This window comes from Oncorhynchus mykiss, chromosome 18, assembly GCF_057628025.1.
Source record: "Oncorhynchus mykiss isolate SJ-2025 chromosome 18, ASM5762802v1, whole genome shotgun sequence".
Taxonomy (NCBI): domain Eukaryota; kingdom Metazoa; phylum Chordata; class Actinopteri; order Salmoniformes; family Salmonidae; genus Oncorhynchus; species Oncorhynchus mykiss.
This window is the reverse complement of record NC_143039.1, coordinates 59,229,876-59,301,227: the sequence shown is the minus strand read 5'-3', so window position 1 is coordinate 59,301,227 and position 71,352 is coordinate 59,229,876. Positions and strand designations below refer to the sequence as shown.

The 71,352-nt window shown below is 43.2% G+C and overlaps 4 protein-coding genes across 7 annotated transcripts in view; 1 reads left to right on the top strand and 3 right to left on the bottom strand.

Annotated features, from left to right (window-relative positions):
* Positions 1 to 2,688, bottom strand: part of LOC110496472 (adenylate cyclase type 2) — a 98,239-nt gene extending 95,551 nt beyond the window's left edge. The window contains exon 1 of one of the 2 annotated variants that reach the window (XM_036953052.2): positions 1,884 to 2,688. In XM_036953052.2, coding sequence (XP_036808947.1) covers positions 1,884 to 2,171 — 288 coding nt within the window. In that variant the 5' untranslated portion in view covers positions 2,172 to 2,688. The remainder of the gene's footprint in view (positions 1 to 1,883) is intronic. The other variant, XM_036953050.2, reaches the window with a different exon arrangement.
* Positions 2,689 to 23,103: 20,415 nt separating this feature from the next.
* LOC110496469 (terminal nucleotidyltransferase 4A) lies at positions 23,104 to 48,942 on the bottom strand. Of its 2 annotated transcripts, none has more exons than XM_090208888.1 (13): positions 47,573 to 48,942; positions 41,333 to 41,456; positions 41,130 to 41,176; positions 40,903 to 41,023; positions 32,524 to 32,631; positions 31,471 to 31,599; positions 31,118 to 31,331; positions 30,696 to 30,822; positions 30,399 to 30,502; positions 30,041 to 30,204; positions 29,766 to 29,912; positions 28,941 to 29,105; positions 23,104 to 28,236 (listed from the first exon to the last, which is right to left on the bottom strand). In XM_090208888.1, the coding sequence occupies exons 1-13, from the start codon at positions 48,343 to 48,345 to the stop codon at positions 28,057 to 28,059; spliced, it is 2,403 nt and encodes an 800-aa protein (XP_090065014.1). In that variant the 5' UTR covers positions 48,346 to 48,942; the 3' UTR covers positions 23,104 to 28,056. The 2 variants fall into 2 exon arrangements, with proteins under 2 accessions (XP_090065014.1, XP_090065015.1); XM_090208889.1 differs by having other exon boundaries at positions 29,052 to 29,105.
* Positions 47,509 to 64,776, top strand: LOC110496470 (RNA cytosine-C(5)-methyltransferase NSUN2). 2 transcript variants are annotated; one of them, XM_090208890.1, is made up of 20 exons: positions 47,509 to 47,715; positions 49,694 to 49,993; positions 57,672 to 57,829; positions 58,812 to 58,916; positions 59,036 to 59,141; positions 59,264 to 59,335; positions 59,503 to 59,587; positions 59,962 to 60,157; positions 60,590 to 60,664; positions 60,740 to 60,870; positions 60,967 to 61,040; positions 61,298 to 61,428; positions 61,705 to 61,801; positions 61,937 to 62,112; positions 62,189 to 62,281; positions 62,445 to 62,580; positions 63,309 to 63,389; positions 63,510 to 63,648; positions 63,761 to 63,800; positions 63,922 to 64,776. In XM_090208890.1, exons 3-20 carry the CDS (start codon positions 57,774 to 57,776, stop codon positions 64,232 to 64,234), a joined length of 2,106 nt encoding a protein of 701 aa, XP_090065016.1. In that variant the 5' UTR covers positions 47,509 to 47,715; positions 49,694 to 49,993; positions 57,672 to 57,773; the 3' UTR covers positions 64,235 to 64,776. The 2 variants fall into 2 exon arrangements, with proteins under 2 accessions (XP_090065016.1, XP_021428072.2); XM_021572397.3 differs by lacking the exons at positions 47,509 to 47,715; positions 49,694 to 49,993 and adding an exon at positions 56,969 to 57,225.
* Positions 49,304 to 56,811, bottom strand: srd5a1 (steroid-5-alpha-reductase, alpha polypeptide 1 (3-oxo-5 alpha-steroid delta 4-dehydrogenase alpha 1)). The gene is made up of 5 exons (XM_021572400.3): positions 56,061 to 56,811; positions 55,586 to 55,752; positions 55,251 to 55,352; positions 51,209 to 51,359; positions 49,304 to 51,107 (listed from the first exon to the last, which is right to left on the bottom strand). Exons 1-5 carry the CDS (start codon positions 56,369 to 56,371, stop codon positions 51,041 to 51,043), a joined length of 798 nt encoding a protein of 265 aa, XP_021428075.1. The 5' UTR covers positions 56,372 to 56,811; the 3' UTR covers positions 49,304 to 51,040.
* Positions 64,777 to 71,352: the final 6,576 nt, after the last annotated feature.

Below are 71,352 nucleotides of genomic sequence, written 5' to 3'. Positions count from 1 at the left end.
GATAAATATATTAGCTATACTAGGTATGTTGGTAGGAGAAAAGTTTCTAGCTAGCTTGCAAACATTTCTCTAGGTACCTAGCTACATTATATGGGGAAATGCACCCTTCTGCTGCTTGATAGGCAGAGCCTACAATGGATGGAAAATGTATATAAACTATACATACTTGTCAGGTATAGCTAGTATACTTGTATTTATATCAAATGTTTTAAATCAAATGAAATGGTGGCTTATATTGAGAGATAGAGGTGTGCTCCAGCGGTGTTTTGCGCTGTAATGCACGCGAGCAGTTTACGGGCTTTTGCCCTCCCAGCTGAGAATGGAATGTTTGAAGTGGAACGAGATACGACGTCATTGATAACAACCTGTGAGGCGACATCATAATCAATCATTCAGGGTTTTTGCCAAGAGTGTTATTCCAGGAATGTTTTTGACTAGGTAAAAGGAAACATTCTAAGAACAACCCACTGTGGTTCTGTTGCTGGAGTGTTCCTGGAATAGATCAGAGAGAGAAGACTGAAGAAATGGCATGAAGATACATCTAGAAACTAACAGCTAGCTTTGATTATATAATAGCATTCTGGCAGCCTGATAATATGAGATGGCTGGAGTTTTTATTTAACACAGTGCATGGCAGAGTTCAACTCAGTATAATGTATTCCGTCCTGTGTTGCTCATTTGGTAAGAGCATGGCACTAGCAATGCCAAGGTTCTGGATTTCTGTTCCCACTGGAATCATACATAAAGATGTATGCATTCATTATACTGTAAGCCACTTTAGATAAAAGCATCTGATAGGTTTATATGATTACTAAGCCTATGTTACAACTTTCTTTCCTTCAGAGGCAATAAAGAAGGAATTGTTGTTGAACAGTTACATACAGTACATGCTCCACATTGACCCACTTATACATGCTATATTGTCCCAGTCCTTGATAAATCTCCCATAGTCAACCCTCTAGTGGCAGAGAGACCTACGGTTGAATCCCACATTGAATCACACTATATGTTATTTTTTTCACATCCATCCAGAACTATCATGAGTTATGAATTGATATTCTGCTGTTACATTGAAAACAGCTTAGGACCCTTCTGGCTCTGTTGCTGATGCTGCAATACTCTAACTTTTCTGCTGCGGTGGCGAGGTGTGTGTGTGTGTGTGTGTGTGTGTGTGTGTGTGTGTGTGTGTGTGTGTGTGTGTGTGTGTGTGTGTGTGTGTGTGTGTTAACTGTGGGAGGCGAGACGTGTTATAACACTCTGCAGAGGAAAAACACATCAATGGACTGAATGATAAATCACACAGTCTGACCGTGTCTCTCTCTCTTTTCATCACTCTTCCTTTCTCTCTCTCTCCACCCTCTCTCGCCCTGTTCATCTCTCATTGTCACATACATGCTGAGACGCAAACAATAGTGAACACACTTCAGTAATAGGCAGCGCTCTTCAAGTGTGTGTGTGTGTCCCACAGCATAAACAGCACTTGAAATAAGCCCTGTTGTCATATTCTGCACCACTCCAATCAGTCAACACAGCTCTGCATTTTATATCAACATGACACACACACAGTCCCTCCATCCCAACACACACACAGTCCCTCCATCCCAACACACACACACAGTCCCTCCATCCCAACACACACACAGTCCCTCCATCCCAACACACACACAGTCCCTCCATCCCAACACACACACAGTCCCTCCATCCCAACACACACACAGTCCCTCCATCACAACATTCACACAGTCCCTCCATCCCAACACACACACAGTCCCTCCATCCCAACACACACACAGTCCCTCCCCAACCCGCTTCTCCACACACACACACACACACACACACACACACACACACACACACACACACACACACACACACTCACTCACCAGTCCAGAGGCAAAGAACACAGCCAGTAGAGCGAGGCATGCTCCCATCACTATGAGCAGTAGGAACACGATGAGAGGGTGTTGTTGGCTCATACGGTAGTAGGACTCATACAGCCAGTCCTGGGTCTTCTGTCCCGGCACACCCACACACACCTGTCCCTGTGTCGGGGTCTCCCCAAAACCTACAAACACATCCCCCAGGGCATCTCCTCCCTCTCCCCCATCTCCACCCTCTCCCCCGCGCTCCAAAAGGTAGCGCCCCCGTGTCCGTAAGGCCTCCTGCCACATGGTAGCGACTTTGGGGTGTGCGCAAAACCCACTATCCCAGTCCAAACCCACTAGCTCTTTCTCTTTTTCCTCCTCCTCTTCCTCTTTGTGGAGTTTTGTTAGATAAACAAACAAATCAAGACTCCTTTCCTCCTCCTTTTCCTCCTCCTCTTCTCTTCTCTTCTTTCCTCCTCTCCCTAGTCCACCTAGTCACAATCAAATCCTGAATCCCTCTGTGTACTGAGCCTTTTCCTCTTCCTTCTCCTCCTCTTCCTCAATGAGTCTGGTCAGACAAGGAAAAAAAAGACAGTTCCTTCTTTCTTCCTCCTGTCCCTGGTTTATTACAGAGAGAGGTTGTCTCCACGTGTAGCACACTGCTGCTGCTGCTGCTCCTAGGCAACATGTTCCCTCGTCAGAGGGGAGAGAGAGACTGAGAGAGAGAGAGAGAAAGCGTGTGCGTGTGTGTATTTGTGGGAGAGAGAGAGAGAGAGAGAGAGAGAGAGAGAAAGAGAGAGAGAGTATGTGTGTGTCTGTGTCTAGTGTGTGTGTGTGTGTGTGTGTGTGTGTGTGTGTGTGTGTGTGTGTGTGTGTGTGTGTGTGTGTGTGTGTGTGTGTGTGTGTGTGATTGCGGAAGAGAGAGAGAGAAAGAGAAGGAGGAAAAGTGTCAAAGTGGCTCAGAGAGATGGAGCGAAAGGAGAGAGAGGGAGAGTCAGAAAAAGGGGGCAAGAGAGAACAACAGTGTGAAAGAGACTAAGAGCCAGACAGAAGGAGAATGTAGCACTAGAGAGTCAAACAGGGAGGCAGAGAGAGAGATAGGGGTTGGTATAGAGGGGGTTGGGAGAAAGAGAGAGGGATAGGGGTTGGTATAGAGGGGGGTGGGAGAAAGAGAGAGGGGTAGGGGTTGGTATAGAGGGGGTGGGAGAAAGAGAGAGGGGTAGGGGTTGGTATAGAGGGGGGTGGGAGAAAGAGAGAGGGGTAGGGGTTGGTATAGAGGGGGGTGGGAGAAAGAGAGAGGGGTAGGGAGGGATGTAAGCTGTGCTAATGTGAGAGGAGTGAGGGAATAAGGGAGATTTGGAAAATAAAGACTGAACAGAGAGGATGAGATGCTACATACAGTATGTAACAGCTGGAGAATGAATGGAAGAGACAGAGAGAGACAGAGAGAGAGAGAGGGAGAGAGAGAGAGACAGAGAGAGAGACACAGAGAGAGAGAGACAGAGAGAGAGAGAGAGAGAGAGAGAGAGAGAGAGAGACAGACAGAGACAGAGACAGAGAGACTAAGGAAAATGGGAAGGTGTGCAAGATCTGAAAGGGAAAAGCAAGAGAGAGAGAGAGAGAGAGGGAGAGAGAGAGAGAGAGAGAGAGAGAGAGAGAGAGAGAGAGAGAGAGAGAGAGAGAGAGAGAGAGAGAGACAGAGAGAGACAGAGAGAGACAGAAAGAGACAGAGACAGAGACAGAGACAGAGACAGAGACAGAGACAGGTTGAAATTTAAAGGTAATTTTCAATTGAGATGACATGTGCATAGTTTACCGTAAATGCAGTTTCTGTGAACGCGGGAACATTGCCTTAAAATTGAAATTGTGCTATAGTGCTGGACTTCGGCATTATGGATTGAATTCAGCCCTATAGAATAATAGATTGAGTGTAGAATGAAAGAGACAGGGATCCCAGGTTGTCGTGACTCATTCTACAATATGTCCCGTGCCACACTCTCCTCCCTCCCTCCCTCCCTCCCTCCCTCCCTCCTCGCTTCTTTTATGCCCTCCCTCCCTCCCTCCTCGCTTCTTTTATGCCCTCCCTCCCTCCCTCCCTCCCTCCCTCCCTCCCTCCCTCCCTCCTCGCTTCTTTTATGCCCTCCCTCCCTCCCTCCCTCCCTCCCTCCCTCCCTCCCTCCCTCCCTCCCTCCCTCCCTCCCTCCCTCCCTCCTCCACTCTTCGCTAGCTTCTTTTACGCTCTCCCTCCCTCCCTCCCGCCCTCCCTCTCCACTCTTCGCTTCTTTTACGCTCTCTCCATTTTTTTCTGTATCTCTTTCTCTCTTCCTCACTCATTTTACTTTCATGTCTCCACCACATGACAATATCTGAGGTGTGAAAACTGTCATCCGTAAGATTATTCATTCATCTATTCTCTAATTCTCTCTCTCTCGCGTCTGACGTTTTCACAATTGATGAGCTAACCTGTATGATGTCATTGCTCACACTTTATTTCAAATCCACACTGCACCAAATGTGAACCAGCTGAAGTATGCATTCCATTCCATTTTCACAGATACACCTGATTTCTACGATGTCATGCATTGTGCTCAAGGAATGGCATTCCATTTTAGCAATATTCCTGTTTTATACATGATTTGAAGCTAGATTTAAAAAGTCAAATTCTTCCAAATCAATGGCGATATCTCATGAGTTGAGTTTACTGGGAATGTTACAGACTGTGGCTCTAAGTGTGTTTGAAACGTATTTGAACTAAGGTAATTCCAATGGTGGTACACTGTAGTACACATTGTGATTGAGAGGCTATTTTGGTGAAATTGGCAATGTTCTAAAACAGTGGACCTGTCCCAGTGATGCTGGTAAATGTGTGGAAGGGCTCCCGAGTGGCGCAGTGGCCTAAGACACTGCATCTTAGTGCAAGAGGTGTCACTGCAGTACCTGGTTTGTTCGAGGCTGCATCACATCCGGCCGTAATTGGGAGTCTCATAGGGCATTGCTCAATTGGCCCAGCATCGTCCGGGTTTGGCCGTCATTGTAAATAACTGACTTGCCTGGTTAAATAAAATAAAAAATAACTTTTTCTGTCCAAGACACCAGTTCTCTCCTGTTGACTCATACAGTTCTGTAGTTCATTTCTTCAATGGGTTCACTGTCTGATAGGTACAGAGTGTGTGTGGGTTGGTTATTCTATCCTTGAGGGGATCTTAAATCCCCAAAGGTTCCCACAAGGATAATAAAATAAGGGAAATTATGCCTTATGGGGATGTGGGAAATGTCCCCACGAGAACAAAGGCTATTTTAAACATAGGGGTTAGGTTTAGGGTTAGGGGTTAGGAAAAATAGGATTTTGAATGGAAATTAATTTTAGGTCCATACGAGGATAGAAGAACATGACATGTGTGTGTTTGTGTGTAAGTGTGAGAGTGTGTGTGTGTGTGTGTGTTCGTGTGTGTGTGTTCGTGTGTGTGTGTTCGTGTGTGTGTGTTTGTGTGTGTGTGTTCGTGTGTGTGTGTGTGTTCGTGTGTGTGTGTGTGTGTGTTTGTGTGTGTGTGTGTGTGTGTGTGAGTGAGTGAGTGAGTGAGATAGAGAGAAAGTGAGAGAGTGTGTGTTCGAGAGAGTGTGTGTGTGTGTGTGTGTGTGTGTGTGTGTGTGCGTGTGTGTGTGCGTGAGTGAGTGAGAGAAAGTGAGAGAGTGTGTGTGTGTGAGTATGTGTGTGTGTATGTGTGTGTGTGTCTAATTGGACTCACTCAGTTCACACTGGTTCTCTCTATACTGTAATTTCATGATGTGTCACATATGGGAGTATGAGTGACAGGGTTCTCTGTTAAGTGAATCTAATTAGCAACACATCTCTATCTATCAGCTTAGGAACATAGAAAGCTGCTGTAACTGTAGGCTGTTAGTTGCATCCATTGCATTTAATTGATGTAAATCCGTTGGTTTAATCCATAATCCTTTACATTATATGATAAGCTCAAATCCACCTTCAAGCATATGCATTTGACATGATTTGAGCTAGAGTCAATTTATAAAAGACACACTTGAAGGAAACAGGGTACCATTTGGGACACAACCTAAATGTAAGTATATACAGTATAATAAACATCATGTAATGTAGTATCTAACCCAGGCTGCATGTGTCCCCATCATTTATAAATATTATATATCATGGTGTGGAGAGTGACCTAGAAAACCACTGGTTTTGTGTGTGTGTGTGTGTGTGTGTGTGTGTGTGTGTGTGTGTCTTCCCTAGACCATTGGTGTCAGCTCACCTGTGATTAAACCATCCTTTGGACAGTGTGGTAAATTGATGGGTTGGGAATCAATTACACTGTTGTAGAGATATACCTAAAGAGAGAGATACCTAGAGAAAGAGAGGTGGGAGAGAGAGATAGAGTGAGGCAGAGGTGGGAGAGAGAGAGAACGAGAGAGGTAGTGAGCTCATGGGCTCCTGAGTTCTTAGTTCTTCTGCTAAAATATAGATTTAAAGTTGGATAAATGTCGATAAACTTGATTTTTTTTCGTAAAGTAACCTTCAATCCAAATCAAAACGATTTACCTAAAACTTTGATTTTGGTCCAAATTACATGAATGAACTATTACTATCAAGGACTATTAAGAAAAAACGTCTAACAAACCAAAACCTGCAGAAGAAACACAGAGGAACCTGGAAATACCATCCAACACAACACTGAGTGAGTAATGTTCAGTCTGAACCTACTTCTGAAGGAGAAAAGTAAAAGACAATAATCTCTAGGTCATTTTGTTGTATTAAGATGAATAAATAAGGCTACTAAGCTACCAAACTGCTAGGACAGAACTGACCTGGCTGCAACTTCAATTAGCACTGAAGTTTGAAGTGAGGTGTGAAAACTCTTGAAAATACATAGCCCCAATGGCTTATCCCTGTGGAGAGGTCATTACAATACAGTACCCCATGGATATAAAAAAAAATAACACTGCATGGAATAAATACGAAAAATGCTCCTCAAGGACGATCCAGAGAAACTATTTGCTGACTGCTACAAAGAGGGGAACGTAAGCAACTTAATTTTCCACAAAGACCATCCCCTGGAATGGCACAGTGCTATAAGAGCACACTACCCCTATGTCAAGAGAGAGGGTATTGTCCCAGGCCAGACACTCAGAATACTAGACATTGAGGAAATTGAAACAACTTGTAGACTTCAACGTGTACATGTCTGAGACAGTAATGGGGCAGGGCATCCTCAAGCAGGACTTTTACGGGATCAAAGAGAGGGCACAGCAGGAAAATCTCTCTCTCTGCGATGACTCCCCCATCCTGAGTCAGTCTGATCACACCTCTTTAAACTGTCCTGCAGACGAGGATAGTCCCCCCTCCAGCACTGAACACACCCAGGTCCACAACTGCTCCTCCATCACTGAGAGGGATATATTCACAGAGCTGGAGAGAGACATGGTGGAGCTCAGAGAGCTAGTCCACACAATCCAGACAGAACAGACACATAAAACAGACCAGCACAACAACACCCCCCACAACAAGACTCTGAGGGCAGAAGGTGGAGATGGACAGCTGTCTGAGAGAGCTGGCTGCTCTACAGTCTGAGGTGAGAGATCTTAAAGTGGCACACATGGCACTGAAGGAGGAGGTGACAAAGCTGAGGTGTGACAGAGAGCAGGACACTCCCCTAGAGAACCAGCAGAACAGCCCACTGTCAGCTCTCTTGACAACCCCTACACATCCACTGAGGACACACAAAAGCCAGAAGATAAACTTATTCCCAAACACAAAGTGTCTAAACTCTGGTGCCCAAACATCTAGGCATGCCCTGGAGCTATTGTCAGAGGACAGACTAGGGTCCCCCAGCCACATTATAATTCACACGGGCACAAATGACCCGAGGGCCCAGCAGGAAAGGGTGGCCACAGCACTAAAGGGAGTGATTGAAAAAACTTCTTCCACTTTGCCCAACGCACAAGTGGTTATCTCCACCCTGCTACCACGAAATTACATTCACCTTGTCACCATACAGCGTGTGAATGGAAGCATTTCCAGGGACTGTGCCTCAAAACCTAATGTTTACCTGGCCCACCACTCCACCCTAGACTTGAACAGCCTTTACAACCAGGTCCACCTCTCTAAGGCAGCAATCCCAACTTTTGCCAGGACCCCGAAGGACGTCACCCCAGCACCTCACACAGGAGCAACAGAAAAACGGACAACTCGCCCAGACCAGCGAGGCACCCTCCCAGACCTGCAAGAGCCCTCCTGAAGGACTTGCCCCCCAGAGAAGCCATGCCAAGGGGACCTACACCCAGACCACAGCATCACCACCCACACCCCAACCAGCTAAGACCATCCCAAGCAAACACTGGCCACACCCTATATAGGGCCCCCCATATCAGACCTATGCCCCATGCTCTGCTCACACCTACTGTAATGGTCCAGGCCTAAACCACACAAAAACAACACTAGAAACTATGGAAAACAAAGGTTTTACTATCTTATCCTGGAATATTCCAGGTCTGAGGTCATCTGCCTTTGGTCTAAAGAGCAGGAACCAAGACTTCATCAAAGACATTGGAAATACAGATATTGTCATCCTACAAGAAACATGGTATAAAGGAGATGGACCCACTGGTTGCCCTCTAGGTTACAGAGAGCTGGTAGTCCCATCCACCAAACTACCAGGTGTGAAACAGGGAAGAGACTCAGGGGGTATGCTAATTTGGTATAGAGCAGAGCAAACTCACTCCATTAAATTAGTTAAAACAGGAACATTTTACATCTGGCTAGAAGTGAATGAGGAAAGAATCTCAACAGAGAAAAATGTCTTCATGTGTAATACCTGAATCCCCATTCTTTAACGATGACAGCTTCTCCATCCTAGAGGCCCAGGGACATGAACTAGTCTGTGGTGACCTAAATGCCAGAACTGGGCAAGAACCGGACACCCTCAACACACAAGAGGACAAATACCTACTTGGAGGTGATAGCATTCCCTCCCCAATATGCCCCCCTAGACACAACTTTGACAACATAACCAACAAAAATGGGTCACAACTCCTGCAGCTCTGTCGAACGCTGGGTATGTACATAGTCAATAGCAGGCTTTGAGAGGACTTCTTTGGTAGGTACACCTATACCTCATCTCTTGGCAGTAGTACTGTAGTACTGCACTCCATCAGATCACAGCAAAATCACACAGCCAAAGGAACTGAATACTATTAAGAAGCTATAGATGGAAGGAAAGTAGTGTGGGAAAGAAACAATTGGGCAACCACAAATTCAACCCCATCTAGACAAGTTACTGGACAAAATGCTTCACTTTAATAGTGAAAGTGTAAACTTGGCAGTAGAAAACCTAAACAGGATAACAGTTTGACCTCTCAGCTTCCCTTTCAAATCTAAACATTTCAAGCAGACAACTTAAGAAAATTAACAACAATGACAAATGAAGAATGCAAAAACCTAAGAAAGAAATTGAGAAAACTATCCAACCAAAAATCATAAAGACCCAGAAAACCTGAGCCTACACCTTCACCATGGTGAATCACTAAAACAATACAGAAATACACTACGGTAAAAGAAGGATCAGCACGTCAGAAATCAGCTCATTGTAATTGAAAAATCCATAGAATCTAACCACTTCTGGGAGAATTGGTCAATTCTAAACAAACAACAACACAAAGAGGTATCTATCCAAAACGGAGGTTTATGGATAAACCACTTATCCAATATTTTTTGCTCTATAACAAAGAACAAACAGCAAAAACATATACATGATCAAATACACATCTCAGAATCAACTATTAAAGACTACAAGATCCCACTGGATTCTCCAATTACATTAAATGAACTACAGGACAAAATACAAACCCTCCAACCCAAAAAGGCCTGTGGTGTTGATGGAATCTTACATGAAATGACAAAATATACAGACCACAAATTCCAATTGGCGATGTTTAAACTCTAACATCATCCTCAGCTCTGGCATATTCCCCAATATTTGGAACCAAGGGCTGATCAACCCAATCCACAAAAGTGGAGACAAATTTAACCCCAATAACTACAATGGGATATGCGTCAACAGCAACCTTGGGAAAATCCTCCGCATTATCATTAACAGCAAACTCGTACAATTCCTAAGTGAAAACAATGTACTGAGCAAATGTCAACAACAACAAAAAATCCCCCCAAAATACCGTATGGCAGATCACGTATTCGCCCTGAACACCCGAATTGACAAACAAACAAAGCAAAACAAAAGCAAAGTCTTCTCGAGCTTTGATGATTTCAAAAAAGCTTTTGACTTTTGAATCTGGCCTGAGGGCCTGCTATACAAATTGATGGAAAGTGGTGTTGGAGGGGAGGGCTGCTGTCTTATAGGCTCTTAACAACCATGCTATTTTGTTTGTTTTTTCAAGTTGTTCGTAACTTGTTTTGAACATAATGTTGCTGCTAACGTCTTTTAAGACCGAAAAGAGCTTCTGGACATCAGAACTGGGATTACTCACCTCAAATTTGATGAGGAGTTCTTCTTCAATGAGTCGGACGCTAGGGATATACAGACACCCGACCAGGCCCAGATCCCCGTCAATTGCTGGAAAAGAAAATGTAGGTTTCGCGGAAAGAGATCAGGATGTCTTGTGAGGAAAAGGCGACGAGTGGCTAATCTGCCCTTGCCTTCCATTCTGCTAGCTAGCGTTCAATCGCTGGAAAATAAATGGGACAAACTGAAAGCATGTTTTTCCTATCAACGGGACATTAAAAACTGTAATATCTTATGTTTCACCGAGTCGTGGCTGAACAATGACATTAAGAACATACGGGTTATACACTGGTTATACAACGGGTTATGCACTGTATCGGCAGGACAGAGCAGCAGCCTCTGGTAAGACACGGTGGGGGCCTACGCATATTTGTAAACAATAGCTGGTGTACGATATCTAAGGAAGTCTAAAGATGTTGCTCGCCTGAGGTAGAGTATCTCATGATAAGCTGAGGACCACACTATCTACCTAGAGAGTTTTCATCTGTATTTTTCATAGCTGTCTACATACCACCACAGACCGAGGCTGGCACTAAACTGCACTTAATGAGCTATATTCCCCATTTAGCAAACAGGAAAAAAATCATCCAGAGACGGCGCTCCTAGTGGCCGGGGACTTTAATGCAGGGAAACTTAAATCAGTTTTACCTAATTTCTATCAGCATGTTCGATGTCCAACCAGAGGGGAAAAAAATTCTAGACCACCTTTACTCCACACACCGAGACGCTTACAAAGCTCTCCATCGCCCTCCATTTGGTAAATCTGACCATAACTCTATACTCCTGATTCCTGCTTACAAGCAAAAATTAAAGCAGGAAAATAGTCAGATGAAGCAGGTGCTAAACTACAGGACTGTTTTGCTAGCACAGAATGGAATATGTTCCATGATTCTTCCGATGGCACTGAGAAGTACACCACATCAGTCACTGGCTTTATCAATAAGTGCATTGAAGATGTCGTCCCCACAGTGACTGTACGCACACACCCCAACCAGAAGCCATGGATTACTGGCAAAATTCACACTGAGCTAAAGGGTAGAGCTTTCGCTTTCAAGGAGCAGGACTCTAACCCGGAAGCTTATAAGAAATCCCACTATGCCCTCTGACGAACCAACAAACAGGCAAAGCATCAATACAGGACTAAGATCGAATCATATGACACTAGCTCCGACGCTCGTCGGATGTGGCAGGGCTTGCAAACTTTTACAGACTACAAAGAGAAGCACAGCCGAGAGCTGCCCAGTGACACGAGTCTACACGAGTCTACCAGACGAGCTATGCTTGCTTCGAGGTAAGTAACACTGAAACATGCATGAGAGCATCTGCTGTTCCGGACAACTGTGTGATCATGCTCTCCTCAGCCACTGGGCCAGACGGACTAACAGGATGTGTACTCCGAGCATGCACTGACCAACTGGCAAGTGTCTTCACTGACATTTTCAAACTCTCCCTGTCTGAGTCTGTAATACCAAAATGTTTCAAGCAGACCACCATAGTCCCTGTGGCGAAGAGCCTAAATGACTACCAACCTGTAGCACTCACGTCTGTAGCCATGAAATGCCTTGAAAGGCTGGCCTTGGCTCACATCAATACCATTATCCCAGAAATCCTAGACCCACTCCTATTTGCATGCCGCACCAACATATCCACAGATGATGCAATCTCTATTGCACGCCACACTGCCCTTTCCCACTTTGACAAAAGGAACACCAGCACAGCGTTCAACACCATAGTGCCCTCAAAGCTTATCACTAAGCTAAACACCTCCCTCTGCAACTGGATCCTGGACTTCCCTACAGGCCGCCCCCAGGTGGTAAGGGTAGGTAACAACACATCTGCCACGCTGATCCTCAAAACGGGGGCCCCTCAGGGGTGCATGCTCAGTCCCCTCCTGTACTCTCTGTTCACTCATGACTGCATGGCCAGGCATGACTCCAACACCATCATTAAGTTGACTGATGACACAACAGCGGTAGGCCTGATCACTGACAACGATGAGACAGCCTATAGGGAGGAGGCCAGAGACGTGACCCTGTGGTGCAAGGACAACAACCTCTCCCATAACGTGATCAAGACAAAGGAGATAATTGTGGACTACAGGAATAGGAGGACCGAGCACACCCCCATTCTCATTGACGGGGCTGTAGTGGAGCAGGCTGAGAGCTTCAAGTTCCTTGGCGTTCACATCACCAACAAATTAACATGGTCCAAGCACACCAAGAGAGTCGTGAAGCAGGCACAACAAAACCTATTCCCCTCAGGAGACTGAAAAGGTTTTGGGTCCTCAGATCCTCAAAAGGTTTAACAGCTGCACCATCGAGAGCCTCCTGACTGGTTGTATCACTACCTGGTATGACAACTGCTCGGGCCTCCCACCGCAAGGCACTACAGAGGTTAGTGCGTATGGCCCAGTACGCACCGGGGCCAAGCTTCCTGCCATCCAGGACCTCTGTACCAGGCGGTGTCAGAGGAAGGCTCTAAAAATTGTCAACGACTCCAGCCACCCTAGTCATAGACTGTCTTTCTGCTACTGTATGGCAAGCGGTACCAGAGCGCCAAGTCTAGGTCCAAGAGGCTTCTAAACAGCTTCTTCCCCCAAGCCATAAGACTCCTGAACAGCTAATCAAATGGCTACCCAGACTATTTGCATTGCCCCCCCACACACTGCTACTACTCTCTGTTATTATCGATGCATAGCCACTTTAATAACTCTGGCCACACCCTATATAGGCCCCCCCATATCAGACCTATGCCCCTTCTGCCCATAATAACTCTACCTATATGCACATAATTACCTCGACACAAGTGCCCCAACACATTGAATCTGTACCGGTACCCCCTGTATATAGCACTGCTATTGTTATTTACTGCTGCTCTTTAATTATTTGTTATTCTTATCTCTTTCTCTCTTTTAGGGATTTTCTTAAAAGTAAGCTGTAATTCTTTAAAAACCTTTTATTTAACTAGACAAGTCAGTTAAGAACAAATTCTTATTTTCAATGACGGTCTAGGAACAGTGGGTTAACTGCCTGTTCAGGGGTAGAATGACAGATTTGTACCTTGTCAGCTCTGGGATTTGAACTTGCAACCTTTCGGTTACTAGTCCAACGCTCTAACCACTAGGCTACCTGCCACCCCATGTATTGTCTACACCTGTTGTATTTGACGCATGTGACAAATAACATTTGATTTGATTTGTGGGGGGAAACATACAACATTATAAAATCCATGTACACGAACAACAAGTGTGCGGTTAATATTGGCAAAAACACGTACATTTCTTTCCACAGGACCAGGGAGTGAGACAGGGATGCAGCTTAAGCCCCACCCTCTTCAACAGCATGACACACCTCTCACATGAGTCACCTCTTCACCATTGAATGAAGCTGCCAGTTGCGGACTTGTGAGGCGTCTGTTTCTCAAACTAGACACTCTAATTTACTTGTCCTCTTGCTCAGTTGTGCATTGTGGCCTCCCACTCCTCTTTCTATTCTGGTTAGAGACAGTTTGCGCTGTTCTGTGAAGGGAGTAGTACACAGCGTTGTACGAGATCTTCAGTTTCTTGGCAATTTCTCGCATGGAATAGCCTTCATTTCTCAGAACAAGAATAGACTGACGAGTTTCAGAAGAAAGGTCTTTGTTTCTGCCCATTTTGAGCCTGTAGTTGAACTCACAAATGCTGATGCTCCAGATTCTCAACTAGTCTAACGATGGCCAGTTTTATTGCTTCTTATAATCAGAACAACCGTTTTGAGCTGTGCTAACATAATTGAAAAAGGGTTTTCTAATGATCAATTAGTCTTTTAAATTGATAAACTTGGATTAGCTAACACAACGTGCCATTGGAACACAGGAGTGATGGTTGCTGATAATGGGACTCTGAAGCCTATGTAGATATTCCATACAAATCTGCCGTTTCCAGCTACAATAGTCATTTACAACATTAACAATGTCTACACTGTATTTCTCATAAATTTGATGTGATTTTAACAGACAAAAGCATATTCTTTCATTCAAAAACAAGGACATTTCTAAGTGACCTCAAACTTTTGAACGGTAGTGTATATATCAATGAATTGGCGAAGGAACTAGAACAGTGTGCAACACCCAACCTCACTAATAAAATCTGAAGTCAAATGTCTACTGTTTGCTGATGATCTGGTGCTTCTGTCCCCAACCAAGGAGGGTCCACAGCAGCACCTAGATCTTCAGCACAGATTCTGACCAGGGCCCTGACAGTAAATCTCAGTAAGACCAAAATAATGGTGTTCCAATAAAGGTCCAGTTGCCAGGACCACAAATACAAAGTCCATCTAGACACTGTTGCCCTAGAGCACACAAAAAACTATACACACCTCGGCATAAAATTCAGTGCCACAGGTAACTTCCACAAAGCTGTGAACGATCTGAGAGACAAGGCAATAAGGGCCTTCTATGCCATCAAAAGGAACATAACATTTGACATACCAATCAGGATCAAGTAAAAATACTTGAATCAGTTATAGAACCTATTGCCCTTCATGGTTGTGAAGTCTGGGGTCCGCTCACCAACCAAGAATTCACAAAATGGGACAAACATCCAATTTGAGACTCTACATGCAGAATTCTGCCAAAAAATCCTGTGTACAATGTAAAACATCAAATGATGCATGCAGAGCAGAATTTTCCGATACCCGCTAATGATCAAAATCCAGAATAGAGCTGTTAAATTCTACAACTACCTAAAAGGAAGTGATTCCCAAACCTTCCATAACAAAGTCATCACCTACAAAGAAATGAACTTGGGGAAGAGCCCCATAAGCAAGCTGGTCCTGGCTCTCTGTTCACAAACACAAACAGACCCCACAGAGCCCCAGGACAGCAATACAACTTGACCCAACCAAATCATAATTACCCACACATTGGAAAGAATTGACAAAAAAACTGAGCAAACTAGAATGCTATGTGGTCCTAAACAGAGAGTACACAGTGGCAGAATATCTGACCAATGTGACTGACCCAAAATTAAGGAAATCGTTGACTATGTACAAACTCAGTGAGCATAGCATTGCTATTGAAAAATGCCCTCATTTTGTGTGCACACTGGAGAGCCATAGAGACACATATATATCCCTCAGATTACACAGATCCACAAAGAATTTGAAAACAAATTCAATTTTGATAAACTCCCATATCTATTGGGTGAAATACCACAGTGTGCCATTACAGCAGCAAGATTTGTGACCTGTTGCCACAGGAAAAGGGCAACCAGTGAAGAACAAACACCATTGTAAATACAACCCATATTTACGTTTATTTATTTTCCCTTTTGTACTATTTGGACATTTGGACATTGTTACAACACTGTATATATACATAATATGACATTTGAAATGTCTTTATTATTTTGGAACTTTTGTGAATGTAATGTTTACTGTTCACTTTTTATAGTTTATTTCACTTTTGTTTATTATTTATTTTACTTGCTTTGGCAATGTAAACATATGTTTCCCATGCCAATAAAGCCCCTTAAACTGAATTGAGAGAGAGAGAGATGATACATCCCCCCACATTTGAAAGGTGTCATTATACAGGAGGATGTGTTTAAACTTTAGGTGTTGATCTATCCTCATCTCATCTCCTCTGCGTGCGCACACACACACACACACACACACACACACACACACACACACACATACACACATACACACACACACGAGTGTGTACGTTGAACGAATATCCCTTTCTGTCTACTGCTAGTTACACTAGTTACACACACTCCAACCATCATGCATCAACATGTCCATGCTGGAGGGTGCTGTGACAAAATTAGCACCCCGTAACAACGTGTGTTCTGTTTAGGAAGTAAGGTCAGTGTTTTTCACGGCGCTCTCATTCTGTCACCACAGCAGCAGTGTGTACAACAGGGGAGCAGGTGTTTTGCATAGAGAGTGATATAAGTAAAGAGAATAGTCAATTAAAATGAACACGATAAAATATGAATGTGCTTACCCACTGTCACATAGCTGCTCCAAAAGTAGGTGGCATACTTACTAATGTTGAATTATTTTGTCTCTCTCTCTCTTCCTCCTTTTCTCTCTCTCTATCTCCCTCGCCCACACTCTCTCTCTTTCAAAAGAAGGAATTAAGTAATGAAATTCTATTACATTGCTCTTTGCAAAAATCAGCAAAAACCTGGGTTTCAATTCTTGAAAGAGCAAAACTGGGGTTCTACTCTCTCATCACTGTCCTTTCTTCCAAACCTCTCTCCTCCCGCCCCTCCCGCCCCTCCGTATCCCTCTCGCTCCCTCTGATTTAATTGTAAATGCAGCGAAGCGCTGGACAGGCTAGTGCCCTTCTCTGACAGATCTACTCCCCCAACCTGTCACACACACACACACACACAGGCCGGTGGGTCTGGTGGAACTAATCTTTCAAGTGTAATTTAAAGTGTTTGATAGAGGAAAGGAGGGAGGGGATATGGAGGGATGAGGAGGAGTGAAAGAAGAGAATATGGAGGTGAGGTTGAAACTGGGTTATTCTGGACAGAGGAGAGGATTGGGAGCGAGGAGTTGAGAAAGAGGGAGGAGGAGAGAAACAGAGGGTGAAGGGAGAAGAGTTTAACTAAAGAGTCTAGTTTTAACATGGTTTTATTGTTATAAAATTAAAGAACGGAGACAGTGACAGAGAGAGAGAGCCAGCGAGACTATACAATACGTGTGTGTGTGTGTGTAACGACAGGCTCGAGATGAGTGCTGCAGTGTTAATCAGGGATTGTTAAGCCAGTCGACTAATCAGGCTTTTAATGATATGATGTCATACAGAGAGCTTTCTGTCTTTGTCTGAAGCAGCTCAGTAAGAACATGTTGCTGGGCTCTTAGATACACACAGACACTTCAATTCACATCAATGAAGTCTGTTCATTCATTTGTTTGTTAATTTGTTAGTTAATTCGTTCTTACACACTGAACCTGCTTCGTTCCTATGTGAAACATAAGGTTTTTCACGAGTGAGTGCCATTGCTGCCAATCTTTTGGGATTGCTTTCCATGACAGGCCCAGTTTTCATCTCCTTCTCCCTAGCCCTTTGCCAGGTTTCTTTGGGCAGCCGGCCACGCTTCCTTATCCCATCTGCTGTCCATCTGGGGCTGTCTTTGTGAGTGCAGTATAAGATCAACTTTATTGTCTTGGACACAGTGCTGCTTAGGGTTTCAAAATTCTGTTAACTTTCTCAAAAATCCCAGAAATCCTGGTTAGAATATTTCTGGAATCAGTAAGGAATAAGCAGGAAATCTGGAATCATCCAAACAGCATTTCTGGCAAACCTGGGAATATGGGGAAAATTGGCTGAATTTATTATAAAAACATTAATAACATTCCAAAACATGCATCCTGTTTGCAACAACACCCTAAAGTAATATTGCAAAGAATGCGGCAAAGCAATTAACTTTTTGTTCTAAATACAAAGTGTTATATTGGAGGAAAATCCAATACAACACATTACTGAGTAGCACTCTCCATATTTCCAAGCATAGTGGTGGCTGCATCATGTTATGGGTATGCTTGTAATTTTTAAAAAGCAGACATTGAATATCCCTTTGAGCATGGTGAAGTTATTACACTTTGGATGGTGTATCAATACACCCAGTCACTACAAAGAAACAGGCGTCCTTCCTAACGCAGTTGCCAGGTAGGAAGGAAACCGCTCAGGGATTTCACCATGAGGCCAGTGGTGACTTTAAAACAGTTACAGACTTTAATGGCTGTGATAGGAGAAAACTGAGGATGGATCAACATTGTAGTAACTCCACAATACTAACCTAATTGACAGAGGTTACTCCACAATACTAACCTAACTGACAGAGTGAAATGAAGGAAGCCTGTTCAGAATAAAAAATATTCCAAAACACGTGTCTTGTTTGCAACAAGGCCCTGAAATAATACTGCAGAAAATGTGGCAAAGCAATTCCCTTTGTGTCCTGAACACAATGCAACACATTACTGAGTACCACCCTCTATATTTTCAAGCATAGTGGTGGCTGCATCATGTTATGGGTATGCTTGTAATCGTTAAGGACTGAGTTTTTCAGGATAAAAAAGAAACGTAATGAAGTTAAGCAAATCCTAGACGAAAACCTGGTTCAGTCTGCTTTCCACCAGACACTGGGAGATGAATTCACATTTCAGCAGGACAATAACCTAAAACACAAGGCCAAACATATACTGGAGTTACTTACCAAGAAGACCATGACAGAGTTAGGTTTGACTTAAATCTGCTTGAAAATCTATGGCAAAACCTGAAAAATGGTTGTCTAGCAATGATCAACAACCAATTTCACAGAGCTTGAAGAATTTTGAAAATAATAAACGGCAAATATTGTACAATCCAGGTGTGCAAAGCTCTTAGAGACTTACCCAGAAGAACTCACAGCTGTAATAGCTGCCAGGTGATTGTAACATGTATTGACTCCGGGGTGTGAATACTGTATTTCATTCTCAATAAATTTGCTAAAATGTCTAAAAACATGTTTTCACTGTCATCATGGTAGAAACATCTATTAATCCATTTTGAATCCAGGCTGTAACACCACAAAATGTGGAATAAGTCAAGGGGTAGGAATACTTTCTGAAGGCACTATATGTGAACAGAAGGCAGGCTGGCACAGGACTGTCATGCCATTTCCAATATTTATCCCCGTCTTGGATCGGTGACAAAACGTAGCTTTCCCAAGGATCTATTCACTGTGTGTATTTGGCATGGATAGTTGACAGATACTGTGTTTGTATTTGTGATGGAAATATGACAACACTTGTTGGGGAAAGGAGAAACATGACAAATTGCATCTGTGTCTACCTCCCTCTTATTGTTATTATTTATCTGTCTTTCTCTCTCTCTCTCCGATGTCATTACCTAGAGGTGCTCAGTCTTATCTGAGAACCTTTGATTCTCTTCTCCCTTTCTTCTCTTTCGAGTCATCTCTCTCCCCATCCCTCCCTCCCTCATCCCTCTCTCTGAACACTAATCCAGATGAGAAACCCTTATAGGCCGGCTACTTTACAACACAGAGGCATCTCTCATTCTCTATCTCTCTCTCTCTCCCGCTCAGCCTCTACTTCCTTCGCTCTCCCTCTCGAACATTATTCAGCTCAGAAACGTAATAAGAGAACACACTTATCATATTTATTTTTATTTAAAAGCCTTTGTAATGGGGTAAGGAGGGTAAGAGAGCGTCAGAGAGAGAGGGGGAGAGAGAGATCAATATAATACAGAAACAGACAGACACAAGCAACATGGACACTTACCTATTGTCAGGCAGGTATCTCAACCTCCCTGTGGAAACAGAGGAGAAAAACATAAAACACTTACAGTACTAGTAGAAACATGAATGGGCCATCAGTCAAACATTAAACACAGATCATGGCGTTCAGTTGAGGCTCAACACACACCTACAGTCAATGCAGAGTGAAATTCTACACACCCCTCCCACTGGGCAAAGATGTCAATTCAACGTCTATTCCACTTTGGTTCAACTTCATTTCATTGAAATGATGTGGAAACAACGTTCATTCAACTAGTGTGTGCCCAGTGGGCTGGCAGAGTCTTCACATTTTGCTGCCTTAAAAATATATATTTTTAAAAGTATTACATTGGATTTTCTTCCTATCGATGTACAACCTTTAAAAAATGAAAGATAATGTCCAATTTTCCCAATTTTTTTGTTGTTTTTAAATGAAGATGTCTTGATTGCGTATGTCTTCCCACCCCAGAGTAAATACTTGGTGGAAACACCTTTGGCAGCCATTACAGCTGTGAAACATTTAGAATAAGAATCGACCAACTCTTAGGGCAACACACAAAAACATTGCTCAAGCTTAGTATATTTGGTCGGGAGTCATTGATGTCAGGACTGAGACAGGACCATCCAGTTACATCCACCTATTGTCCTGCTGAAAGATAAAACTGTAGGCCAAGGGTAGGTATTAAGAAGCTTGAGGCAGGGTTTCCTCAACATTTTTCTCTGGACTTTGCTGCTTTCATATCTCTTTTGACCCTGACAAACTCCCCTGTCCTTGCTGATGTTGCCTCCACAATACTTGAAAATACAGAGGACCAACAACTCTGCATTCACTCCACTACTGGCCTGTATGAAAAATGTAAAAGAATAAAGCCTGTTTAAAAAAAAATAAAAAAATGTATCCACTCCGTTTGCAACAAGGCTGTTAAAGTAATTGTCCGGTGTTTCCAGATTTCTATGAATTATGACCTATAATTAATTACAATATGAGGTTAATACAATAGTTTTACTACCCCAAAATGATTAAGTATGTTAAAAATCTGCTTTTCTGTGTTTAAAGGTACAAGTTTGAAGTGGAGATTAAGTGTTTTATTTTCTTCAATTTATGCTTTGGCCACAAATAAGAGTATAGGATGAGTCAATAACATTGGTTATGGGTTAACAGAATATGACCTGTTAAATGGAAGACTTTCAATGGACAGATACTTTAAAAAGGTCCAATGTAGCCATTTTTATCTCAATATCAAATGAAGTACCTTATTGTGATTGGTGAACCTGGGTTGCAGGGAGCCTAGTGGTTAAGAGCGTTGGGCCAATAACCAATAGGTTATCCATAAAAAGTGTAGTTTAAAGTTTGCCACAAGCCACCTGGGAGACACACCAAACATGTGGAAGAAGGTGCTCTGGTCAGATGAAACCAATGCAAAAGGCAGAGTTCCTCTGTACAGTGGCTGTGTTCTTTTGCCCATCTTAATCTTCTCTTTTTATTGGCCAGTCTGAGATAGGCTTTTTCTTTGCAACTCTGCCTAGAACGCCAGCATCCAGGAGTCGCCTCTTCACTGTTGACGTTGAGACTGGTGTTTTGCGGGTACTATTTAATGAAGCTGCCAGTTGCGGACTTGTGAGGCGTCTGTTTCTCAAACTAGACACCAATGTACTTGTCCTCTTGCTCAGTTGTACACCGGGGCCTCCCACTCCTCTCTGACGAGTTTCAGAAGAAAGTTATTTGTTTCTGCCCATTTTGAGCCTATAATTTAACCCACAAATGCTGATGCTCCAGATACTCAACTAATCTAAAGAAGGACAGTTTTATTGCTTCTTTAAATCAACACAACCGTTTTCAGTTTTGCTAACATAAATGCAAAAGGGTTTTCTAATGATCAATTAGCCTTTTAAAATTATAAACTTGGATTAGCTAACACAATGTGCCATTGGAACACATGAGTGATGGTTGCTGATAATGGGCCTCTGGATGCCTATGTAGATATTCCATTAAAAAATCTGCCGTTTCCACTACAATGGTCATTTACAACATTAACAATGTCTACACAGTATTTCGGATCAATTTGATGTTATTTTAAAATGGACAAAAAATGTACTTTTCTTTCAAAAACAAGGGCATTTCTAAGTGACCCCAAACTTTTGAATGGTAGTGTATACAGTAGTTAAAATATATTTTTAGAGAGAGAGGCACTGTGATAAAGAAATGTATCTGTTTAAAAAATAAAAAGTTAAACTTGCTTTTTGCCGGAGTAAGATGATATGGTTCTGTACATAACTGAGCGAAGCATTAAATCTGTTTTTGGTTTGGGTATGGTGTCTGGTGGGGTGTGTTTGTCTGTTTGAAGTGTATGCAAATAGATTATACAAGTGGTTAGGCATTTTCAACACACAAATGTTTCTTTAGAAGAGAAGTAGACAACTTGTCCTCAACCATGAAAGACTATGATGCATGTTGTTAATGTTAGTAGTGTCTGTGCGGTTAAAGACGTGCTGCTTTGTTTTGAGTCAGCTGCAGCTTTGCTAGGTCTTTCTTTACTGCACCTGACTATATTACCAGACAGGAAAACCCACCTCAGTAGGTTTTGTAGATCAGTAGAAAAAACATATTATTTATTCCCTTTTGAGATTAAATTTGAAAAAGGCAGCAAAATGTGAAGACTGCAAGGGGTGGGTTGACTTACACTAGCGACTATTTTCTTGGCCTGTTGGTGAGTGTCGGGACTCCTGATCATATACCACAACATCGAATAGAGCCTATGGAACTCTGAAGAATAGTTTGGAAGAACAGCAATTTGCCATGTTGCAAACTGGATTCAAGGCTATGGGCACAGATAGATCAAAGAGACATATATTTCCCCGGATGTATAAATGTGAAGCATTCGTTTGTCGTTTCCACGCACTACCAAATATGGCGATGAGAAGAAGCCCAGTGGGCAGCAGTGGAAAAAGATGGAGCAGGATAGATTTTTGCCGCCATTCTGCTAATTTTCTCATCGATGAAACATTTGATCTCCATACAGTTATGGTTCTAAAACTAAAAACGGGAACAAAGAGTGGACTGCATTTTGTAGAGTTTACCTTTTGCCAAAGTTTCAAAACTTTTAGTTATTGCACACGCACAGTTCAGAGTAGGCAGTCTCTAATGGAAATATGCAAATAAATACTAGAACTCGCCAATAGGATCTCACCAGCTCATGCTTGGCTCTGCCCACCTCCTTGCTTGTTCTGCCTACTATGAAATGACAGGCTCTGGACTATCTTGGGGTAGTTATAAAAATCTTTGCTATGGGTGTGCACCTAGTGTGCCACCTAGTGTAGATGAGCATTAGTACAGGATCACATTTGACCTCATTTTATAATCAAGCCTTTCTGTACCTTAATGAGAAGGGACTTAAGCACATACAAAAACAAGACAAGATCACTATGATAACTGGCAGTTTTATGATGTTTAATAAAAAATAAAATAGAAAAAAATATACTGGTACATAAAAAAAGAAGTTCAAAACAAAAGCCAGGCTGTCACTCTGTGACCGCCGCTAGTTTGGCGATCATTTTAGGAGTTCCTCTTCAGATGAGTTGGCCATGACAGAAGAGCCGCCACCTTTCACAAAATGGCGGCCGTTAAGTTTAAAATCCCTCATTGTGATGCAATGGAGTGCATTACATTGCATCTATGTGTACATGTGTTTCTTGTTCTCAATGGTCTAAAGAGGCTTCCTCTCCTCCACATCTCTCCGATCTACCAAAGGATTGGCTTTTACCTGTTCCAATTTCTTTTAGATCAGATAAAGGACGTGAGGGGAGGAAGCTTGTGTAGACCATTGGGATGCACACAGAGCTGAATCCATACAGACGTCACACTGCATTTCAGTCTCAATAGAATCTGTAAAAATGGTGGACAACTGACAGGCTTGACAAATCTCCAACCAGAGATAGTGTTTGAGCTCATCTCTCTGACAGATGATGGTTCTATTCTCTAAAAGCAGACACAGCTTGAGTCCCAAATGGCACCCTATGTCCTATATAGCCCAGCTACCTTCCACAAGACACTACAAAGATCTAATCAAAAGTAGTGCAATACAATCAGAACAGGATGCCATTTGGGGCCGACGACCCTGTCAAAGGCGATATATTGGCCAGGTCGAGTTTTGATTGGTGGTTAAAAGTTGCTATAGTAACATTACAGAGAGTGACGTTGGCGCCTAACACAGTCTCAGGAAGGGTAGAGGACTATAGTGCACTAGGAAGGGTATGAAGTCGTCCACTACAGAGTGCAAGTCGCTCCTCATGTGCACTCAAATGACACCCGTACCCCTATATTAGGGCACTAACTTTAGAACAGCACTAGAGTACAATAGCATGCGCTATATAGAGAATAGGGTGTCATTTGAAAACAAAAAACAGTCTTGCTATTCGCTCAGACAAGCCAGACATACAGATACCCAACCACTTAAACACACACCCCCTTCCATAGACTTTCTGCCAGATAGAAATACAAAACTAGACTTTTAAAACATCAGGACTTGCATACAAAGACAGAGTGTTGTGGTTCACTTGTAACTGGGCTGAGGCTGGCTAACCACCATCTAGCCAAGCCCACCAATTACAGGCCTAGTCGTTCAAACTGGAGTTTACAGTAACGTCACTCCGATCCAAGAAGCAGTGGTTGTCATTGGAAACAGAAATACTGGGGCACTCAAAAATAACCCACTTGCATAGTAATAACATCATATGTTCAGTGTGTAGCTACCGCGCTGAGCCTCAGCCACACAGTCACTCGTATGTGTGTGTGTGGGGCTATGTACTTGCAGAGACGAGACACACACACACACAATTAAACACAAAGAAAAGACAAACAACTAGCGGAAGTACTTGGCAATCAAATATACACTAGATTCCAGAATGGAATCAAAATGATTCCCTTTCCTCCACTGTCCAGAGGTCTCCAGAACTTTCTCCCCTGCTAAGAAGAAAGACCCTTTAGCCTTTAGAGCACCTAGTTTTTTAGGGCATGTCTAAATGGTACCCTATCCCCTATGTAGTTCACTACTTGACATAGGGGGTAAGTTGCCATTTCACACCACTCACCAATCTTCAGGTCATTTTTGCTATTCCTTCATCTAACTCCACCACCATACCATGCACATCTTTAAAAAATGACATACATACACTACCAGAAACACACTTGGAGCATACAATATGTATTTGGCCTGTGCCAAACTCCTGCAATGGGGAAGAGTTTTCAGCTCTACTCTACACTAGGACTGAGTAGCGGAAATGGCACAAACGTTAGGTGACTAAGTCCTCCTATGACTGACACGCACGCACACACACACACAAGCACCAAATAAAGATAAGGGTTTTAAAAACAACAGCTATGGTTTGGGCGTGAATAAGAACTCAGTCCACTGTGACTCTGCTATAGTAAGAGCTCAGTCAGTCCACTGTGACTCTGCTATAGTAAGAGCTCAGTCAGTCAGTCCACTGTGACTCTGCTATAGTAAGAGCTCAGTCAGTCCACTGTGACTCTGCTATAGTAAGAGCTCAGTCAGTCCACTGTGACTCTGCTATAGTAAGAGCTCAGTCAGTCAGTCCACTGTGACTCTGCTATAGTAAGAGCTCAGTCAGTCCACTGTGACTCTGCTATAGTAAGAGCTCAGTCAGTCCACTGTGACTCTGCTATAGTAAGAGCTCAGTCAGTCAGTCCGCTGTGACTCTGCTATAGTAAGAGCTCAGTCAGTCAGTCCTCTGTGACTCTGCTATAGTAAGAGCTCAGTCAGTCCACTGTGACTCTGCTATAGTAAGAGCTCAGTCAGTCAGTCAGTCAGTCCACTGTGACTCTGCTATAGTAAGAGCTCAGTCAGTCAGTCAGTCCACTGTGACTCTGCTATAGTAAGAGCGCAGTCAGTCCACTGTGACTCTGCTATAGTAAGAGCTCAGTCAGTCAGCCCACTGTGACTCTGCTATAGTCAGAGCTCAGCCAGTCAGTCAGTCCGCTGTGACTCTGCTATAGTAAGAGCTCAGTCAGTCCGCTGTGACTCTGCTATAGTCAGAGCTCAGCCAGTCAGTCAGTCCACTGTGACTCCGCTATAGTAAGAGCGCAGTCAGTCCACTGTGACTCTGCTATAGTAAGAGCTCAGTCAGTCAGTCAGTCCACTGTGACTCTGCTATAGTAAGAGCTCAGCCAGTCAGTCAGTCCACTGGGACTCTGCTATAGTAAGAGCTCAGTCAGTCAGTCAGTCCACTGTGACTCTGCTATAGTAAGAGCTCAGTCAGTCCACTGTGACTCTGCTATAGTAAGAGCTCAGTCAGTCAGTCCACTGTGACTCTGCTATAGTAAGAGCTCAGTCAGTCAGTCCACTGTGACTCTGCTATAGTAAGAGCTCAGTCAGTCAGTCCACTGTGACTCTGCTATAGTAAGAGCTCAGTCAGTCAGTCCACTGTGACTCTGCTATAGTAAGAGCTCAGTCAGTCAGTCCACTGTGACTCTGCTATAGTAAGAGCGCAGTCAGTCCACTGTGACTCTGCTATAGTAAGAGCTCAGTCAGTCAGTCAGTCCACTGTGACTCTGCTATAGTAAGAGCTCAGCCAGTCAGTCAGTCCACTGTGACTCTGCTATAGTAAGAGCTCAGTCAGTCAGTCCACTGTGACTCTGCTATAGTAAGAGCTCAGGCAGTCAGTCCACTGTTACTCTGCTATAGTAAGAGCTCAGTCAGTCCGTCAGTCAGTCCACTGTGACTCTGCTATAGTAAGAGCTCAGTCAGTCAGTCAGTCAGTCCACTGTGACTCTGCTATAATAAGAGCTCAGTCAGTCAGTCCACTGTGACTCTGCTATAGTAAGAGCTCAGTCAGTCCGTCAGTCAGTCCACTGTGACTCTGCTATAGTAAGAGCTCAGTCAGTCCACTGTGACTCTGCTATAGTAAGAGCTCAGTCAGTCAGTCCACTGTGACTCTGCTATAGTAAGAGCTCAGTCAGTCAGTCCACTGTGACTCTGCTATAGTAAGAGCTCAGTCAGTCAGTCCACTGTGACTCTGCTATAGTAAGAGCTCAGTCAGTCAGTCCACTGTGACTCTGCTATAGTAAGAGCTCAGTCAGTCAGTCCACTGTGACTCTGCTATAGTAAGAGCTCAGGCAGTCAGTCCACTGTTACTCTGCTATAGTAAGAGCTCAGTCAGTCCGTCAGTCAGTCCACTGTGACTCTGCTATAGTAAGAGCTCAGTCAGTCAGTCCGTCAGTCAACTGTGACTCTGCTATAGTAAGAGCTCAGTCAATCAGTCCACTGTGACTCTGCTATAGTAAGAGCTCCATCTAGTGAGACAATGTGAGATTACAGACGTTTAACCTGTCAACAATAGAGGTTGCATTGCAGTAGTCTGAAGCCACTTATCTCCTTCTGATTCTTCCTTTTCACACATTATAAAACACCCATGGGGGGGGGGGGGTTCAACTATACTTTGACACCAACAAGATACACACAACTCACCAATTGACACATACTCTTGACACAGACACACACTCCGTCACACACTCTTGACACAGACACACACTCCGTCACACACTCTCCAGACCGGAGGCCATCTGGGGAAAGGTTCTGTAAACTCTTGGCAAAAAAAACAAACCTACAATCTTAAAAACATAACACCAAAATTAATTTACATACACAAATGATAAAATTAAATAAAGATTGATAAGATAAAAAATAAAAAAATAGAACACATTATTGCACAAATTAGAAACCGTCCAATGTGTGAACACTGAATAAGATACAGCTTGGCTACAGGGTTCAAGGACAAAGGCCTTCACAACGCAACCAAGTCAAAAAAACTAAAATAAACTCAATTTACAATACGACACTGGTCTTTCGCTACTTCCACCTGGCAAAGATGTCACTATCCTCAGTCTCCTTGAACGTATGAGAAAAAGGGCAAAGCGCAATTTTTAAAAATATTAATGTGAACAATAAACATTAACGAAAAGAAAACAAAAGGTGGATCCCAAACAGGAAGCGAAAGACTGGAGCGCTGCGGAAAAGTTCTGGGGTCAGAATGCACGTTGGGTTGCGCTGCGTTCTGTTTGCTAGCCGCACTGCTCGTTCCCGTATCGTTGGCCGTTGTTTCATTGCGCAGTAAAAAACATGCACAAATGGGGAGAGGATGAGTGATGGAGAAAGAGTTTTCCCAGAGCTACACTTCTTTCCCTCCTCGGGGCCAAAGTTCAGCAGCCCAAAGTGTTGAATGAATCCCAATGCTGGTCTGGTGCCTCTGCCTGCCTGTCCTCCAAGTTGAACAGCAGGGAGCATTGTCTCATGAAGTTGTCTTCCCAATCAGTCAGAATGAGAGAGGGATGAAGGGAGGAGAGGAAACGGGGATGTTTTATCCTTTATCTGCTCAGGCTTACTGGCAGGCTGTCCCTCTTCCGACGGCGCCAGGTGTTGCGGTACTGCGTGTGTGAGTGTGTGTGGGCATGTGTGAGAGGGTGCGTGTGGGCGCGGTTGGCCAGGGCGGGACTGTGGACCACAGCTGGATTGTGGAAGCCTTTCAGGTGAAACTTAGGACCATTCTGTAGAGGTAGAGAGAGAGAGAGGTAGAGAGAGAGAGAGGGGGGGGGGGGTAGAGAGAGATAGAGAGGTAGAGAGAGAGAGAGCGAGAGAGAGAGAGAGAGAAGGGTAGAGAGAGAGAGAGAGCGAGAGAGAAAGAGAGAGAGGGGTAGAGAGAGAGAGAGAGGGATAGAGAGAGAGAGAGGAGGGTAGAGAGAGAGAGAGAGAGAGAGAGGAGGGTAGAGAGAGAGAGAGAGTAGGGTAGAGAGAGAGAGAGAGAGGGGTAGAGAGAGAGAGAGAGAGAGAGAGAGGGGGGGTAGAGAGAGGTAGAGAGAGGTAGAGAGAGAGGTAGAGAGAGTGAGGGAGAGTGAGAAGCGATGAAGAGTTAGAATTCAAGTCATTGAGTGTTTGAAACCTGAGTCAACGCACACACACACACACACACACACTAAAAGCAAAGTGCTCTACGAAAGGAATCCTATATTCAGTTACATCTTGCAGATATTCAATACAACAATGTAATCATGAAACCAAGAGGGACCGATTGAGAGAACAGAGAAACAGGGGGAGGAGAGAACGAGGGAGAAAAGAAAGCAAGATGCGTTGGAAAGCAAAAAAGAGAGCAGAAATAAGAAAGTGAGAGGTGAGGAGAGTCTTAAAAGAGAGAGAAAGACAAAGAGGTTGTCCCAGTCTAGTGTGTGTAGCCGGAATTTTGGCCGGCGCCTACCTGGTGTGTGTGGCTGGTGGGGTGGGGGCTGGACAGAGGCTGGGGGTTGGAGGGGGCATGAGGGTTATGGTGGGCAGGGTGGTGGGTAGGGGGGGTCATGTCTATACCCACCTGTCTGACAGGTAAGGAGTGCATCGTCAGGCCACTGGGCAAAGACATACACGCCTGGAAGGAAGGGGCGGGAGAGACATTTTGAGCCATCACACGTCCAATCACAAACAGCTTTAGATCACCATTTCACAATCCCTGTTACTGGGATGTGAGTACTAAAAACACAAGGCATGGAGACCATTTAATAGAAAAAATTTAATCATAATAATAATTATATATATATATATATATATATATATATATATATATATATATATATATATATATATATATATATATATATATATATATATATATATATATATATATATATATATATATATATATATATATGACAAATCTTAATGATAAGATGGAGCTGGAAATTCAGGAATGCTGTTTTCTTTTTATAACGGTAAAAGGTAGACTCAGCGGTATGATGCTGGCACAAACAGCACCGCAGCCATTAAGATGCAAGACTTTGTGGATACCTGTGGATGTGCACAGATGTACTTCACCCTGCTACAAAGTGGTATCTACGGGACCAAAACAGCAGAGAAGTTTAGCCTCGTGCTTCAACACTCTTAGTTGTTGCGGAAACTGTCCAGATATCGTTTATACTTAATGCGTCGCTGAGTCTACCTTTAATGTCCCACTCACAGAACATGTTGATCCATCACGCTAAACTCTCCCATCTCTAACAACACAAAGCTCAGTAGCTGCTAGGTTCTGTACCTGTGAGCCAGGGGACATGATGAGGTGCTGCTGGTTGATGCCAGTCTTGCCCAGTGCCAGGCCCAGGGGTAGAGTCATACCCAGAGACTGGAGGGTGTAGGGGGGCAGCGCCGGAGGGCGGCCAGGGCATGGCGTCGAATCAGAGTCCTGGAACACACAGCAGAGGGGAGGGCTTAAAACATGATCAGCTGTCAAATCATTAACACAATTGCATTTATATAGTTCATCATAAAGACCGCAGTGTGTGTGTTTATTGTATGTGTCTGTGCCCTTACATTGTCTGACCCGGACAGAGAGGAGACCGAGGAGGCTGAGGAGTGTTGGTGAGGACTGGACAGGGACATGGGGGAGTCTGCACTGTGAGGGGAGACCGAGTCCCTCTGTTCCTCCACACCTACACCCAACACACACCGTGCTGGGTCCTGCTCCAGGACAGAACCTAAAGAGAGAAACAGGTTATTATACACAGCAACACACACTTCCCAAACTGCCATACGAGACAACAAAAGGTTACCCTTGCACACACAGGTCAATATACACACACACAACCTGCCATAAAAGACAGTCAAGACTTATTTTACGCAGAGGTTACACACACAGGTTATTTTGTACACACACACACACTTCTCTTACCACGGCTCTCCATGCGGGCGAGGTGCCTTCCTCCCCACTTCGTCATGATCCACTCCCTGTAGTCAATCACTTCCTGGGTCACCTTGATTATCCTCCCCAAAGTGCTGCAGGGATAGTGAGATACAGGAAAGGGCAGGATTTCAAATGTTGCACAGCAGTGGATTAGTTACACTTTCCAACACAACCACCATATTTATTTGACAATCTTTACTTTGATAACTTCTGTACTTATTCATGTACAAACATTTCTAGGCCCAGCTGGACACAGAAGACATTCTGAAAGAGGCGGGAACCAACCTGTCGATGTCCTTATTGGGGTAGGAGCGTGCTAGCGGTGACACGGCGTGACCAAGGACGATGTAAGCGTAGTCAAACACCTGCTTGACTTGCATGGCTCCGTATGAACTCCTGCCAACGTCGTTACCTGGAACACACACACACGGTTAAAACACCTAAATCGTCCCATACAAACTAAGGCCAACACCATTACCAATGGAAAACACATACATTCGCTCAAACACTGTCCAGCACACCGTCAGATACACACACATACACATCGTCACACAAACACTCAGTCCTGCACACCATCATGCACACACACACACACACACACACACACACACACACACACACACACACACACACACACACACACACACACACACACACACACACACACACACACACACACACACACACACACACACACACACACACACCTGGCATCAGTGGGTCCTCTATACAGAGCATGGAGGGTCTGTAGCCGTTGGTCATAACCTTCGTCATGTCCTCCTTGGCCATGTAGGCCCCTCCGTTCTTGACACGGATGCCCGTCTTCAGGTAGTTAAAATGGCGGCCGTACAGCTCAAAGAACTCAATCAGCAGGATGCCAAGGTTGATGTTGGGGCTACTGGCGTCAATTCTTGGGTGGAGCTGAATGGATGGATAGATAGAGAGATAGAGTGAGAGAATAGGTAGACATGTTATGACAACATTACAAGTGCCATAACTGTACACTGTCATACTAGATTACACAAAGTGTGTGTGTGTGTATGCTCGTTTCTGTGTGTACCTGGAGGAAGCTAATGACCATCAGGATGAGGCTGTAGGAGCTGATTCCTCCAGTGAACACCTCGTTGAGATCTCTCTGGAGCAGAAATTGCTTCAGCACAAAGATCAGGTAAGGCAGCACGGGATACCTCTGTAGGGGCCCGAGAGAGAAAGGGGGGAAGGAGGGCGAGAGAGATTAAAAACACTAAGGAGAGAATCGAAACCCTGCTCAATTTACACAGTCATTGAGGAGCAGAGCACCTATTAAAAGTGGGAATTATTTGAGGATCACTACTTGAAATACAATTTGCCTCCTCTTTACAGATTCTCATTTTTAAATCATATGCTGATTTTGAGGCTGCGGTTGTCAATGGGACAAAGACTCACGCGTTCTGGTTCTGGTGACTTACAGAAGCATGTTGGGTTATGTCATTGAATAAAGGACAAGTCAGAGAAATTCCTTTACTGACAGCATATTGTGGGCCTATCACCAAATCTCCACCTAACCCCTAGGGCATAGGCACTACTGCAGAACTAATAAGATTGGCTAGAGAAGTAAAAGCACGGTTGATTTGAGCGGGAAAACATTACAGCAGACGACACCACTCTGAACCAATGTGCAGGTGTACATTCTCTGTTCTCGCCCAATATGGAACATTCCATCTCAAATATAAAATGCATACAGTGCCTTCAGAGGGTATTCACCCCCCTTGACCTTTTCCAGATGTTGTTGTTTTACTGCCTGAATTTAAAATGGATTACATTTAGATTTTTGTGTCACTGGACTACACACGCACATACAACATCCCATAATGTCAAAGTGGGATTATGCTTATTTTTTTACTAATTAACTCAAAATGAAAAGCTGGAATGTGTTAAGTCAATAAGTATTCAACCCCTTTGTTTAGGCAAGCCTAATAAGTTCAGGAGTAAAAAAGTGCTTAAGTTAAAATAAGTTGCATGAACTCACTCTGAGTGCAATACTAGTGTTTCACATGATTATTGAATTACTACCTCATCTCTGTCTTGGGAAAATGAAGCTAACCTAAAAAAGTACAAATGCTAGTGTTCTCACCTTTGTGTAGTCCTTGATGAAGAGAGCAGCTTTGACTCCCGTCTCCACATTGAAGCTGATGTCCACTTTGACGTCTGTCTCCTGGTCAGTCAGCTTGATGATTGGCACCTGGGAAAAAGAAGAGAAACATTGACTTTTCATAAAAATAAACAAAGTTTATTTCACATCCATTTCACTTTCATTCCCGCTCAATTCTCAGATCTAATCCTTAGTTGAATGTATGACAAGTGTGCACGAAGTCTCATCTACTTGTTTATCCTGTTCAATTCTGACGCTCTCGGGTGTCATTTTCTAAGTGACACAATTTGTAACCTACCCGAATTAGATATAATTTTGAAATCTAAATGTAAGTCCTACAAACACATGTTTAGCACTGTTAGAAGGGTAAGTGCCGTGGGATTCTGATATAGCTGTACAGCAACGTCATGACTATTAAAGAGGTGGAGCCAGCTCCACAAGGGGGCAAAAACGGCATAGCCCCCTCAGTTTAAACTTGTGCCCCCTCAACTTAAGTTTAATATCCCTATATAAAAATAGCAAAAATGGTTTAATGATGATGATGATGATGATGATTCAGTGACAGGTTGCCGCAAAATCTGTATTTCTGCTGCACTGCGTCAGTACAATGGACAGAAGGCACCGCAGTGTGTGAAGGGGGATATGGAAAGCCACTGGGGCGGTTAGGTAAGACTCCATTGGGTGGTTGGCTAAATGGATAACGCGATACGCCTCCGCCTGTAATATTTCATTCATAAGGGTGGGGTCATGTTTACCGTTGAAGCCGCTTCACGAAACTCTGCTTCACTCCCTACCACTACAGAGTTTCGTTAGCTTCTTGGCTAGCTGTAAAAAGTGCTAGTGTTGTTAGCAGTACAGTAGCCCAGCAGGACAGAGGAGAAGAGACTGAGTGTAAAAGACTTCTTGGATTCCGTCATTGGTGAAATGTCAGAACGATTCAGCGAACACAACAGCCAAATGGTGGAGGCCCTGTGTGCCTTTGACCTGGAGAGCCATGACTTTCTAGATGTGAAAAAGGTGAAACCACTGCAGGAGCTAAGCAAAACAGATTTGGTGGGAGCAGAGTTTAGTGTCGCTCGCCAGTTGGGCTGAAAAATCACCCGCTCCAGCTCCAATGAGGACCCCACTATACACGGCAATGATTCTCTGGTTCTCTCTCCGCTATGCTGACCGTGCTTACTGCACTGACACGTGGATCTCATTTTCCACAGACAAATGTGTTCAGACAGCACAGAAGAAGCATGCTACATCTGAGGAAAGCTCAACTAATCCAACTGTCATTTGAAGGGGAACTTACAAGAATATTTCAGGGATAATGGAATGATCAATTACACAGGAAGTTCCACAGAGCATCAAGGAGGCTGCAACTCTTCTGAAAAGAAACAATCTTGCTGGTTGGTTTTTATCAAAATCTTGGTGGTAGAGAAAGTGGCCTCATTTCAGCAAAAACCTAGGATATGGAATGGCAAAATGACTACCTTGGCCAACAGCCTAGGTTTTCAACAGCCTCGTTTAGTGTGTAGAGGGCAGTCCATGGTGCTGATAGAGCACAGCGGACAATTCACACCAACCGGTCACTTCTTGGTCAAAAGCACTCAAATGGTCTCGCCAATTGAACGTGTGTTTATTGTGGTACAGCATGATATAAGCGGAAATCTATATAATTCCAATGCAAGAATCCAAATGATGCCCCAGGGTATAGCTACATTACATACAGTTGAAGTCGGAAGTTTACATACACCATAGCCAAATACATTTAAACTCAGTTTTTCACAATTCCTGACATTTAATCCTAGTAAATATTCCCTGTCTTAGGTCAGTTAGGATCACCACTTCATTTTAAGAATGTGAAATGTCAGAATAATAGTAGAGAGAATAATTTCTTTCAGCTTTTATTTCTTTCATCACATTCCCAGTGGGTCAGAAGTTAACATACACTCAATTAGTATTTGGGTGTATTGATGTTAAATTGTTTAACTTGGGTCAAATGTTTCAGGTAGCCTTCCACAAGCTTCCCACAATAAGTTGGGTGAATTTTGGCCCATTCCTCCTGAGAGAGCTAGTGTAACTGAGTCAGGTTTGTAGGCCTCCTTGCTCACACACGCTTTTTCAGTTCTGCCCAAAAATGTTCTATGGGATTGAGGTCAGGGCTTTGTGATGGCCACTCCAATACCTTGACTTTGTTGTCCTTAAGCCATTTTGCCACAACTTTGTAAGTATGCTTGGGGTCATTGTCCATTTGGAAGACCCATTTGTGACCAAGCTTTAACTTCCTGACTGTTGTCTTGAGATGTTGCTTCAATATATTCACCTACTTTTCATCCCTCATGATGCCATTTATTTTTTATTTTACCCCCTTTTCATGGTATCCAATTTTTAGTAATTACTATCTTGTCTCATCGCTACAACTCCCGTACGGGCTCGGGAGAGACGAAGGTCGAAAGCCATGCAGGTTATGTCGATATAGGACTCATTTTCCTGTGGATATAGATACTTTTGTACCTGTTGATTTGTACTTTTCGCAGCAAAATACTTTAACCTCTAGGAGACAGATGGCGTCGCCTTCCTGAGCGGTATGACGGCTGCTTGGTCCCATGGTGTTTACACTTGCATACTATTGTTTGTACAGATGAATGTGGTACCTTCAGGCATTTGGAAATTGCTCCCAAGGATGAACCAGACTTGGAGGTCTACAATTTATTTCTGAGGTCTTGGCTAATTTCTTTAAATTTTTCCCATGATGTCAAGCAAAGAGGCACTGAGTTTGAAGGAAGGCCTTGAAATACATCCACAGGTACTCCTCCAATGAACTCAAATGATGTCAATTAGCCTATCAGAAGCTTCTAAAGCCATGACATAATTTTCTGGAATTTTCCAAGCTGCTTAAAGGCACAGTCAACTTACTGTATGTGAACTTCAGACCCACTGGAATTGTGATACAGTGAATTATAAGTGAAATAATCGGTCTGTAAACAATTGTTGGAAAAATTACTTGTGTGATGCACAAAGTAGACGTCCTAACCGACTTGCCAAAACTATAGTTTGTTAGCAAGAAATTTGTAGAGTGGTTGAAAAAACGAGTTTTAATGACTCCAATCTAAGTGTATGTAAACGTCTGACTTCAACAGTATCTGTATGTTTCTGTATGGAAATAGATGAATTATATTATGGTTTCAATGGTAGCTTAGTGGTTCTTGTCATTGTAAATGGAAATGTACATATTAGAAACATGGTTATGGTAGGTTGGCATTGCTTAATTGATTGTGTGGGTCAAATTTGATCCACAAAAGTGGAATGTGTCATATGAAAAACGTGTTGCTGAACTCATGAGCGCCATGGTTTTCCATGTTTGAAGCGGGCCTGTAGGCCTATTTATTTGGCAAGACAGCTGTGTGTGGCTGCATCTCACTGTAGTAGGATGTTTTGGTTATTTGGATCTCCATTCGCCTTTTATTTACTGCTTTGTTTACTGTTAATGTAACTAGCCTGAATATAGACTGTGTTATGCCTTTATTGATCTGATATTTTGTTTACTGTTAATGTAACTAGCCTGAATATAGACTGTGTTATGCCTTTATTGATCTGATATTTTGTTTACTGTTAATGTAACTAGCCTGAATATAGACTGTGTTATGCCTTTATTGATCTCATCCTCGGATGGGGCCACAGTGTCTCCTGACCCCTCCTGTCTCAGCCTCCAGTATTTATCGGGGGGCTAGGATCAGTTTGTTATATCTGGAGTACTTCTCCTGTCCTATTCGGTGTCCTGTGTGAATCTAAGTGTGCGTTCTCTAATTCTCTCCTTCTCTCTTTCTCTCTCTCGGAGGACCTGAGCCCTAGGACCATGCCCCAGGACTACCTGACATGATGACTCCTTGCTGTCCCCAGCCCACCTGGCCGTGCTGCTGCTCCAGTTTCAACTGTTCTGCCTTATTATTATTCGACCATGCTGGTCATTTATGAACATTTGAACATCTTGGCCATGTTCTGTTATAATCTCCACCCAGCACAGCCAGAAGAGGACTGGCCACCCCACATAGCCTGGTTCCTCTCTAGGTTTCTTCCTAGGTTTTGGCCTTTCTAGGGAGTTTTTCCTAGACACTGTGCTTCTACACCTGCAATGCTTGCTGTTTGGGGTTTTAGGCTGGGTTTCTGTACAGCACTTTGAGATATCAGCTGATGTACGAAGGGCTATATAAATAAATTTGATCTGATATTTTGTTTACTGTTAATGTAACTAGCCTGAATATAGACTGTGTTATGCCTTTATTGATCTGATATTTTGTTTACTCGGCCTACTTGGTACCCGTGTTTCTTTCGCATTAATTTGTTTGCATTCGCGGTTGCCAAACTGCTATTCACCCCCAAAAAATGTCCATGCATGAATGAATAACTAGGCTACTACTTAAAGCATTTCATTTCGTTTGCATTATTTTGGGAAGACAGCGGTGTGTATAGGCTGCATTCACATAGGCCGTTTTATTTGTTAATTACCCCCATCTACAATGCCTTCAGAAAGGATTCACATCCCTTTACTTTTTTTCACATTCTTAGTGTTACAAAGTGGGATTAAAATGGACTTAAATGGTAATATTTTATTAACGATCTACACAAACTACTCTAACATCAAAGTGGAAGAAAAATTCTAACATTTGTAAAAAAAATATTTAAAAAAAAAATAGATAAATACAGTACCAGTCAAAAGTTTGGACACACCTACTCATTCAAGGGTTTTTCTTTATTTTTTTTTTTACTATTTTCTACATTGTAGAATAATCAAAACTATAAAATAACACATAAGGAAACATGTAATAACCAAAAAAGTTTTTATAAAAATCAAAATATATTTTATATTCTTCAAAGTAGCCACCTTTGCCTTGATGACAGCTTTGAACACTCTTGGCATTCTCTCAACCAGCTTCACTTGAAATGTTTTTCTAACAGTTTTGAAGGAGTTCCCACACATCCTGGGGACTTGTTGGCTGCTTTTCCTTCACTCTGCGGTCCAACTCATCCCAAACCACCTCAATTGGAGGCCAGATCATCTGATGCAGCACTCCCATCACTCTCCTTCTTGGTCAAGTAGCCCTTACACAGCCTGGAGGTGTGTTGGGTCATTGTCCTGTTGAAAAACAAATGATAGTCCCACTAAGCGCAAACCAGATGGGGTGGCGTATCACTGCAGAATGCTGTGGTAGCCATGCTGGTAAAGTGTGCCTTGAATTCAAAATAAATCACCAACAGCGGCACCAGCAAAGCACCCCCACACCTCCTCCTACATGCTTCACGGTGGGAAACACACATGCGGAGATGTTTACCTCTGCGTCTCACAAAGACATGGCGGTTGGACTCATCAGACCAAACACATCAAATTTGGAGGACAGATTTCCACCGGTCTAATGTCCATTGGGCATGTTTCTTGGCCCAAGCAAGTCTCTCCTTCTTATTGGGTCCTTTAGTAGTGGTTTCTTTGCAGCAATTCGACTTTGAAGGCCTGATTCACACAGTCTCCTCTGAACAGTTAATGTTGAGATGTGTCTGTTACTTGAACTCTGAAGCATTTATTTGGGCTGCAATTTCTGAGGCCAGTCACTCTAATGAACTTGTCCTCTGCAGCAGACAGTTTGGGTCTTATTTTCCTGTGGTGGTCCTCATTAGAGACAGTTTCATCATAGAGCTGGATGGTTTTTGCGACTGCACTTGAAGAAACTTTCAAAGTTCTTGAAATGTTCCGCATTGATTGACCTTCATGTCTTAACGTAATGATGGACTGTCGTTTCTCTTTGCTTACTTGAGCGGTTCTTGCCGTAATATGGACCTGGTCTTTTACCAAATAGGGCTATCTTCTGTATTCCATCCCTAGAAAACAATTTTTCAGGCATTAAGAAGGAAATTAATTCCACAAATGAACTTAAGGCACACCTGTTATTTGAAATGCATTCCAGGTGACTGATGCATGAAGCTGGTTGAGAGAATGCCAAGAGTGGGCAAAGCTTTCATCAAGGCAAAGGGTAGCTACTTTGAAGTATCTCAAATCTAAAATACATTGGTTACTACATGATTCCATACATGTTATTTCATAGTTTTGATGTCTTCACTATTATTCTACAATGTAGAAAATAGTAAAAATAAAGAAAAACCCTGGAATGAGTAGGTGTGTCCAAACGTTTGACTGGTACTGTATATAAATAAACAGTAACACATCTTTATTTTACAAGTATTTAACCCAGAGTCAATACATGTTAGAATCATCTTTGGCAGCAATTACAGCTGTGAATCTTTCTGGGTAAGTCTTCAAGAGCTTTCAACATCTGGATTGTGCAACATTTGCACATTATTATTTTTAAAGATTCTTCAAGCTCTGTCAAATTGGTTGTTGATCATTGCTAGACAACCATTTTTCAGGTTTTGCCATAGATTTTCAAGCAGATTTAAGTCAAACCTAACTCTGTCATGGTCTTCTTGGTAAGTAACTCCAGTATATGTTTGGCCTTGTGTTTTAGGTTATTGTCCTGCTGAAATGTGAATTCATTTCCCAGTGTCTGGTGGAAAGCAGACTGAACCAGGTTTTCGTCTAGGATTTGCTTAACTCCATTACGTTTATTTTCTATCCTGAAAAACTCAGTCCTTAACGATTACAAGCATACCCATAACATGATGCAGCCACCACTATGCTTGAAAATATAGAGGGTGGTACTCAGTAATGTGTTGCATTGTGTTCAGGACACAAAGGGAATTGCTTTGCCACATTTTCTGCAATATTATTTCAGTGCCTTGTTGCAAACAAGACACGTGTTTTGGAATATTTTTTATTCTGTAGAGGCTTCCTTCATTTCACTCTGTCAGTTAGGTTAGTATTGTGGAGTAACCTCTGTCAATTAGGTTAGTATTGTGGAGTAACTACAATGTTGATCCATCCTCAGTTTTCTCCTATCACAGCCATTAAAGTCTGTAACTGTTTTAAAGTCACCACTGGCCTCATGGTGAAATCCCTGAGCGGTTTCCTTCCTACCTGGCAACTGAGTTAGGAAGGACGCCTGTTTCTTTGTAGTGACTGGGTGTATTGATACACCATCCAAAGTGTAATAACTTCACCATGCTCAAAGGGATATTCAATGTCTGCTTTTTTTTTACCATCTACCAATAGATGTCCTTGTTTGTGAGACATTGGAAAACCTCCTGGGTTTGAAATTCACTGCTTGTCTGAGGGACCTTACACACACCTTACAGTATGTGTGGGGTACAGAGATGCGGTAGTCATTCAAAAAGAAAGTTAAACCCTATTATTATACACAGAGTAAATCCATGCAACTTATTATGCGACTTGTTAAGCACATTTTTACTCCTAAAACTTATTTAGGCTTGCTATAACAAAAGGGTTGAACACTTATTGACTGAAGACATTTCAGCTTTTCATTTAATTAATTTGTTAAAAAAAATAATCCTAAAACATACTTACACTTTGACATGAGAGTTATTGTGTGTAGGCCAGTGACAATTTTTTTTTACAAAAGTGTCCCTTAGTTGGGGAATAAGAGATTTGAATGTCTAGGTTTGAAATAAAATAACCAAAAGGACACAGCCATTTTAAAAGCGCAGGGCTTGTGGAAGGTGCCATGCTTAATTTTTTTAATTTTAGAGGAATGATATACATAACGCTGAAGTTGTAATCTTTTTACTGATATAATCGGATCTCATGTCTGATTTCCAGTTCGACCACTAGAAGATCACATGTGACTTTGGAACAGGAAAAATAGATGTGTCCGGTTTGATCAGGTTTGGGTAGTACCTCACTGTGCAAAAATGGCTGAACGGATTTTGAAGCCTGACATCTTAAAATAACCCTACTGATCGGGACTTTCTAGCTATCAAGTATTTTTTTTAAATAACACAGACAGCCAAGGAAACGTCAAACTACTTTTCCCACTGGAAACGAGTGAGCTTGATCAACAGCGAATATGGAGGATGCATTCAAAGTAATGTTATATTATATGTGGATGGTAAAGAAATGCATTGCATTATGAGGACCACCAGGGTGTACCCTTTCCATGCATACATTTTTCCCACTTTTTGTCAATTCACCCAAATTATACACACTATGAATATGACCTTTGCGCATGGGTGGACGGTAGTGGGGGCATTCTTATGACATCACCAGCAGTGAGATTTGAGATCGATTTCCAAAATGAGAAGTGCTGTAGTTTTCGAATGATAGGTCACTTTCTATTTTCTGAATGAAATTGACTGAATGGGTACAGAGCCCAAAACACTCAAGAGTTTAACAGGTTATCAGTTTGAACAGCATTGAAGCTATCCCAACAGATTGTGTAAGCATTCTTTTAAAACACAGCACCAACTCACTGTAGCTTTGTCCAGCACTTTGATGGAGAAAGGTTCCGCCACGTTGTGTTTCCGGAGGGCCTGTTCCAATTGCTGCAGAGGGGGGCGTTCCCACTTCCCAAACACCACCAGGTCTATGTCACTATGGCAACAGAGAAAGATGGTGGTAGGTCAACTGGTGGCCAAGCACCTGGAGCAAATTCTGAGAACAAGATTCAACACATTACACAACAAGACAGCCTTCTTACCTTGTGGGTAGGTAGAGTCCAGTGCTGAAGCTGCCAAATATCTGCACCTGGAGAGAGAGAGAGAGAGTTAGAAAAAATAAGATTTTTTTTTTATTGTACCAATATTTGTAGACTAATGGAGAAAAAGTCTGATGTGCTGATTCAACGCCCAGCTCTGGTGTGTGTGTGTGTGTGTGTGTGTGTGTGTGTGTGTGTGTGCTCACGTCAGCAGTAGGCCACAGCTCCTTGATGACCGTCTCGATTCTGTTGACCACCTCCTTCCTCATAGAAGCCTCCTCGGGTTGGGGAGACATGAAGTTGTAGAAGTCCACCACCTCCTCATGGAGACTGGGGAGGGACAGGGGAACAGGGAGAGGAGAGGGTTAACAACAAGAACACAGTCGCTCACCTGATAATAAACCAATCAAATAATAGGTTGATTTACATGTTCTGTTTCATGAATTTAAAGGTCATCAGGTCGGGCCTACTGCCAGCATCTTCTCGAAAAACGTAAGACCATCATGGAAGCAGTGATTTTTTATCCATGGCCTATGTTGATAGTAATAAAAAATGTGACATCTATAGCGCTTTTTCAGGACCCAAAGTCGCTTGATTTTTATTTTTATTCAACCTTTATTTAACTAGGCTAGTCAGAACAATAAGAACAAATTCTTATTTACAATGAATGCCTTGTTCAGGAGCAGAACGACAGATTTTTACCTTGTCAGCTCTGAGATTCGATCTAGCAACCTTTTGGTTACAATGCTCTAACCACTAGGCTACCTGCCGCCCAGGTTTTCAAATAAGTTCAACATCCCAGATATCCCTTAGAACTGTGTGGTAGTAGTGGAGAAGCCATCTTAGAAAAATGTTATAAGTAATCCACATCCCCTGGGATGAACTGCAGTAGTACTGGTCAGCAAAACTCTACAGCAATTTATTCACTAGGAAAAGGCCTAAACGCTATGCTATGATTTTAGAATGAAACACCGAGCAGAGACTCTTACTATCACTTACTAGGACCCTGGTGGTGCCGTTAGAGACGGCATCTTCGCTTCTAGTCCTTAGGAAACTGTGCAGTATTTATTTTTATGTATTATTTATTACATTGTTAGCCCAGAAAACCTTAAGTGTTATTACATACAGCCGGGAAGAACTACTGGATATCAGAGAGACGTCAACTTACCAGCACTATGACCAAAAATCAGACTTTCCCAAAGCGGATCCTTTGTCTGAACCTCCCAGGGCATTTGAACTGATTCCAGAGGCCGACCCAAAACAACGCCGCCGGAGGAGAGGGTGCCAGAGCGGTCTTCTAGTGATGCTTCGGATGCGCACACACCACCCACCGCTCCCGAGTATATTACTTGCTAATGTCCAGTCTCTAGTTAATAAAGTCGACAAAATCTGGACAAGAGTTGCTTTCCAAAGAGATGTCCGGGATTGTAACATACTCTGTTTCACAGAGACATGGTTAGCTGGGGACATGCTGTCGGAGTCCATACAGCCAACGGGATCTTTAGTACATCGCATCGACAGGAATAAACATCTCTCTGGTAAGAAGAAGGGCTGGGGTTTATGTTTCATGATTCACGGCTCATAGTGTAATTGTAACAACATACAGGAACTCAAGTCCTTTTGTTCACCTGACCTGGAATTCCTCAGTCAAATGCTGATCGTATTATCTCCCAAGAGAACTCTCCTCGGTTATCATCACAGCCGTGTATATCCCCCAACAAGCAGATACCAAGACGACCATCAAGGAACTTCAGTGGACTCCATGCAAACCATATATCCTGAGTAGAGGTTGACCGATTAATCAGAATGGCCGATTAATTAGGGCCGATTTCAAGTTTACATAATAATCAGAAATCTGTATTTTTGGGCGCCGATTTTTTATACCTTTATTTAACTAGGCAAGTCAGTTAAGAACACATTCTTATTTTCAATGACTGCCTAGGAACGGTGGGTTAACTGCCTTGTTCAGGTGCAGAACGACAGATTTTCACCTTGTCAGCTCGGGGGTCCAATCTTGCAACCTTACAGTTAACTCGTCCAACGCAATACCGACCTGCCTCTCTCTCGTTGCACTCCACAGGGAAGACTGCCTGTTATGCGAATGCAGTAAGCCAAGGTAAGTTGCTAGCTAGCATTAAACGTATCTTATAAAAAACAATCAATCATAATCACTAGTTAACTACACATGGTTGATGATATTACTAGATATTATCTAGCGTGTCCTGCGTTGCAAAAATCTGACTGAGCGGTGGTAGGCAGAAGCAGGCGCGTAAACATTCATTCAAACAGCACTTTCGTGCGTTTTTCCAGCAGCTCTTCAAGCATTGCGCTGTTTATGACTTCAAGCCTATCAACTCTCGAGATGAGGCTCGTGTAACCGAAGTGAAATGGCTAGCTAGTTAGCGCGCGCTAATTGTCGTTGTGTTGCTGGTTCAAGCCCAGGGAAGAGTGAGGAGAGGGATGGAAGCTATACTGTTACACTGGCAATACTGAAGTGCCTATAAGAACATCCAATAGTCAAAGGTTAATGAAATACAAATGGTATAGAGGGAAATAGAAATAGAATATGCATTTAATTGACAGATTAGGATGGAAAACACTCTAAACACTCTAAAGTCTCCAAAACGGTCAAAATATTGTCTGTGGGGCCTCCCGGGTGGAGCAGTGGTGCAGGAGACTCTGGGTGTGGAGCAGGAGACTCTGGGTTCGCGCCCAGGCTCTGTCGTAACCGGCCGTGACCGGAGGGTTTGGCCGGTAGGGATATCCTTGTCTCATCGCGCACCAGCGACTCCTGTGGCAGGCCGGGCTCAGTGCGCGCTAACCAAGGTTGCCAGGTGCACGGTGTTTCCTCCGACACATTGGTGCGGCTGGCTTCCGGGTTGGATGTGCGCTGTGTTAAGAAGCAGTGCGGCTTGGTTGGGTTGTGTATCGGAGAACGCATGACTTTCAACCTTCGTCTCTCCCAAGCCCGTACGGGAGTTGTAGCGATGAGACAAAATAGTAGCTACTAAACAACCACGAAATTGAGGAGAAAAAGGGGTAAAATTCAATAAAAAAAATAAAAAAAATTGGCTTTTATTTTGAAAAATTAGCGAGAAAGATAACATCGCGTCAGTGGATAGCTGGGTGTTCGCATGAGTTTTGCTTGTGCAACAGAGTGGGGCAGCCATTGTCTCTCCCTCTCCTACTGAAAAAGAGACAGTGCCGGTTGATTATTATCAATTATATATTTTAAAAACAACCTGAGGATTGATTATAAAAAACGTTTGACATGTTTCTGTGGACATTACAGATACTATTTGGAATTTTCGTCTGCGTTGTCGTGACCGCTCGAGCCTGTGGATTTCTGAACATAACGCGCCAAACAAACGGAGGTATTTTGGATGTAAAAATAATATTTTTGGAACAAAAGGAACATTTACTGTGTAACTATGAGTCTCGTGAGTGAAAATATCCGAAGATCATCAAAGGTAAGCGATTAATTTTATTGCTTTTCTGATTTTCGTGAACAAGCTACTTTGATGCTAGGTGTTCATAATGTTTTGTCTAGTGATCGATAAACTTACACAAACGCTTGGATTGCTTTCGCTGTAAAGCATATTTTCAAAATCTGACACCACAGGTGGATTAACAAAAAGCCAAGCTACATTTTGCTATATTGCACTTGTGATTTCATGAATATACATTTTTTTTGTCATTTTAAATGTGGCGCTCTGCAATTCATCGGTTGTTGATGAAAATAATCCCACTAACGGGATGGGTTGCGTCAAGAAGTTAAAACAGTGTCCAAAGAAGGGCCAGATGTATACAGAATGGTGTCGTCTTCATAGAGGTGGATCAAAGAATCCCCCGCAGCAAGAGCGACATCATTGACATATAGAGAAAAGAGTTGGTCCTATCATTGAACCCTGTGGCACCCCCATAGAGACTTCCAGAGGTCCGGACAACAGGCCCCCCGATTTGACACACTGAACTCTGTGAAGTAGTTAGTGAACCAGGCGAGGCAGTCATTAGAGAAACCAAGGCTGTGGAGTCTGCCGACAAGAATACAGTGATTGACAGAGTCGAAAGCCTTTGGCCAGGTTGATGAAGACGGCTGCACAGGACGGTCTTTTATCGATGGCGGTTATGACATTGTTCAGGACCTTGAACATGGCTGAGGTGCACCCGTTTACAGTTCGGAAACCTGATTGCATAGTGGAGAAGGTACAGCCTGTTTTAGAGAAATGTAATCATTGAATATTGTAAGAACTTTCATTGTCTGCTTATATGCCCCTGTTATTTATCCTACAGTTCTGACTTGGTGTACAGGAAGAACATTAAGAACGGCCCAAGCTCTGAATTCTGTCGCTGTACATTTCAAAAGTGCTAAAGAAATAGTTATATTGACTGTCTGTCCTAACTTGCACATTAATGTCTTAATCAAAATTACGGATTGCCTCTTATCCGCTTGTGTCCTTATGCCATAGTTTGTACATCTCAATTGTCATTAGAAACCACATTTGTTTAAGCAAATCAGCCATATCAGCTATGTTTTTTATAGGCAGTAAATGAGAAGGAATTAACTGTTTCACTGCCAGACAAGGCTCCGCTGATAGCCAGGTGTAGCAGTGGTAAGATGTTGGGATAGCTTTATATATGCCCTAACAGTTTGTGGCCACTGTGTGTCACCGTTAAAGTGCAATTAATGTATTGTTGTTACTTGTTGTGTAGTGGCTTTGCTGGCATGCGTCCCACTTTTAGTGGTATTTGTTTTTCCCCAATTAGATGTACATGCTAAAATCTTCGTTAGGTGCTTCCTCCGTCACGTCATGCCATTGTTATGAGCGTTCTCAAGCCGCCCTCTGCCGGCGTACCCAAAGTGATGCCCTAAAGTGGTGATAAACCCAGTCATTCTGGACGGAGCCTAACTACTATTGCAAAAGCACTCAAATATTTAGTAGGAAACAACTTTGCCAGCATTATCATGTCGTCAAATTTACTTTACGCATCTCAATGTTCTCGTCAGCTAGCAAAGTTCGAAAAAAAGCTAACAATGCTAAAATCCGGTGACCTTGATTTTAGAAAGCTAGCTAACGTTATACTACATCTAAAGTAAATCTGGCGACATCAAAATTAAGACAGAAGGTTTCCCTACTAACTATTTGACTCATTTGGAATGACAGTATTTCCAAGTCACTGTAATGCATTTAAGATTAAATCTTCATTGACGATGGAGTAGAACGCTCAACCGGGCATCAGTCCAAAACAATATTGTGAATTGTAACGAAACATGCGACCTGTGATCCTTACAATTGCTTCTGTGCATACTAAAGGTAGATAAGAGATCGTGTGCATGTTTTTGGCAAAATAAACAGATTTATCGTTAAAACATGATTTTGTATTTTCAGCAAATCTAATGAAAATGAACTTATTGATAGCCTTCTTACTCTTAATATAGTAGTTATCTAGGTATCTTAAAGTCACCTGGCAGTTTTTGTTACAGCCTCTGATTTTATAGCGGTGGTCACCAACTTGGAAATATATATAGCTAACTAATCTAATCAACAATAATATATGGAATGTAGTTAGCTAGCAAGCCAACTAGCTAGCTATAGTTGAATAACTATATATTGAGTCAGTGGTTCATCTTCCAAGTGGCTAACTATGAACCCCTTTTTAAGTTTGTGTGACTTAAACATATATTCTAGAAGTTACCCAACCATTCATATGTTAAGTAACCAATAAGTTAGCAAGCTAACCCTACCAAAGCGTTAGTTAGCCGCTACCTGCTTAGCAAGCTAGCTAATGCACTGCTAATAAATACAAAAAACTGGTTAGCCACTGCAGTTCAATCTAGCTAAAAGTTAACATTCGCATTACTACCGCCCGTGCAGCAAATCAAACACCAAAATTACACGTTAACTGATTAACTGTAGGCATGACAAGATGACATTTTTACAATCATAAATAAAAGTAGCTAACGTTAACTAATAGGAATAGGAAACCATGACAGCTAGCTGTCGCAGTTAACGTTAGCAAGTTAGCCAAAGAGTATAACTAACTCAAGATAAACTAGAGACAGTATTTAATTGCATATTTCCGTTAAGGAACGCCTACTCTGTGAAACGCGTGTGTGCAATAACTCAATTCGCCCTTGCACAAATATTTTTTTCCCTCACTTTGGTAAAGTCTTCAAAACCTAATCCACTCTGTTAGCTACAAATTATAGTTATGGATACAGAACTGTATGGAGATACAAATATTTAATCGGCCAAAATTTATATTGCTCAATCTTCTCCCACAGCCGGCCAATGGGCTTCCTCTCATCACCATATTTGGTAGTGAATGAAAGCCCAACCGGATGTTACATTTATACATCCGGTGAAATATCTGTCTCATTGTTCTGTATGTATGTTGGCGTCAAACAATCCCAGTGGGGCAATGACCCTATCAAAAATACTCACCCATCAACACCGGGGCTGTATTTCCTCGTCTTCCAAGGAGTTCCAGTCCCCGAGCTAACATGGTTGTCATTAGTCCAGTTAGAAAGCAAGTAATTAATCCCATAGGTGCTCGCCTTGTTGTCACTTTTCCTTCGGCCTGGATGGTGAGTGTGGTTATTTAAGGGTGATGGTGGGTGACGCTTCACACAATTATGTTGGAAATTGTACTGGGGGTGATCCTGATGATGCCTTTGATGGTGGTGGAATTGGTTGACATTATTATGCATGCTTTCGCTGAAGCTAAAAAACAGATTGGCACATCCAGGGCTTTTATTACTATTTCCCGTTACATTGCCACCGCAAGTCCTTCCCAACGAGCAGTTCGAAGATGGACTGTCCGTTCCAGATTCCGTCTTTTGGGGCATTCCACTGTCTCCCAACAAATCTGTCGTTACACTGTTACCGTTCGCGTTGGACGGGGTCAATATGTTCTGTACGTTGCCTTTGGGTAACGTTGACCCGAAGGAGGAAAATGAAGTGCCGTGATTAGTAGTACGGTTTGAAATACAGTGATGGCTGCTGCTCAGACTAGCAGTGGTGTTAATGCTATTGCTCGATGCCGCAATTTTTTTATAAACGTCCAACGCTGGATAATTCACACACCGGTTGTGGTTCTGATTATTATGATGTTGACCGGAGGTCGCTCGTACCTGAGACATCTCCCAGATTCGCATCCATGATGCGTTCGCAGGTCCTTTCTGCTCGGGCTGATTCCAAGCCACCCTCGGATCCATTCAACTTTTTTTCGGAACCCCCTTCAAGCAAATCAATGTGCCCGTTAAAAATACACTACTGCCCTGACTAAAGAAATGTGATAATAACCCGTGTTACAAATACAGAGATAAATGGTAACGCCAAATGAAGACCATTAGAAGACCGGTCCTTTTCAAACAGCTAGCTGAAAATCGCTAGCAGAAGTCTACGGTGATTCAATATGGCGTATTCTCTTCAAACCGAAGCGCCGTGCGCATGTCTGTAGGATTTTAAACGATCGGTTTGAACACACCCCGGTCGTCCCTAGTTACCACAGCCACAAAGTCCTAAACCCTCGCCTATTTCTACAATTTCTCTTCTTAAAATCAGATTTTAAACCTAACCTTAACCACACTGCTAACATTATGCCTAACCTTATGTTAAGACCAAAAAACGTATTTAAATTATTTTAGTTTTTTTAGATATAGCCAATTTTTGCTTTGTAGCTGTGGTAACGACACACACCTCGCTCTCAGCTGCCACACAATTTGACTCATTACAAATCACCCAATACTGTTCAAAGTAAATATTTGAAGAATTTTTGTTTATGTTTATGTTTATACAGCAAAATATGTATTATGAATAATTCAATAACAGCACCCAGTATCATAACAGGAGTAGACAGCTAAGATAAAGTTAATTTGAAATAAGTAATCAGTCAACATGGTAATGAGAAATTTGAATAACCCTGGCAAAATGTTGGACAGCCTTTGTGCATGACAGATTGGCAATAAAAAAAATACATTTAATTGATTACATAAAGAAACAGGTCGTTTCATTTGGAGCATCCCTCTCAGAAAATACTTATGTTTAAATGACTTCCTGGTCCTTGTAGAGGTTAAAAAATATATATATATATATATATATATATATATATATATATATATATATATATATATATATATATATATATATATATATTAAAAAAAAGAGAATGTATTACCACAAGCTGGGTGACTTTTTAATGTCATTGATCCTAGTCTCTCCCTGAATGACCCTGGTAAGCTAAGGAGCTCAACAACCCATTTTACTGCTTGCTAACAGCTCAGTTCAGTGTGAGTCAAAATGCAATGCTGTCCTAAGACCACAAGGAATTCACAAGGTGAGCTCTTACCTCAGACAAATATGTTGCTTGGGGCAATGGGTGTAATAGCTTGAGTCTTGAGAACACTACACACACAGAGAGAGATGGAGTCCACAGTGCAGTTCAGCATTTCCAATTCTGTTATGTCATGAATGGAATCAAAATGAGTATAATTGAAATGAATCCAATGTTTCAGTAAAAAAATAATTGCTGCCCAATTAAAAATATACTATCCTCACTTACAGGATTGATACTATAAACTACATGTGAAGACAGAGGGCTGGGAAGGAGACGGGGAACACGTAACTAGAGGTGTTCGTCATTACACACGCAAAGAGAGAGCGATTCCAGACACCATTTGCAGTCAACCCTACACACAGCCATCTTCCAGCCCATTAAACTCTGTAATGGAATGAGGCAAGCTGGAGCCTACTGGCAGCACCTTCTGTACTGTGTGTGCGCTCTTTGCATAATGTCTGCTTCCCTCCCTGCTCACGTGCTGCATGTGACAGAGCCAAGGAAAACCCCCAGAGCAAGAATGTCAGGTTGAGTATTGCTCACTCCCTCACTAGCCCACTCTCTCTCCCTCCATCACTATCTTTTCACTCTCCCTCTCTTTTGGTCTCTCTATGGCAGCAACAAGCTCTGGGTGATATACTAATCCAGTGGACTTACTGACTGAATGGAGCATTTCTCTCATTTGTATCTCTGGTTCATAACCCCATTTTCAGCCCTAAGGCTGGGGTCGCCTCACGAAGTGTGTGTGTGTGTGTGTGTGTATGTGTGTGGTGAAGGGTTGGTTCATCCTCAGTGCTGCTAGCACTACAAATCATAGGGGAAGACTACAACACTGCTCACAACAGATTCCTCTGACACACACGTGAGTGCACGAATATACAAAGAGCTAGTTTCTTCCACAAGCAGTGAAATTTGTCTGTCTGCATTCCTGTGTGTTGACAGTAAGTTAATTCTCAGTCCTTCTAGCACTGGGTTGTCTCACCGGGGAAACTAGAGCTCTACTGACAGATTGTGTTTTGATGGTTGGCTCATTCTCCGCCTGCACGCAACAGAGAGGGCGAGAGATGCACACACTGCTGCAGGGAGTTAGGGGAAGGGTAGAGGTTAGGGGATGTGTTGAAATGGAGCTGAACCTTTGTAAGATGGATTGGTTCTGTTGGTTGGTCCGCTGTGAAAGTATCGTAAAAGTAATAGTCGCCACATACTATAGTAAATCTCATTGCGGGACATAACCAAGTTGGTGAGAGCTGAGGTGCAACCATGTGAAAAATATATCCAGCCACTCTTGGAGGATTTTTTTTTCTCAATAAAATAAATTGCCTCTACTTGGCATTGTAGCCTCCATCAGGGCATGTCTAATAATCTTGTCATTGGTGTTGTGGTTTCTGGAGCTCTTCATATCTTCTCAGTGAATAGAATTGTCAGTACTCATTGTGTTCATCCTTGTACGTATTCTCTTGAGGTAAACCCAAACAAACAAGCAATAACAAACCTAACCAGACCCCAGATGATGTAGCATAGGGTCACAGCTCGTTGCGTTGGGCTGTTGGAGGTTGGATCGTTGTAGTGAATCATTATAATACAAATGGTATCAATGCCTTCCTGGATTTGGGGTAGTCTTCGAATTTCTGAAGGTACCACCTAGAGAGAAGGAAAGACAGGAGGACATGAATTCACTATTATAGTATTACAAGTGTTAAAGGTGTAGTTCACCCCAAACCGTGTGTGTGTTTCCTTCCTACCTGTGGTGAGCGAAAGCTCTGCTGGCAAGAACAATGAGAGTGAAGATGGCGAAGGATGCGCTGTGTACAGAATGAGCCGCCAGGGCAAATCCCGCCCACTCTGTTATCTCACCAAAGAAGTTTGCTCCAGACACATATTCAAACAGCCCACCTACAGGAGAGAACATAAGACAGGGTACAACCAGTGATGTACAGTATATAAACCCTGGATTGCTGATGCTATGTATTGACCAGTGAAAGGCTTTGAAGCCACCGGTCAACTACACTGCTCAAAAAAATAAAGGGAACACTAAAATAACACATCCTAGATCTGAATGAATGAAATATTCTTATTAAATACTTTTTTCTTTACATAGTTGAATGTGCTGACAACAAAATGACAAAAATTATCAATGGAAATCAAATGTATCAACCCATGGAGGTCTGGATTTGGAGTGACACTCAAAATTAAAGTGGAAAACCACACTACAGGCTGATCCAACTTTGATGTAATGTCCTTAAAACAAGTCAAAATGAGGCTCAGTAGTGTGTGTGGCCTCCACGTGCCTGTATGACCTCCTTACAACGCCTGGGCATTCCTGATGAGGTGGCGGATGGTCTCCTGAGGGATCTTCTCCCAGACCTGGACTAAAGCATCTGCCAGCCCCTGGACAGTCTGTGGTGGATGGTGCGAGACATGATGTCCCAGATGTGCTCAATTGGATTCAGGTCTGGGGAACGGGTGGGCCAGTCCATAGCATCAATGCCTTCCTCTTGCAGGAACTGCTGACACACTCCAGCCACATGAGGTCTAGCATTGTCTTGCATTAGGAGGAACCCAGGGCCAACCGCACCAGCATATGGTCTCACAAGGGGTCTGAGGATCTCATCTCGGTACCTAATGGCAGTCAGGCTACCTCTGGCGAGCACATGGAGAGCTGTGCGGCCCCCCAAAGAAATGCCACCCCACACCATGACTGACCCACCGCCAAACCGGTCATGCTGGAGGATGTTGCAGGCAGCAGAACGTTCTCCACGGCGTCTCCAGACTGTCACGTCTGTCAGATGTGCTCAGTGTGAACCTGCTTTCATCTGTTAAGAGCACAGGGCGCCAGTGGCGAATTTGCCAATCTTGGTGTTCTCTGGCAAATGCCAAACGTCCTGCACGGTGTTGGGCTGTAAGCACAACCCCCACCTGTGGACGTCGGGCCCTCATACCACCCTCATGGAGTCTCTTTCTGACTGTTTGAGCAGACACATGCACATTTGTGTCCTGCTGGAGGTCATTTTGCAGGGCTCCTGCAGTGCTCCCCCTGCTCCTCCTTGCACAAAGGCGGAGGTAGCGGTCCTGCTGCTGGGTTGTTGCCCTCCTACGGCCTCCTCAATGTCTCCTGATGTACTGGCCTGTCTCCTGGTAGCGCCTCCATGCTCTGGACACTACGCTGACAGACACAGCAAACCTTCTTGCTACAGCTCGCATTGATGTGCCATCCTGGATGAGCTGCACTACCTGAGCCACTTGTGTGGGTTGTAGACACCGTCTCATGCTACCACTAGAGTGAAAGCACCGCCAGCATTCAAAAGTGACCAAGACATCAGCCAGGAAGCATAGGAACTGAGAAGTGGTCTGTGGTTATCACCTGCAGAACCACTCCTTTATTGGGGGTGTCTTGCTAATTGCCTATAATTTCCACCTGTTGTCTATTCCATTTGCACAACAGCATGTGAAATTTATGTCAATCAGTGTTGCTTCCTAAGTGGACAGTTTGATTTCACAGAAGTGTGATTGACTTGGAGTTACATTGTGTTGTTTAAGTGTTCCCTTTATTTTTTTGAGCAGTGTATATTGGCACTGCCCAGAAGAATGAATGGCACCCCCTATCAGTCATCTAGTGTATATATATAAATCATTTGGTAGAATCACAGGAACAGTCACGACAGCAATGTGATTAACCAGGCCCGTGTCGCATGTTTATCACCTGCGCCAGTCAAGATTCCATTGATCCAAGGTCTGGGTTTTAATCTTAGCAGACGTGCTTATCCAGACCGACTTACAGTAGTGGGTACATACATTTTTGTACTGAGCAGCCAACAAGTGCTCAGCACGTGGGAACTCCTTCAAAACTGTTGGAAAAGCATTCCAGGTGAAGGTGGTTGAGAGAATGCCAGGAGTGTGCAACGCTGTCAAAGGGTGGCTACTTTGAAGAATCTAAAATATATTTTGATTTGTTTAACACCTGTATGGTTACGACATGATTCCATGTTTTATTTTTACAATGTAGAAAATAGTACAACTAAGAAAAACCCTTGAATGAGTAGGTGTCCAAACTTGACTGGTACTGTGTGTATACACTATTTTTCCCACCCAATACGAATGTTTAGTGGTGAGCACCAATATCGATAATTAATGTAATACTGATATGAGCATGGCATATCGTGATATGGGTTTATCCTTGCTGTTAACCTACACTATTGTGTAAAAGTAAATTCATGACTGTTCCTGCAGTCACAGAACATCTACTTAGCATACTTAACAGCCTGCTGAAGGGCCATCAACAGGCTTTCCATTGTTTTCAAGCTAGGTTAGGCTCCCAGAACATTCACACCTGGCCCATGGAAAATCAGGAAACGGTTATCTGAACTTCAAAGCCTTGGAAGAGAAGTCCACACAGTTGCAATGTTATTCATTCAAACAGATGTGTTTGATAAAATGCAACTGATTTCAATATAAATTTTCCATATCCGTGCCCATCACAATTTTATTTTTTATCTTGGTCCCAGATGTTTGTGCTGTCTTGCCAATGTCTATGATCATTCACTGGCTTGTCAGTACGAAAAAGTACAAATGTATGCACACACTATTGTAAGACGCCCTGTACAAGAGCGTCTGCTAAATAACTCAAATGTAATGTCAAGGAGTTGGTTATAGAGTACAACCAGGTCTGGGACCAGGTTATAGCCATTGTATTATGATCGTGAGCTCTATCAAGATCTATCCACCTAGGCTGCAATACAGAAAACCCACTTCTGATACAATTTCACACACTTGATTATTTTCATCAAGACCATTCACATTGTGGTTGGATAATTGGAGAAAGAGATCCCTAATATGATTTTATAAACTGCCGTTAAGTAAATCATTCAATAGAGGCATTATTACAAAAGGAAGCAAAACACTACTAAAGACAAATGTTAATCTACCCGTTTCAATTTCTTCAGGTCAGTTTCCGGTGAAACTGTAGCATTGTATTTCAGATCCTTTCTCACAGTCTCTGGCTTCAAACCACTTCTAAGTCACTGAAGGTTGATCTCAATTTTGAGTATTAAGGTCATAGACTGAAATACGGCAGCATAAAAAATAATTCATAAACAAGGCACTAAAGACCATAGATGGCTTCAGTCCCCCCCCTGCTTGAACACAGACTGTGTACAGCCACTGCCTTCACCACCACTCTTCTAAAACATCATGTTTCTCTGGATTCCAGGAGTGCCTGCAGGGCGGCAGGTAGCCTAACGGTTAAAAACGTAGGGCTAGTAACTGAAGGTCATTGGTTCTAATTGGTGAAAAAAAAATTGTCTGTGCCCTTGAGCAAGGCACTTAAATAACTAAAATGTAAGACTTTTTCCATACGGTGTGACTAGACTTGCTGCATTCTTCTGTCTCTACCATAAAAAGCTTTATTTCTACAAGGCTTTAGGGTGGACAGGTTTCAACTGGTTCATCAGTTATGAAGGGTTCACCTCGGGCACAAGGTGATGGTTTCAACCCTCTCTGGTGTGTCATAGTGACACTACTCTCTGTAACCCTGGATTTAAAATAGAATACTGGATCCACCCTCTGGAAAGAGTGAACTCCCTGTTTTAAGCAACACTGAACATCAGTGTGCTACTATGGTTGTAGCTAGCATAGACACATTTCACAGCCATTATTTACAATGTGTTCAGCTGGCTGTGAGAGAACTGATGTGAAATTGTTACAGCATGCTGTCCAAAACGGTCATGGCGTCTGATCAGTGGAAAACCTGTCTCTCTCTATATCGCTCTCTGGTAGCAGGTATCTTACCTGTTGGTATCTTGTAGCTGATCTCTCCAGGCTTCCGTAGGTTCCTCAGGATGTGGTCTGAGTGAATGTTCACCAACCAACCCACCAACCATAGCGCAGAGCCTGAAAATCAACCAATGGGGAAGCTGATTTATAATGACAGTGTATATAAGACAACCAATGAGGTGAAAATGAGGAAATGTAAGGTATGTTTTGGATAGCATGATGTGGATAACTCTAGAACGAGAAGAAATTCATGGAACATATTGAAATAGACAACTGTGTAATTTGTGAATGTGTGGTTTATGCATTAATACAGACCCTATGCTGTATGTCATGTCAGCCATGTCTCTTACCTGTGATAAAGCAAGGGCTGGTAACCCAATCAGCAGAGTACTCTGCATAGTGGCTCAGGTATCTGACCTGCATGTAGCCATTATAGATGCAGAACACAAAGGCCAAGGCGAACGATGCAAATGGTGTAGATTTCCCTCCACGAATTAAAAATGGATAGATGAGAGATCTAGAAGAATATAAATAGAACTGATGAATAATAATTTCCCCACCAGTTGTCTAGGATGCATGTGTCTCATGGCTGGCAATGCACTGCATTTCAGTTACAACGTTGGCACATCATTTAGCAATGTGTTATTACAATTGAGAAATCAATTGCATATGAGGGGGTACTCTGGGCAGAGCAAAATGTACTTGGTTGTACAGTAACCAAAAAACGTTTGAGAACCACTGACCTAGATATGACAGTTAGTACTTTGTATGCATGTGAAGTACAGTGTTACTTTGTCAAACTATCTTCTAACCATTGGGTCTTACCTTTGCACATAGTGGCAGAAGTACATGACCAGCAGTAGCTGATTGGGAAGATGAGTGGTTTTCGCCGCAGAAGTCCACAGCACAAGGCACAGTGGCACCAGAAAAGCAGGTAGTTCCTGCACGAACCAGGCGAATTTGACGTTGACGGGGAATCCATATCTGCTTGTTGCGTATCTGCCATAGGGGACATTCTCAAATAGTAATGTTATGAAGGTACAAGCAGCCATGAAAATCATGAAGTATGCCAGGCAGTCCAAAACATACAACTCTTCTGTCTCGGAGGCGAAAAGCTTTGAAAGAATACTGTCCATCTTTACCAGATAAGCTGCAAATAGTGTAAGAAATTAAAATTGTATTCAAAACAATGTAAATAAAATGAATGTATCCAAGGCAATAATGAACACATATGTCACTTGCACAAGTATGCGTACTGCGATCATCTCACTGGTCTGCTCAGTTCCATGGTCCAATCATAAGGATAAATAAAGGAGCCTGACTCCTAATAAACCAATCGAGTCACTTTGTTTTGCATCGTCATTATCTAGCCAATTGAAAATGGATACAATGTTATTCAACTACAAGGTGTGTTCAGGAGAAACCACCACACTGGTAAAAATATGAAATTACAGTAATTTTAGATGAATTCCATTACATATTTATGCAAACTGCTGTTAAAAAAAATAACAATAAAAAAAGTATATAGCCATTGCCCCTGGGTTCCTTAACTGGCGAGGAATAAGCCACGGACTATATCGTTGATCAGACATTGTTTGGAGGAAGGGGCATTAGTGCATACACAAAAAAACACATCATTTATCACTGTCTGACTAGCTCCAAAACGAAAACATATGAGTGTGTTTTTGGTTTTAGTTGGCCAAAATGTTGCACTGATATTTTCTATTTCTCAGGCTAATACATCGCCACCCATAAACTGGGGTCCTGTCTCACATGTGTGCGTCAGAAGATGAAACAGAACACGAGTGCAGTACCATTCGCATTTCAATCACCCTGTTAGCAAAATACATTTAGCTACACCAGAACGTTGCTTCGCAGGTTCATATTTAGAGTAGTGTGTGTTTCCAAAATGGGAAAGAGAAGTCGACTGAGAAAGAAGGAGCATCAAAATAATAGCAAGCCTGGTGGAAGAGATAACCGGGACAATGCTGTAAGTTTTGATAGCTCTTCATAGCTAGCCGGCTAATTTAGCGTACTGTAGCTAACTTGCCTAGGTCACCTCAAATTACTGTATGCCGAGTCAAAGAGATTTAATTTCTCCCCAGCAACTTTGATTTGATTACTACTGCACAACTCGTTGACATAGCTATGTGTAGCTAGCTAGCTATTTTATCTTGGTCCCAGATGTTTGTGCTGGCATGTCAAGGAGTTGGCTATACAGTAAAAACAGATCTGGGACCAGGTTATAGCTATTGTACTATGATAGTAAACTCTATCAATATCTATCCATCTGAGGCTGCAATTCAGAAAACTAACATCCACTTCACCCCCATCCATTCCTCTCCTCCCATGTCTCCTATTCGGTTCCCCCCTCATCTGCTCTCCACCCAATGTCGCCTCGCGTCTTCCCTCTCCTCCGATGTATCTGTCCTGTAGGGTTGGGGTGCAGGCTACGCTGACATCATCAAGGAGAACAAGCTGTTTGAGGCATACTACCAGGAGCTGGGCCTGGTGCCCGAGGGGGAGTTTGACCAGTTCATGGCGGCTATGAGAGAACCGCTGCCCGCCACAATCCGCATCACTGGATACAAGAGGTACGGAAGCTACTAAGCTCGACCTCTGCCAAGTGGTCACTAGGAAGTAAACGGGTCCCCCCATGTTCGGTATTATCTAAATTTGTCCAATAGAAACTCTTGTTTGCCAGATGTTTTTTGTTGGGAAACGTTTTGTTACAGTGTGCACTAATAAATACATCAATGGACTCTGGATCATCTATGGCACAGATGGAAGTGGTCTTTCTCACCCTGTAGGTGAGGTGACAAACTGTTAGTTGGAATTGACCACTGTAGATGTTTTGTAAAGGGATGATGATTTATACACTCCTACTCTTGTTTTAGCCTGGTCCCAGATTTGTTTGTGTTCATGATAATTTGACACGACAATGACCATAGGGGGGGTAGCGAGACAGCAGACACAGGTCTAGGACCAGGCTACTCTTGCTCTACATCAGGATTCATACTTATGAAGATTGCTTTCCAAAACACCACTCTATTAAACCTCTAAGTGTATTAAAAAGGGTTGTCCCCATGTACTTCCTGACGGGTAGGTAGCAACACATCCGCCACCCTGATCCTCAACACTGGAGCCCCTCGGGTGCGTGCTCAGTCCCCTCCTATACTCCCTGTTCACCCACGACTGCGTGGCCAGGCACAACTACAACACCACCATTACGTTTGCAGATGCCGGAGGAGGTCAGAGACCTGGCCGGGTCTGAATTGTGTCCCACCAACCACTCTTTTACATTACTGCTACTCTCTGTTTATCATATATGCATAGTCACTTTAACCATATCTACATGTATATACTACCTCAATTAGCCTGACTACCCGGTTCCTGTATATAGCCTGGCTACTGTTATTTTTCACTGTCTTTTTACTGTTTTTATTTCTTTACCTATCTATTGTTCACCTAATACCTAATTTTTTTGACTTAAAAATCGCAATGTTGGTTAGGGCCTGTAAGTAAGCATTTCACTGTGTTTGGCTCACGTGACAAATTAACTTTGATTTGATGTAGCCATGCCAAGGAGATCCTCCACTGTCTGAAGAACAAGTACTTCAAGGAGATCCAGGAGGTAGAGATTGACGGGCAGAAGATAGAGGCTCCTCAGCCTCTGAGCTGGTACGTCTGCGCACACACACAAACACACAAACACACATACATACATACATACATACATACATACATACATACATAAAGGGTCATCTGCTGTAATTGTGTGTGTGTGTGTGTGTGTGTAGGTACCCAGATGAGCTAGCATGGCACACCAACATGAGCAGGAAGATCCTGAGGAAGTCTCCTCTCCTGGAGAAGTTCCATCAGTTCCTGGTCAGCGAGACCGAGTCGGTGAGGAAGTCTTGAGTGTTATTTAAGAATTAGAAAGTAATTTAATAGGATCTCGATGGTTTCTTAGCTGTATGGCTGCCTTACGTACTGTGGTGTTTCTTTCTCTACGTTGGGCTCTACAGGGTAACATCAGCAGACAGGAGGCTGTAAGTATGATCCCTCCTCTGCTGATGAAGATTGAGCCCCACCACAAGGTAAACAACACACTGGACGCCTTTCTGGCCAAGAACTGCTTCCATTTCGGTCCTTAGACCCTAAATCTGGGAACATTATAGTGTAACTGTGTTTTTGTGGGTAGATTCTGTTCCTAGACCCTAAACCTTGGAACATGTAAAGTGTAATTGTTTATTTCTGTGGGTAGATTCTGGACATGTGTGCTGCTCCTGGATCTAAGACGGCGCAGTTGATTGAGATGCTCCATTCTGATATGGACGTACCCTTCCCAGGTAACCCGCACGCACAGAATCAAATCAGTAGAAAAATGTAACAACAAACATCTGATGCATTGGCGTATCTGAATTGTGGCCCAGTGGAAAGGGCTGTAAGTTGCTGAATGTATCTTTTCTGTTACTTTGTGACAGAAAAGATAGCGGTTAAGAGCATTGGGACAGTAACCAAAACACTGCTGGTTCGAATCCCCGAGCAGACTAGGTGAAAAATCTCTGTGCCCTTGAGCAAGGCACTTAACCCAAATTGCTCCTCTAAGTCTCTGGATAAGAGCATCTGCTAAATGACAAATGTGAAACAATGTAACAAAGCATTGTAATCCTGAACATCCTCATCTCCCCCCTCTTTCTTTCTCTCCCTCTTCCCCCTTCAGAGGGCTTTGTGATAGCCAACGACGTGGACAACAAGCGTTGTTACCTGCTGGTGCACCAGGCTAAGAGACTGAACAGCCCCTGTATCATGGTGGTGAACCACGATGCCTCGTGCATCCCCAGACTACAGATAGACACGGAGGATGGACAGAAGGGCACACTGTTCTACGACCGCATCCTCTGCGACGTCCCCTGCAGGTGAACAAAGAGTGAACCTGTATAGCTGAGAGAAGCAAGTAAATAGTGATTGAGAGAAGTAGGGGAGAAAGGTGGGGGGGAAAGGAAAATCTTGGATTTTGGTATTCGACAGTCAAAACTAGACGTGTCGACAGTATGGAGAGATGTCAACCTCACGGTTCTACCCTGTGTCTTATGATTCTCTTCTGTCTGATTTATGATTGGTTGCTGTACTGGGTAGGCTACTGATTGTTTTGTTTTTATTAGGGGAACCAAATGTGACTATAAGAGTGAGACAGGAGAGAGAGCGTTCTCCTGTAACCACATTGTAGGATTGTCTGTCTGGGAAGGCTGATGTGTAGTTAGATGTCCCAGGGAAGCTGACAAACTCTAATTTTGGATTTTCTCAAGTGTGTTCCTAAAAAGTAAAGTATTCTGTGTGTGTTTCTACAGTGGAGATGGCACCATGAGGAAGAACATTGACGTGTGGAAGAAATGGACCACCAGTAACAGCCTGCATCTCCATGGGTGAGGAGAGAAAGAGGGAGCATGTGTGTGTGTGCGCCTGTATATGTGTGTGTGATAACCTGTGTGTGTCTCCAGTCTCCAGATCCGTATAGCAGTGCGTGGTGTGGAGCAGCTAGCTGTAGGAGGGAGGATGGTCTACTCTACCTGTTCACTCAACCCTATAGAGGACGAAGCTGTCATAGCAACGCTACTGGAGAAGAGTGAAGGTAACACACACGCATGCATGCACACACAAATACAGTGCCACACACACACACACACAGGAGATAACTGCCTCTGTCTCCCTCTTTGTCTATCTCTAGGTGCGTTAGAGTTAGCCGATGCGTCAGTTGATCTCCCAGGGTTAAAATGGATGCCTGGAATCACCAAATGGAAGGTATATAACTGTTGGAACACATGACCGCCACCTCATGCCTATTAATCACTGCTAGTGACTACTAGAGGTACTTGATAGGCCTGACAGTCTAGCCACTACAATAGTCATGATATTCCACCACCGTGCCAGTTTGACTACAGATTTAGCCCGTTTTATAACTGAGTCTTTTGCGCTCTCTCCCATCCCCCTCCTCTCCCTCCAACAGCTACCTCTCACACACACTTAATATCTCTCACCATCTTTCCTTCCATCTCTAGTTGATGACTAAGGAGGGTCAGTGGTATAAGGACTGGTCCGAGGTGCCAGTCAACCGCCACACACAGATCAGACCCACCATGTTCCCTCCCACAGACACAGAGAAACTGGCCAATATGAAGTTGGAGAGATGGTACATTCACCTGCGTACACACCTGCACACAAACACACAGGGCCCCACTTTATTTGGTTAGAATATGCCTAAAATGTCAGTCATGACAATCATGTACATGTATTTGCTACACCTGTGCACACAGCTGCATACCTAATCCTAATGAGATGAAAAATAAAAGCTGGACAGACTTTCAAATCCCTGTGAAGTGTTGTTGATTTGATTTCTACCAGCAGAGGGTGCTGTTGCATCTAATTAATCTTTGTATATACCGTGCATACGTATGTGTTTATTCAGTATGAGGATCCTGCCCCATCACCAGAACACGGGAGGCTTCTTTGTAGCTGTCCTGGTCAAGAAAGCCCCCATGCCCTGGAACAGAAGATTCCCCAAGGTATACACACATGTACATGCACGGCCACACACTCACGGATAAGCCCACATCTCAGATGGAATGCAACACCATCCGGTAGCTCATATACCAGAGAGAGTTCACTTTAACGGGAACTTATGATCCATCTTTCTCCAGTTGAGGAAGGAGCAGTCATCCAGCTCCTTGCCCCAGCCAGAGGACTCTCCAGTGGGCACCCCTCTTCCTGAGACGCCCTTGGAGGATGGAGAGAGAGATGGAGGGAAGGAGGCAGGAGAGGACTCGCCCAAAGAGCCAGAGGCAGGCGATCAGGCCAAGGAACCCAACGTGTGTGGGTAAGTTGAGAGAGAGAGAGAGAGGGGTGGGGAGGAAGAGTGTGTGTATGTATTCTGACTCTGTTCTGTGTTCCAGGCCTCCTCCCAATAAAAAGATGAAGAGGCATGGTTTTAAAGAAGACCCCTTTGTCTTCCTCACTGAAGACGACCCTGTCTTCCCCCCAATAGAGTGAGTGTGTTTGGTGGTTTGTGTAGCCTATGTAAGCAGCTGCTCGATAGCAGCATTATCTGTACAGAGGGGACAATGTTTTGACCAAGCATAATGGTATTACCATTACATGTTTTGATTGAGCCCTGGTTATTGATCTATTTCATGAATGTGTGTTTTGCAGGTCATTCTATGACCTGTCTCCAGACTTCCCAAAGATAAACGTTCTGACCAGAACCCACGAGGGGAAGAAGAGACATCTGTACATGGTCTCCAAGGAGCTACGCAACGTCATGCTCAACAACAGTGAGCGAATGAAGGTAGGAAGGTGTGTGTGTGAGAGACACCTGTATGTTCTCTAAGGAACAATGTGGCGCTCTGCCTAACAACAACTGTGTGTGTGTCACTGCCAGCCCATCAAGGGGAGTCCAGCTAACAGATGGGACCCTTTTCATCCCAAATCCCCCTAGTACACTCAGCTCCTGCACAGGTGGCAGTGTGTGTGCATTCAAGCAGACAGAGGGAACCCCCCCCCCATTCCGCTCTTAGTCTATTTCCCCTCCTCTCCTTGTCGCTCTCCCCTCCTCTCCTCGTCGCTCTCCCCTCCTTGTCATGCCCCCCTCCCCCTTTTCACCCTTTCCTTTTCCCCCTCCTCCTCTCCCTATGTATCTCCCCCTCCTTTCTGATGTTGTGATGTTTAGACCTGACCCAGGTTCAGATCAGCCTCCAGGTAAGCAGTAGTAACAGACGGTTCCCAGAACTGCACACATACTGACATACAAGCAGCGTACTTAACAGGGTTCTGGCTCAATGATGGGAGAAAGTATTTCGTTTTCTTAGAAGCAATGGTTTATTTGAAATGGCCATCTCCCAACTGGAGCAATTTGACCTAATAAACAAATATTTGCATAACTTAAGGAATCTAGAAACTGTCATCACTATTATTGAAACCAACAATGACAACGTTGAAATGAGAAGCAATTGTAAATATGTTGCTGAAACAGTCATTCTCAAGTGTAATGATTTCATTATTTTGTGAGTTTTGCAGGTGATCAACACAGGGGTAAAGGTGTGGTCTCGCAACAGCGACGGGGAGGAGTTTGGCTGTGCTTTCAGACTAGCCCAGGAGGTAGGTGCATGCACACACACGCGCATTCATTCCTTACTCTCCTCGTTCTGCTCTCCTCGTTCTGCTCTCCTCGTTCTGCTCTCCTCATTCTGCTCTCCTCATTCTGCTCTCCTCCTCCAGGGTATCTATACTCTGTTCCCCTACATCCGCTCCAGGATGATCACAGTGAGTGTCGAGGACATTAAGATTCTACTGACTCAGGAGAACCCGTACCTCAGCAAACTGGAGGAAGACGCTCACCAACAGGCCAAGAAGATGGGTGTGTGTTCTCAACTGGAAAGCAATGTGTCTAAGGCCATGTTGGGTGTTGGCCCATTCATGTCTGTATTACTAGTAAGTACTTCATGTTGTCCTCCTCTGTGTTTCCACAGGAATGGGCAGCATTGTGTTAAAATACCGGCCTGACAAAAGGTAAGTGTCCATTTTGTTTGCCTGTCTGTGTGTGTTATATTATCTGTTGAATTCACCCTGACCTCCCTCTCCCTCTATCGCCCCCTCTCTCCCTCACCGTCCTCTCCCTCTCTTTCCTCAGTAACCCCGATGGTCCTCAGTGTCCTATAGAGCTGTGTGGCTGGAGAGGCAAGACCTCCATCAGAGCCTTCGTGCCCCGCAACGAGAGGTTCCACTACCTCCGCATGCTGGGGGTCGAGGTATTCAGAGACAAACAGGGGCAGGGACCCAGGGAGGAAGAGAAGGAGGTGAAGGAGGAGGTGAAAGAGGGGGAGACAGAGAATGGGAATAAAGATGTCAGCCCAAAACAGGAATTGAGAGGTGAAAATCGAGGTGACGAGCACCTGAAAGGAGATGAGAGGGAGGGAGGAGGGGAGAATTTGACCAGCACCTGAGACGAGTAGAAGGAAATGTGTAACTTAATAGTCTTAACAAGTTTTCCTCTCTTTGGCTGCACTGATGTTAATGAACTGGAGGTCATCCACCATGTTGTCACCCATGTTTTTGCAGATGGAGAAGAGGAGTTGAGAAGCCACTTTAGACTAGTAAGATACACGGAGAAGGGAGGAAGTGGAGCTGTATGAGGTTGAGCAATGCTGGCCAGACAAGAGCTAGACCAAACATGAGAGAGAAGAGGGGTGTTGGGTAGCTCAGTAGTACTTCTAAACCACTGCCATAGCAGAATGGCCACCCCTCCTAGACAGGGCATGTGGACTCTTCCATGCTCCCCCAGACTTGGTGTGCTTCAATGCTTTAGTGACTTTTATTTTCTATTGCCGGTTTTATTTTAACAAAACTCAACTCCACTGGCATAACATGGAGAGAGTGTTGTTTTTTTCTTATTGTGCATGTTTGAAAGTTTCTCTTAATGGCCATTTAATTTTTTTATCATTGTAAGTAAGAAGAAAGGTGGAATTGATTAAAAGTATTAAATTCATATAAAGTCTCTGAAGTGCATTGAAATAGAATTCCAACCCCAACATGACTTAACTGCGTCATATCACACAACCAACCATACACACACACACCATCAGCCATACACCTCCTGTTTCTAACCCATCTCTGCTGCCATGATGACAGGAGTCATGATGACCGTGCAGCCCCCTCACCTCTCACTGCAGCTGGAAGAGAGGAAAAGAAAGAATACACTTGCTTTTCTCATTCCATCCTCTTCCTCCATCCTCCTCTCACTGCAGCTGGAAGAGGGAGAACAGAGAAAGAATACTTGTCCTTCTCTTCCCCTCTTCTTTCATGCTGTCTGGAACTAGTGGAGACATAAGAAAGAGGGAACATTATAGAATGGAGGAAATATGGGAAGAGGAGGTGCTGGAGCACGTGTCAAACTCATTCCACGGATGGCCGAGTGTCTGCGGGTTTTTGCTCCTCCCTTGTACTTGATTGATTGTCACTGATTAGTAAGGAACTCCCCTCATCTGGTTGTCTAGGTCTTTTAATTGAAAGGAAAAACCAAAAACCAGCAGACATGGAATAGTTTGACACCCCTGTGCCAGAGGGAGACTGACAAGGTGCAGTATGAGAGGGAGACTGACATGGTGCAGTATGAGAGGGAGACTGACAAGGTGCAGTATGAGAGGGAGACTGACCAGGTGCAGTACACGAGGGAGACTGACCAGGTGCAGTACGAGAGGGAGACTGACCAGGTGCAGTACGAGAGGGAGACTGACCAGGTGCAGTACGAGAGGGAGACTGACCAGGTGCAGTACGCGAGGGAGACTGACCAGGTGCAGTACGAGAGGGAGACTGACCAGGTGCAGTATGAGAGGGAGACTGACCAGGTGCAGTACGCGAGGGAGACTGACCAGGTGCAGTACGAGAGGGAGACTGACCAGGTGCAGTACGAGAGGGAGACTGACCAGGTGCAGTACGAGAGGGAGACTGACCAGGTGCAGTACGCGAGGGAGACTGACCAGGTGCAGTATGTGGGCTTGGAGGAAGAGGGAGACTGAAGACCAACTGCAGGTCTGTGTCCCAAATGGCACCATATTACCAATTTAGTTTAATACCACTACTTTTGACCAAACCCCAATGGGCCTTGGTCAAAAGTAGTGCACTGGGAAATCAGGTGTCATCTGGTACGTTGACTAGTTGTCATGGATGTGTGGCGTTTTGAGAGTATTAAACAGAGGGAGGAACTTGTCTGTGTACTTTACTCTGCTCTGTCAGAGTGAGTGATGCCCAGTGTCTTTTAGCTGCTGCTCCATGTGCCAGCTCACTAATACCATAACATGTTCCCTGTAGGAACACATCATTCACTACGCTTTCTACCTCGCTCTACTGTAACTTCATTCCTGCTTTCTCTCCCTCTGCTCTCTAACCTCCCTTACCTTCCTCTTCTCACACCTTTTGTTTATCATTTCTACTTTCCCCCTATTTTCTCTTCTGATCTCTACCTCTCTCCTGTGCTGAGCTTTTAAAGCAGGCCTCTGCTTCAATCTCTGGACCCTAAATGTTCCAGACAGGCACTTTAATCAAATGGTCTCTCGGACCAAGACAATCCACCATGTTTGCTATCCTAAACACCCAAAACCTTCTCAGTTACTGTAAATACATCTGAGATGAGTGTACTTCGTCTTACGTTAGCCATTTCAATGGCTATATCAAAACCCTATTGTCTCTCTAGTGCACTTCCTCCCATTGTTTGATCCGTCACGTTTTCATTAGGCTGAACCATCCACCCAGAATCAAGCAAGCGAACCGAATCTCCTCGTATCACCCCTTCCCCTCTTTGCCTACCCAACCACCTTCCCCTGTTTCCACTTCCCTCGTCCTCTCCTTTCACTTCCTCTTCTTTCCTCATCCACTCCCCTCCTTCCAAACTCCTTTCCTTTTCTCTCTCTCCTTCTCTTCTCCAATCTGCTGCTGTTGCATGGTTCATGCTCTCCGACTGCAAGCCTCGGCTCGTGGATATGAATATATGTTTCGAATTATATAATAGATGCCCTTACGCAACTCACAGATTCACATGGAGTGGAGGCATTTGGGTATAGAGCTTGGATGAAGTCTAATCCCACTCAGCCTCCACAGACACATGTGGCTACAGGCTAACACAGACATTTCAAAATGCTAAATACTTTTAGTCCACACGCTTCCACTTAAATTCACCCATACAGACCTTAAACACACACACACAGATTTTCATGGATTTACGTGTCATTTGTAATGCAGCTTTAGCTCTCTGACTCATCTTCTGCGAAAAGACAGGATTTGTGGTTTAAACCCCCAAAAGACATTTCTCTGCATTTGTCTACAGAGACCATAGTGACCATATGACCAAGAACAGAACACTTTAATATAATTGAGCTACACTGAACAAAAATATCAACGCTACATGTAAAGTGTTGGTCCCATGTTTCATGAGCTGAAATAAAAGATCCCAGAAATGTTCCATATGCACAAAAAGCTTATTTCTCTCAATTGTTTTGCACAGATTTGTTTACATCCCTGTTTGTGAGCATTTTCCTTTGCCAAGTTAATCAATCCACCGGTGTAGCATATTAAACAGCATGATCGTTACATAGGTGCACCTTGTGCTAGGGATAATGAAAGGCCCTTCTGAAATGTACATTGGAGTTGTGTTGTGTGACAAACACAATGCCAGAAGTGTTTAAAGTCTTTAGGGAGTGTCCAATTGGCTTGCTGACTGCAGGAATATCCACCAGAGCTTTTGCCAGATAATTGAATTTTCATTTGTCTATCAAGCCACCTTCGTCATTTTAGAGAATTTGGCAGTACGTCCAATTGGCCTCAAACGCAAACCACGTGTATGACGTTGTGGGCGAGTGGTTTTCTGATGTCACCGTTGTGAACAGAGTCCCCCCATGGTGGTGGTGGGGTTATTTTATGCGCAGGCATAAGCTACGGACAATGAACACAATTACATCTTATCGATGGCAGTTTGAATGCACAAAGATACAGTGATGAGACCCTGAGGCTCACCCGCCACCATCACCTCATGTTTCAGCATGGTAATGCACAGCCCCATGTTGCAAGCATTCCTGGAAGCTGGAAATATCCTAGTTCTTCCATGGCATGCATAATCACCAGATATGTCACCCATTGAGCATGTTTGGAATGTTCTGGATCAATGTACACGTTCCCGCCAATATCCAGCAACTTCACACAGCCATTGAAGAGGAGTGGAACAACAGTCCACGGGACACAATAAACAATATGATCAACTCTATGTGAAGGAGATGTCGTGCTGCATGAGGCAATTTTTTTTTATATATATATATCTGACCCAACAGGTGCATATCTGTATTCCCAGTCATGTGAAATCCATAGATTCGGGCCTAATGAATTCCTTTCAATTGACTGATTTTCTTATATGAACTGTAACTTAATAAAATCTTTGAAATTGTTGCATTTATATTTTAGTTCAGTATAAATGCTCGAGAACAGGTGTCTTTCATGTAATTGGGATAATCACAGACCATTGTTAACAATATCTGGTTCCTGTTGCTGACGAGTCTCCATGGTGATGGGGTTTATTTCCTGTAGAGATTCAGCTAGCAGGGTCCACAGGGTTTACTTCCTTACTCTTCTCTCTACTGTTGTTTTCCCCTCTATCTAATAGTCGTTCTTCAGAAATCACGGTCAGAGAGAAAAGAAGCTGTCAAGGAAAATGTGTTCTGCATTCATGGTAGAACATGACAAACACAAACTGCCAAGGTAGCTCTGAAGGTTCAAGGCCTTGCTGTGGATATCCTCTGCTTTTGGCTCAGGGACAATTTGAAGCTGAGGAGGGGTGAGAAAAGGATGGAGGGAAGGGGTGAGGGAGAGTAAGATGGGGTTAGAGATTATGGTGGTGAGAGAGGGATGAATACTGGGAGCGAGAGAGGCGGTAAGGGAGAGAGATGAAGGATGGAGATAGAAAAGGGGGGGGTGAGTGGCTGGTGCAAGGCTTTATTTAGCCCATGCCTGCAGGTGTTGCCTAGTAACAGAGACAAAACAGAATGGAGGAAGAGAGACGGAGTGTGCATATCACCTTTTTCTCTTTCACTGCATTTCCTCCCTCACTCCGTCTCTCTCGGTTTCCGCTGTTTCTTCCCCCCTCGCCTTTCCCCTATGTGTCACTCAGGTAAACACACAGCGATGACTCCGTGGCACTGCTGTTTTTCATTAGCAGTGAGAAAGGCTGCAATTATCTGGACAGAAGGACGAGAGGATGAGGAAGAGTATAGAAGAAGAATGTGAATGAATTCCTCCATTTTAAAATAACAGCCTCAGTTGGTTGCCATGGTTTTAGCGCTGTACCTCTCGTTTCATGCTGTTTATTTGTAGTTGTAGCAGTGTGCTGCCATCTTGCCTCTAGCTAACAGCTGTTGAACTTGGTTAAATCAGTAGGTTCTCACCAGATTGAAAGCAAGGTCATATCAAGGTAGAAGAAGGTTAGAGGTCCAGAAATGATCATCCAGGCCTGTGTGTTTGTGCATGTATTCTGGCCACTGACCCAATTACCTGCAGGCCTGTTTAAAAATGCAGGAGTTAACACAGAGACCAACACAGACACAGAGAGAGAGAGAGCGAAGCGAGAGACCTGGATTGCAGTTGAGATTAGACTAAAAGTACATGGTGCAAGTGATCAATGCCGTTAGAGTTTCTGCAGAGATTATTACAGCAATTGTAAATCTCCACAGAACCACTATGACCTAAGCAGGCCATCTTGAACATGCACGCATTATATAAGAAAAAATGTATTGTGACAGTAACCTACAAAATGTTGACATGGATGTGTTACTCATTTTAAGGTTGAATGTTACATTAGTTTGTAAAATAGCCTTAACTTTAGGCTATTTACTCTATTACAAAAGTAATATTGAATTCTGTTTGGTTGACAACACAACCAAATATCAACATTTAAAAGGAAATGTAAATACTGCTTGGATAGTTCCATCTGAGCCACTAGCTTAATCCCATTCTTTAAATTGTATTTTTGGTTGAGTTTGTTAGCAGTTGATGTTACTCTTCAATAACACAGACCAAGGCAAATCGGAGGGAGAAATCATAGATGTTGAGAGGTAGATGTTCATTCTCTCCTGTCCTCAGTGATTCTCTCCACAGAACAAAGAGAATTGATGTAGTTAATAACCCAACCCTAGCCTGTGGTTGTTCCTCCCATGTTTCTGACCCTTTGATCATTAATTCCCTATTACTGAAAAAACACTATTTCCATTGATTGTTAATTCCCTCTTGACCTTTAGTACTCTAATGACTTTTAGTCCTCTTGATCTCTAGTCCTCTGCTTTGTGTATTTATCTTCTAAATATTCTTACACTCCTCCCTAGACCATTTAAAAAAATAAATATACTTCAAATGTATTTTTAGAAAACATGAAAATATACAGTATAAAAACACATTAGCAGTAAGCATAAATCATTCACATTAAACACCTTGCATTTCTATAAAACCCAAAGGGAATATTTTACTTGATGTTACAATAAGAAATAGATTTCAAAGAAAGTTAGAGAAAATAAGGTATAATGACAGGTATAATAACAGGTATAATGATGATGTCCCTTACGATTCCTACCACATCCTGTATTAGGAGGAAACTCACCCCCAAAAATAATTGTCTTCCAGACAATAATATTCAATCGTCCTATTGGCAAGGTAATCATTCACCAAGTCCTTTCAAAGTGACCAGCTCTTCCACACTGGTATCAGTCCCACATAGATAACTATTAGAGATTATGTTCTGACAGTCTGCCAGTAGTGAGGAATTCTTCTTCCGTTCCACTGGTTGATAAGGACTTCTCTAATGAACACTTCACCAGTGATCTTGTATCGTTTCAGGTACAGTCCTTCAGTCAAGGTATATTGCTTCAGTCAATAGTTTACCACAACCTGTAACGAAGGAAACAAAAAAGTGAAAGTAACATGTCCTGGTTTCAAGAGAATTTGAAATTTCACATAGATTTTCATAAGTAAGCATGTCCCAATTTTCAGGAAAAAGTTGGGACATTTCACCTAGATTTCCCCCATATGATGACGGCGAGGGTATACAGCATAGAAGCTTATCAGGTTCTGATCATCTTGCTATGCTTCTTCACCCGAGATTGGCCCCCGATTGCTAATCAATCAGTTCTTTATTCTCCAGCCTCCACTTTGTCATCAAAATGGACAACCTTGCAATGAGTGACATGTATCCATCGTGATTTTCCCTGGACTTTTACTGCTGACCTCGTTATGAGCAAAACTTGATAAGGACCTTCCCGTTTTGGCCCTAATGTCTCTGTTACATATATTTTTTTTGTTACCATCACCCACTGTCCTGGTACTACGTCCTGTCCTCTGTCTGCTTCCCCTAACGCATTAGAGAGTTGTATGCAATAGTTAAGAATTGTGTCACTCAAAAAGTGAACATCTGCTTTTCTCAAATCTAACATGCCTGGTAGTGGCATTGGTCGACCTGTGACGACCTCAAAAGGACTCAACCCTGTGGTTTTGTTATGTGTTGTCGTATAATACATAATACCTTAGGCAATGTATC

Bases quoted from the DNA above. Each gene is read 5' to 3' on its own strand.
- LOC110496469 (XM_090208888.1), bottom strand. From the start codon at position 48,345: ATGGATCCGAGGGTGGCTTGGAATCAGCCCGAGCAGAAAGGACCTGCG. The intron at 32,632-40,902 runs GTGAGTTGGTGC...TCTTTTTCCCAG, and splicing joins AAGTGCTGGACAAAGCTACA to GTGCCAATCATCAAGCTGAC. The intron at 28,237-28,940 runs GTAGGCGCCGGC...CTACCTCTACAG, and splicing joins CCACCAGCCACACACACCAG to AATGGTCCTAAGTTTCACCT.
- srd5a1 (XM_021572400.3), bottom strand. From the start codon at position 56,371: ATGGACAGTATTCTTTCAAAGCTTTTCGCCTCCGAGACAGAAGAGTTG. The intron at 51,360-55,250 runs GTAAGATACCTG...TCTCTCCTGTAG, and splicing joins CAGCTACAAGATACCAACAG to GTGGGCTGTTTGAATATGTG. The intron at 51,108-51,208 runs GTAGGAAGGAAA...CCTTCTCTCTAG, and splicing joins AGAGCTTTCGCTCACCACAG to GTGGTACCTTCAGAAATTCG.
- LOC110496470 (XM_021572397.3), top strand. From the start codon at position 57,145: ATGGGAAAGAGAAGTCGACTGAGAAAGAAGGAGCATCAAAATAATAGC. The intron at 60,665-60,739 runs GTGAGGAGAGAA...GTGTGTCTCCAG, and splicing joins AACAGCCTGCATCTCCATGG to TCTCCAGATCCGTATAGCAG. The intron at 61,041-61,297 runs GTATATAACTGT...TTCCATCTCTAG, and splicing joins CTGGAATCACCAAATGGAAG to TTGATGACTAAGGAGGGTCA.